The following is a 66,114-nucleotide window of genomic DNA, read 5'->3' on the forward strand; positions in this document are numbered from 1 at the left end:
TAAGGAATTAGAACTAAGGAAAAAGAAAGAAAACCATGAGATAGGAAAGAAAAAATAAGAGAAAAATTTAAAAAGTGAACAGATTGTTCATTCAGAAGGTTTTTCTTTGCTTTGTTTTATTTTGTTTTTCTTCCTCTGGATGTGGATAGCATTGGCCAGAGCGGGTCTCCCAGGGTTGTCCTAGCTCTCTGGACTGTTGAGAGGAGCTGCTGCCATCAAGGCTGATCAGCTCACAATGTTGTTATTAACGTGTTCATGTTCTCTTGGTTGTGCTCCCTTCGCTCAGCATCAGTTCTTGTAATTCATTCCATGCTTCTCTACAGTCCTACCATTCATGGTTTCTTTTTTTTTGTTGCTGTTTTCTTTTCTTTCTTTTTTTTTAAAGAAAGATTTTATTTATTTTGAGTTTTACAATTCCCCCCCCCCCCACAGAAGGCAATCTGTCAGTCTTTCCATTGTTCCCATGATCTCAGTTGAATGTATTCATGGTTTCTTATGGAACAACAACACTCCATAGCATCCATATACCATATCTTGTTCAGCCATCTTTCAACTGATGGGCAACCCCTCAATTTCCAATCCTTAAGTGCCAAACATTTAAAAAAAAGCAATTAATTCCAATGCTACATAAACTACTTGAAAAAATAGGAAAGAGATATTCTAGCAATTCCTTCAAAGACACAAATGGTCTTGAAACCTAACTACAAAAAATTCTAAAAAGAAAGAAAGCTATTGACTAATTTCCTGGATGAATATTGATGCAAAAATATTTTTAGAGCAAAGACTAACAAGAAGATGACATTTCTTTGACCGGGTGAGTTTATACAAGGGTTGCAGAACTGGCTCAGTACTAGCAAAACCATACATCTAATTGACTGCACTAAGAATGAAAAACACCAAAACCTATGATTATTTCAATAGATGCAAATATAATCTCTTTTCTTGCTAAAACTGCAACAAAACACAGAAACCTAGGAAGAAATGAAGTTTTCTTTAAAATGAAATGTTTTGTTGTTCTTGGCAGAAATAATGAAGCAGTTTGCCATTTCTTTCTCTGTTCATTTTACAAATGGGGAAAACTGAAGTCAACAGGGTTAAATGACTTACCCAGGATCACAATGCTAATAAGTGTCTGAGTCTGGATTTGAACTCAGGAGATGAGTCTTCCTGATTCCAGGTCTGGCTCTGTAAAGCCTCCTAGCTGCCTAAGTAGTAGTACCCCAAGCACAAACATTTATCTGAAATAAAAATAAACTGGAAACCTTTAATAAGAACAGAGGTAAACAGCAAAGTTGCCCATTATCACCACTATTATTCAAGATTATACTGGAAATACTAGCTATAGTGAATATGATAAGAAAAAGAAATCGAAGGAATAAGCAAAGGGAAAGAAGAAAAAAACTAAAGTTTTTTTTGTAGATGAAATGATGGTTCATTTAGGGATTCCTAAATAACCAACTTAAAACAAATTAAAATAACTTCAACAAAGTTGCAGGATATAAAATATGCCCACAAAAAATCATCAACATTTCTATATAGTACCAACAAAGTTCAGCAGGAAGACATAGAGAGATTCTATTTAAAATAACATCAGACAATATAAAATATTGGGAATCTACCTGACAAAACAAACCCAGGAATTAAATGAACACAATTACAAAATGCTTTTCACAAAATAAAGTCAGATCTAAACAATCATAGAAATATTAATTTCTCATAAGTAAGTTGAGTCAATAATAATAAAAATGAAAATCATACCAAAATTAATTTACTATTTGGTGTCATACCAAATTACAAAAAAAAAAACTCTAGAGGCAGAAAAAATAAAAAATTCATCTGGAGAAAGAAAAGGTCAAGATTATCAAAGGAATTAATGAAGAAAAATATGAAGGAAGGTAGTCTAGTCATACTAGACCTCAAAATGGGTTACGAAACAGTAATCATCAAAATAATTTGTACTGGATAAGAAACAGTGTGATTCATCAGTGGAAGAGGTAAATAAAGTCCACCATACACAGCTGTAAATGATCATAGTACCCTAGTGTTTGACAAACCCAAAGATCCAAGTTTTTGAGACAGGAACTCACTATTTGACAAAAACTGCTAGGAAAACCAGAAAGTAGTCTGGCAGAAATTAATTGTAGACCAACATCTCACACCACATATAAAGTTAGATTAAATGTTAAATAAAGTTAAATGATTTAGACATAAAGGGTTACAGCATATGCAAGAAATTATTAAGACCAGATAGGTAAAAAGTTCATAACTAAACAAAAAATAGAGAGGTCCATAGAAGGTAAAATGGTTGATTTTTTATTACATAAAATTTAAAAGTTTTTGCACAAACAAAAAACTACTGCATCTAAAATTAGAAGAAAAACAAGAAAACTAGATGAGTGCAAAGAATCATTGCAGCAAGTTTCTGTGATAAAGAGCTCATGTCTAACATATATAGGGAACTGAGTCAAACTTAGAAGAATAAGAGTCATTCTCCAATTGATAAATGGTTAAAAATTAAGAATAGACCATTTTTCAGAAGATGAAATTGAAGCTATCCATAACCATATAAAATATTCTAAATTACTAAAAGAGAAATAAATTTAAACAATTTTGAGTTTTAATAAACTAAATTAAAACCCTCACACAACTATCAGATCAGTTAAGATGATTGAAAAAAATGACAAATGCTGGAGGCAATGTGGAAAAATAGGGACATTAATTCATTGTTGGTGGAGCTGTGAAGGGGTCCAACCATTCCAGAGAACAATTTGGAACTATGCCCAAAGGGTTATAAAGCTGCATTCCCCTTGACCCAGCAATACCACTACTAGGTCTATATTCCAAAGAGATCAAAGGAAAAGGAAAAGGATCCATCTGTAATATGTATGTACATAAACATAGCATATCTAGGCAATCATATAATATAGGTTTGTACATGTAATAATATACATAGGTATACAAATAAAGATTATATATATATATATATATATATATATATATATATATCTTTATAACAGCTCTTTTTGTAGCAGCAAAGAATTGGGAACTGATGGGATGCCCATCAATTGGGAATAACTGAATAGATTAAGATATATGATCATGATGGAAGAGTATTGTACTTTAAGGAAAGGTGGCTAACAAAAAACCTGGGAAAACTTGAATGAGCTGATACAAAGTGAAGTGAGTAGAATGAGAATGTTGGACATTATGACAGTAATGTTGTAAGTGATGGTCCACTCTGAAAGACTTGGCTACTCTGATCAACAGAAGGACCCACCACAATTCCAAAGAATTCATAATGGAACAATATGCCATCTACCTACCTCCCAACACAGAGGACAGATTAAAGCATATATCCTTCCTTCCTTCCTTCCTTCCATCCTTTCTTCCTTCCTTCCTTCCTTCCTTCCTTCCTTCCTTCCTTCCTCCCTCCCTCCCTCCCTCCCTTCCTCCCTTCCCTCCTTCCTTCCTTTCTCTTTCTTTCTTTCTTTCTTTCTTTCTTTCTTTCTTTCTTTCTTTCTTTCTTTCTTTCTTTCTTTCTTTCTTCTTTCCTTCCTTCCTTCCTTCTTTCTTTTCTCTTTTTCTTTATTTTTCCTTATTTGGACACAACTAATACAGAAATTTGCATATGGTTATGTATATTTGTAATAGCATTTACTTTCTTGCTTTCTCAATGACTAAGTGAGAGGAAAGGAGAGAATTTAGAACTGAAAATAAAATTGAATATTTTTGCATTTCTGTATTTGGCAGAGGGGCCAGGACTCACTGACTGCTCCAGTCTCCTAGAACATGGAAGCATGACTCATTTATTTCCATTTTTCATTAGCAGGGATTTCCTGCCTCAACCCCAAGGTAACAATGATAGATACGACAGCAGCCCCTACCATCTCCACTGAGGAACAAGAAACATCCCTTCTAGGAATAACCATCATCATTGTTCTGCTGGGTCTGTGTGGTCTGGTAGGGAATGCAATCGTCATCTGGCTACTCAGGTTCGGGATAAAGAAGAGCCCCTATTCTGTCTACATTTTCAACTTGGCCATTGCTGATTTCCTCTTTCTCCTGTGCACGGTGCTCTCAGGTGTTCTTCACAGACCTGAGTTTGGGTTCTGGGCCAATTATGTTTCTGAAGTCTTTTTAAGGATCAGCTTCCTTGTTTACACCTTGGGGCTGAGCCTACTGGCCACCATCAGCCTTCAGCGTTGTCTCTCTGTCCTCTTCCCCATCTGGTACCAGAATCACCGTCCCAAACATCTCTCATCCCTGGTGTGTACGATACTGTGGATTCTGGCCATCCTGGAGAATCTGGTAGCTATCTATTTCTGTGTCATGCGAAAGGACTATAGGGATTTGTGTCATAGCATAGACTGGTTTTTTGCGATTGTAATTTTGGGGGTCTTCACCCCATTGATGTGTGCATCTAGCTTGATCCTGTTCATTAAAGTCCAGAAATTCTCCAAAAGAAGAAAGGAAAAAAGACTCTACATCATCATCCTGATTACCACCTTGGTATTTCTCATCTGTGCCCTGCCCCTTACAGTGTATTGGTTTATTCTTTACTGGATCACAATGGATAGGAGACTGAAGAAGATTTTCTTTGATGTGGCTACAATATTCTCTTGTGTGAACAGCACAGCCAACCCCATAATTTATTTCATGGTTGGGAGTCAGAACAAGAGAAGGTTTCATGAACCCCTCAAGGTTGTACTAAAGAGGGCTCTCTGGGAGGAAGAGATGTCACCTCCAGAAACCATTCGACTGGGCTGATAGTCGAGGGGCTCAGGGTGAAGGTGACTATACACCTGAGGAGCTCCCAAGGGTAACTGCTAAATAAATAACTGAGACTCCAATCTATCTAACAACCCCAGCCTGTGCTTAATCCCATAGAAATTGGTCCTCAAGCAACTGCCCAAATACTTCATCTGAAGCAATTTCCCATAATTGCTATGTAATCTCAGTATATATCTCTTTGTAAAAGCTAATTGATATTAAATGGTTAAAAGCTATTGGGGAGGGGTGGCTAGGTGGTGTAGTGGATAAAACACCGGCCCTGGAGTCAGGAGTACCTGGGTTCAAATCCGGTCTCAGACACTTAATAATTACCTAGCTGTGTGGCCTTGGACAAGCCACTTAACCCTGTTTGCCTTGCAAAAAAAAAAAAAAAAAACCTAAAAAAAGATATTGGGGAAAACTTAAGACTGGGGGCTTGATCCTGTGACATGAAGAATGCCTACTCTTATGGAGATACCCCTAGAACTCTCTGAGGGTGACGTAGCCTTGTTAGAGACCCAACTCATCCTGTCCCTGGAGACCTCAGAGAACATCCTTTTGATTGATCTCAGACTCTGTTTCTTGATCTGGATTCATTGTATCTTGTGCCAATCAGGAGAGTTCATTCCCTATTACATACTTTTCTGGCATATTCTAATCTGAATAACTTTCCCCAATTTCTTTTAGCTGATTTGCTTCATTAAACAGGTTTACTCAATAGTCACTATGTGCGATGACCCTTCAAGTAACCAGCACTTGTTGGGAAGGGATTGAACCAAGAGATGCAAGCTAACAACTGGTGATCTAATAATTTTGCTTGGGACCTTTTATATCCCTAGATTGGCAATATTTAGAGCAAGTAAATTTGATTCTAATCTATTGGGCCACACTCCTCTGAGAGACTAGGGTGCTTGTGGCCTTTCTCATTAGAGGTAACTTGTGGCTAGAGGACTGTGTCTGGAGTCAGAAAGATCTGAGTTCAAATTTGACCTCAGATATTCACTAGCCATGTGATCCTGGGCAAGTCCTTTCATTTCTTTCTACCTCAGTTTCCTCATTTGTAAAAAATGGAGCCCATAATAATGAAAATGAAATATCGATTGTAAAGTGCCTGATCCATACATAGAAAGTGATATCTAAATCTTAACTTCTGCTACTTTTATTCCCTCTCTTCTTTTTATTACCAGAATGAAACATGTTCATTTCCAAGGGTCCACACACTTGGTCTTTATCTCCATTTATCTTTTGCTCAAAAAAGTGGGATTTGACTGAATTCCTACTCCCTGAACTAAACATACAGGAGGGAAACAATCCCCCAAGGTGGGCAAGGTCTGAGGGACAGGAGCTCTGGGAACTCCCACCATATTGAACAAGTTCCACATGGGTTCCCAGGAATGGACTATATCTATATCTATATCTATATCTATATCTATATCTATATCTATATCTATATCTATATCTGTATCTGTATCTGTATCTGTATCTATATCTATATATCTATATCCATATCCATATCCATGCCCTATCTCTATCCCTATCCCTCTCTCTATCCATTATCCATATTCCTATCTCTAGCCATATCTATCTATATCCAGATATATAGATTGATTGATAAAAGACAGATAGATAGATAGAGAGAGAGAGAGAGAGAGAGAGAGAGAGAGAGAGAGAGAGAGAGAAGTTCACTTATGGGATGGACTTTCTGGATGACCTTGGAGTTCCCTGTGTCCCTTTTTCCTCCTCTGTAAAATGAGGGAGAACTAGGTCACATGGCGTCTGACCCAAATCACAAGTCTCATGAATTCTGGACGGCCCTTTGTGCTGGGCTCCAGACTAAATAGGGGAAAGGAAGAAATGAGTCCCATGCTGGCCCGTGATAAGCATTCATTAGGCACCGGCTGTATACTAGTCACTTCACAAATATTGCCTTTGATCCTCACACTCCCACATGCTGGGAGGCAGGGGTTATTCTCATCCCCTTTATACAGAGGTGCAACACCACGGCCTTCTTCTTCCAGGGTCTCACCCCAAAGATGGGGGCAACTCGAGTCAGTGGGAAGCCTCTGAGCATCCCTCGGGCCACCGCCCACCTGGGACCTGCCAAGCCACAAACAGGGCTGCAGAGCCTGGCCTGGTCACTGGTTGGGGGGTCATACAGGGCAAGGAGAGGCTGCGGAAGCCCCTTTAGAGGGCAACAGGGGAGGCAAGGGGTGGAGAAGCAATGCCAGGGAGTCGGGGCCTCAGCCTGATGGGCGAGGGGCAGAGGGAGGACAGAGCCCGGGGCTCCCAGGAGGAGCTGCCTCCCAGTCCCCAGGATGCCTGTCCCTTAATAAAAGATGAGGCAGACCATGAACATCTAGGGGGAAAGTCCAAACCTGGGACAGAGCTGGCAGCAGGGAGTGGGGGGCCTCCTCCATGCTGCCCAAGTGTGGAAAACAGACTTGCACTCACATGCACACATATGCACACTCACCCAGCTATATAGGCTCACACACACACACTTCCACACATGCACTCACAATGCACACTCAAATTCACTTACATGCATGTACATACTCATTCACACATGCACACATTCTCACACGCACAGTGTACACTCACACTTGTGCATGCTTCCACACATTCACATACTCACACACGCATACAGACATTCACACTGACACTTGTGTTCTCACTCACTCTCACACATACTCATTCACACACAGGCACACTCACACATGCACACACTCATTCACACACACACTCATTCACACATGCACACATACTCCTACATGCACACTCACACACACACATAATCATGCCACAGCCCGCTTCACATTCCCACTCTTCCCCTTCTCCCCGCTGGGTCTTGTGAGGCCACACTCTCTCCCATTGCCATGCCTTTGCCCAGGCGGTCCCCACCTCGGGAGCACAGTCTCTCCTCACTCTCCTGTTGGCATCGGTGGGCTCCTTTATGCAGGGCCCCCCACTCCAGGCCTCTTTTCCAGATCCCCACCGCACACCCCTTTGCATCACCGTCAGACCTCACCATCTCAGACATGATCCAACACACAAAGCTGGGGCTGGGCACCTGTTGAGAAAGAATAAAGGCCGGGAGGCCAGGGAAGGATGGGGGGAGCGTGGAGGAGGTGGGCACGTGGTAGATTCTGAATGGCGAGAGGGAGGAGGGCATGGAAAGCATCCCGAGGTGGAGGATCACCAGGATGAAGGGTGGTGGAGGAGGAAATGTGGGGTGAGCTGGGGCCGGACTGTGGAGACTCTGAGTCCAGACAAAGGAATCTAAGCTCCAACCTGTGGCGGGCGGAGGGGAAGAGGAGAGATGCCAGTGATGGAGCAGGAAGGGGAACTGGGGAGTCTAAAATGGATCTGAAGGCGCCTCCCCTCCTGGCTCCCCAGACCTTCCCTTTGTGGGACTCATTCTGCCAGACCTGGGGGCCTGCGTGGGAAGAGGGGGCCAGGCACTGACAGCCTCCATTTGTTCTGGCAACCTGCCTGGTCTCTGGCACAGGCTGGTCCCTAAGCCTGAGGGCTTCAAGCCCCTCTTCTGTTGGAAGAGACCCTGATAACACATTGGCAATTTTTCTCATAACTTGTCTGCCCCAACTCTGTCCCTTATTGCCTCCAAATCTTTCTGACCCTTCTTCCATCAGCCCCTCCCCATCTGAGGGGTCACTGGTTGCAGGCCTGCCAGGTACAGAGCAGCCTGGGAAGAGCCCCACCCATGGCAAGGAGCCCAGGTTCAATAACACGTATCTGCCAACCAAACAAGGCCGAACGCCGTCCTGTCCGGAGGGAGGCTGGCTCCACCAGCTGTCCTGAATTTTCCAAACCCCAGCCCAGAGGGTCAGAGCTCCAAGAGGAGTGGGGGAGGGAGGAGGGGCTCCTTTAATGCGGGGACCCCACAACTCTTCAAACTCACATTGTTTTTGACTTTCTTTCTTTTTTTTTTTTGCAAGGCGATGGGGTTAAGTGGCTTGCCCAAGGTCACACAGCTAGGTCATTATTAAGTGTCTGAGGCCGGATTTGAACTCAGGTCCTCCTGACTCCAGGGCCGACGCTCTATTCACTGGGCTACCTAGCCACCCCACCCCCAAACTCCCATTGGGAGGGACTTTGGGATCCTTCTTTTATGGAGGTGAAAAGTTTCAAGAGGCCAATGACTAGTCTAAGGTCACTAGACTGCCCAAAAGCCACATCTTCCAACTCTGGATGCAGAGCCGGGAAGCTCCCCCCACCCCCCATCTCTCACATATTCCCACACTCAGAAATCGCCTCTACGGTGTCCCTGGCCCATGGGCTCAATGACACTGAAAGTTCTAGAACCCTGGCCAAACTCCTCCTCTGGCCCTTATTCTCTTCCTCAGTAAAACAAGATCAGACACGCGATGTCTAAAGAGCCTTCTCCTTCTAAATCCATGATCCTAGCACATCCAGGGACGAGGAGCTCACTACCCGTCCTGGTCTTCCATAGGAGTGGGCACAGGAAGACAGGGCTCCCTCCATGTCAGTAAAGGGGACGCCATCCTAGGGAGCTCCCCACAGCCATGGGGCTGGCTCTTGGCCCTGGACTGCTTTCCAAAGAAGCCGCTTCAATCCCAAATAAGGCCAGGCTTCTGTCCCTGTTCTTGGTCCAGAATACAATTCCTTTTAAGTGCCCAAGCAGAATTCATCCATAACTTGGGAATTCCAATTATAACTCTGGCAGCGTTCACCCTCTTCAGGTCCAACTCCGTAGTCATGCGTGCGAAGGAACACAAATAAATGGGGCAAAGGTTGGGGGAGCCAGGGCTCTGGGCAGCTCTGGCTGCTAAGCTCCTCTCTCCCAGAATTAAACACTGTTCCTAACCTGGCCCGGCCCGGCCCAACCCAGCACAGCCCAGCCCAAGCTAGCACGGCCCGGCCCAGCCCAGGGAACTTTTCCCAGATGGGCTCTGCCAAAAGGCAGAGCTCCCAACAGCTCATTTCTTGGACCACGAGCAGACCAGTGACTAAGACACCAGCAGAATTACTCAAAAACAAGGCAAGCCGAGGCCCTTGCCAGGGAAGCCCTTCAACCGACTGGACACCTGCCTCTTGTCCTAATGGTCCTGAGGAGGTGACCCTAGGGCTCCACCTGAAGAAACCCCGTACAAATACAAAACTCCAAATAGCCAAAGAAATGCATTAATTCATAGAGGTAAGTAGCCTTTTGGAGGCAGCTGGGTGGCTCAGCAGATAGCAAACGATCTGGAGTCAGGAGGACCTGAGTTCAAATCCAGGCTCAGACACGCACCAAGCTGTGTGACCCAGGGCAGGTCATTTCACTTGTCTTGCCTCCATTTCCTCATTTGTAAAATGAATTGGAGAAGAAAATGGCAAGCGTCTCACAATAACTCTGTCAAGAAATCCCTATGAATAGCATCGGTAGGCCGCCGGCCCCTGGGATGTGAAGGGTCAGGCGGGACTGAACGACAGCAAACCAGCTTTGTGACACTTTATGTTTCCGAGGACTTTGCTTCCACTGTCTCATCCGAGCCTCCCAACCACCCCGGGCTCGTTTCTCAGACAAGGAGACTGAAGTTCATAGAGGTGCGACGACTGTCCCAGAGTCCTATGGCTAATGAGTACCAGAGGAGAGGACTGATGACCGCAAGGGCGGCCTTCTACCCAGTAACCCAGAGAACGGGCTTGGTCTATTAATTATTAATCATTTATCTTTAAGAAATTACTGAATAACAAAACTGATGTGGCAACAAAAGCGCCATCATTTCCCTAAGACTCCCCCAGAATGGAGCGAGGTCCCCTCCCCTGCCTCAGTCTCGGGGGAGAAGCTCGAACTTGGTTCCACTTCTTGATAACCCGGGTCCAAGTCCGAGTCCAGATGCGGCGGCTTCTCCCCATCTGGGCTGGATCCTGGGAGTCCCCGGCAAGGAGGGGTCTGTGAGAGCAGGGTGGCCTCTGTGGCGCCCCAGGACCATCCTGGGTCCTACAGCCGCCTGCCTGGGGAGGGGGGCGATTTCAGGACCCCTCACGTCCCTGGGGGATTCCTCAAACACTCCCCAAACTGAGGAATGCACCAGATTCCGGAAGACCCAAAGGGCCGTCTTCACCCGAGGGAGAGATCCTCCGGCCGGCTCCAATTCCTCAAAGAGGAACAACTTTCCAGGCCAAATAAGGCCGCCGGCTTCTCGGCCTCCCTGGCACCGCCTCTCCCTGCCCTGGGAAGCACCGGGTTAGAGCTTGGCCTCCAACGCCCACCCCCATCCCCAGGTACCTCTGTCCAGGAGCCTTGTCCTGACCTGGCTCTGGACTCATTTAACAACAGGGCAAGGTGGGGGGCACCTTCACCTGGCCCTCCCCTCCCTCAATCCCCGCCCCCCCGCCTCCCAGGCCAGTTGACTCCTCTCAGCCTTCAGCCATCAGGGAAGATGAGTGTGACATCGGGCAAAGTCAAGGGGAGGCCCCCCCAAGCCCTGGCTGGACGGTCATCTCCGGACGTGCTCTCCCTCTGCCTCTCCTCCCCCTCCCTCAGTCTCCCCCTTGGTCTTCCCTTACCCTTCCCCTCACCCTGTGGTGAGTGGGCACTGGCAGCCAGCTTCTGGAGCCCCGGATGTGCCCCATCTGTGGTCTGGGGCGTGGGGGCCTGCAGGCTCCCCGAACTGGACTGAGAGAAGCCAGAGGCTGGAGAGGTGCCGGCTGGCGCTCAGCTCTGCCCCATGAGGGGCCCGATGCTGGAGGCCGGGGTCTGAGCCAACCAAGAGGCCGGGCCCAGGCTTGCAGGAGTTTTTGGAGGCAACATAATGAGCCCTGAGGAGAACAGAGAGCTGGCTTCAAATCCTGGTTCCATCACCTTGGTCAGGGACCTGCCCACGCTGGGCCTGTGCCAGGAAGGTGCCCGGGAGGATGCCCTGCCTCATTTCGCATGCTCCCCTCCCTTGCTCATCTGTCCACTTCTCACGCTCTGGCTAAGCCGAAGCGCTCCTTCAGGGCCTTGTTGGATCACTGTCTGAAATGGGTGTGTGGCCAGAGCCAGGCGCAGGAAGGACGCGGCGTCCTCAGGGGCACGCCTCAGCCCAGGCACGGGAGACCCTGCAGATGCTTCTGCTGGAAGGTGGTCAGGGAGGGGTTTGTAATCCCCCAGGAGACTTGAGCCTGACCATCCACACAAGAAGGACCAAGTGGATGAAGCAACTCCATATGTTGTATCTGGATGGAGAAGAGTGGGCTGCCCTTCAAGGACCCCCAATTTCTCATAAAATCAGAGGCCCTTAATGCCAGCCCCCCAAGGATGGCAGCTTGCAGAGGGCTACGATATTCAAAGGGTCAAAATTCAATACTCCCGGAAGACCCTGGGAGGCACAGGGTGGGGGTAGGCAGAGGTGACCTGGCCAGGAAGAGAGAGGGCGACACATGACCAGGATGGGGGTTCCTCCAGCACTGTCCTGGGGTGGGCAAGGGAGGAAAGCCTCCAGTCCAGTGGGCAGAGCCACTCTGGCATGGGCACAGGAAGATGTGGGGAGGCCTGGACAGGAGTCTGCCGGGGGAGGAACATCTACAGTTGAGTCTCCAAGTTGTTCCAGTGACACTCCAGGATGGTGAGGCTGAGAACGCCATTGTCCAAAGCGCAGCGGCTTTGGGTGACTTAGAGACCGGGTGGGCACAGAGACAACCCCCCCAGAGGAAGGGCATCAGGACTACAGGCAGGGTGGGAGGGGTGCCGTGCCTCAGGACCCCAGCATACACCCAAACACACCCCAACTCCGGGATCTCCGGCCACCAGGCAGATCACAGATCACAGCCAGGCTGGGGGGCCGGGGGCCACACACATCTACACTTACACATGCACAGAAACCAACACACATATCACACTCCCCCCACACACACACTCACAACCTCACACACCATGCACTTACACACATACACACACACACTCACCTCACACACCACACACACACAACCTCACACACCACACACACAACCTTACACACCACTCACAACCTCACACACCATGCACTTACACACATACACACATACACTCACCTCACACACCACACACAACCTTACACACCACACACACACACACCACTCACAACCTCACACACTTACACACACACACCACTCACAACCTCACACACTTACACAAACACACACACCACTCACCTCACACACATACACACACTCACAACCTCACACACACACTTGCACAAACACACACACCACTCACAACCTCACACACTTATACACACACATGTACACACGCTCACACTGCAATGCAGACAGCCAGGCTGGGCCCTCTCCCCAGCCCCCCGGCCCCAGCCCCCCACTGGAGGAGCTCTCAGAGAACCACCGGACCAGGTTGGGGTGACTCCTCTGACAGTGCAGACACTCATCTCGTAGCTTAAAGTGGACCAGACGACCTCGGGGGGAGCCGAGGCGCGGCGGCTGCTGCCTCCAAGCTGACTGGGCCCAGAGACAGCGGATGAGGAGGGGTCCACCTTGGGAGGGGGGGCAGCTGCCTGCAGGGCCCCACGCCCCAGACCACAGATGGGGCCACGACACAAGGCTGTCCGCCCTCGTCCAGTCCCAAGCAGTCCGGCCCAGTCTGGGCCTGGCCGCCGACCCTAGCTGTGAGGCTGCGAGGCCCCGGCATCCGAACCCCTCCAACGAGAGGACTCGGGGGGCAGGGAGGGGGCACGGAAGCCTGAGCCCCAGAGATCCCACTGGCCCAGGGACCTCCAAATGCTCATCGGCGCCTCCGGAGCACACAGCTGGCCTTGGCGAATGCAAAGTAACTCAGACCCAGAAAGTTTCATTCGCCACCGAGGAAGGCGTTGAAACAGGGACAGACCAATGTTTTGAGATAGAAACTGGGGAGGCCAAGCCCGCCAGTCAATGGCCAGGTGGCAGCGGCCCAAACGGCCAAGGTCGTATCGGGATCCATATGGGCCAGCCACACCCCAAACGGGGGTCCAGGGGTCTGCACGAAGTAGCAACTAGGAAGAGTCACATCGAGGAGGCTCCTAACAAACGGGACCGTTCCGGCAAGGCCTAGATCTGGGCAGTGGCCGCCAGGACTGTGTGAAGCCGGGCACTGCTGTCAGAGCCGTGGCCCAGGCCGACCCCCGACCATCCCTCGGGCCCAGAGGTTCCCTGGGCAGGCAGGCCCGGGGCCCTGGAGATGCTTGACAAACCTGAATCAGCGGGCCAAGGACTAAACCAAGGCCATGCCTGGGCCTGGAGGGGCCTGATGCAGGCAGTCGCACCAACGGACAGTCAGATTTGTGCCTCCAGCCCAGCTGACCCCTGGGGGCCCGGAGGGAGGGGAACCTGCAGAGCAATTCTATTAGTTTTGCTGAATGCTTTTTCCCTCGCAGGAGGCTCTTGGGGAGCAGGAGGGACATGAAAACTCGTCACCAATAAAGGTTCATTTTTACAAATGGGTTTGGGGTCCATCCAAAAGAAAAGCCGTGTTGGTTCGACACATGGAAAGGAGAGCAGCCCTTCCCAAGCGGCGACCCTCATCTGGGGGGGCAGCTCAGACGTCCGGCACCCTCAGCACAACTCTGGGTGTTAGGCTAACAAGTGGCCCCCCCCAAACGGAGGTGTTGGCCAGGGACCGGGGGAACCAGACATCGTTGACGCTCTTAGAAATGACACAAAAAAAAGGCTGATGTCACTGCTCCTGCCAGGGAAAGCCCAGGGCAGGGGGTCCCAGGGTCCAGGGTCCCTCTGCCCCCAAGAGCCCAAGTGCCAGCCCAGGGTGAGCCATCCCAGAGAGCCTGATAGGGCCGAACCCCAGGCCTTCGCTGGACCACCCAAGAGAAGGTTCTAGAAGCCAAAGCAGAGCTGGCAGGCAGACAGCAGCCCCAAGGTCCCTCCCATCTTTCTGGGTCTTCCCAGATCCCCTCGACCACCTCAAGCCAAACCTGTGCAGCTTCACAGAGATTTATTGAGTTCCTTCCACTTGGGACATTTCCCCTCCTTCCCCTCCCACCTAACAGGGAGGATGATGCCGTACGCCCAAAGGCTCCAAGGGTCACTAGCTGGCACCACTAGACACCCAGAGAAACACCCCTCCCCTGCCCGGGTCCAGCTGCCCCCCCCACTCCTTTGTGATCAGGTGTGCCACCACCCAGTCAGGGGGCAGCTGGGTCTGCTCCTCTGGTGGGGGCCTCAGTCCTTCCCTCCAAAGATGGGGGTGGTCCGAAGGACGTGGCCCCTCACTTGTCCTTGTCCTTTTTCTTGCTTTTCCTCTGGCTACTCAGTTCCACCAGCTTCTGATCCAGCTTCTTCTGCAGGTGGACTCTCTTCACGGGGTCCGGACCCTTGTTCTTTGTCCCGCTGCCGGGGTACAGGACCCCTTCTCTGCTAATTCTCTGTCGGGCCTGCGCTCGCGCCTTCTCACCACATCCGTGGACCTGGGAAGACACCCGCGCCCACTGAGGCTGCAGGACTCTGATGTCTGGCCCTGTCTATCCAGAAACCCCAAAGAGCCCTGGTGTCAGTGGGCAGAGTGAGCAGTCTGTGGAGGCAGAGGCTGACTTGGCCCCCAGCCCCCCAACGTCAGCTCCCTAACCTCTCCCTCCCTCACCAAGCCCCCGATGCCTCCGCCCTCTTACTAAACTAGAAATAAGCCCTTTGGGGGCTCCAGACAGCTTTACCCACTGCCTTCCTGCTGCAGGGAAGAAGCAACCCAGCCCCCTCCCAGGTGTCCCCTGCAGCCCGAGGTCACCATCAGTATCTTACCCCCTTCTCCCCATCCCCTTGCTGGCTTTGGCCACCCTTGTCTTTGCTGTGCCAGACTCTCCTGGGCCTCCCCGGCCCCCTCGGGCCCCTCCTCAGATCCCTTCCTCTACCCTGCACCCCCATTCTCCATCCCTCCCTACATCCGTCTCTGGGTGACTGCTGTCTCCAGCCTGCCCAGCAGCACCTCCAGCTCTTTATGTCAGAAGGGACCCCCCCACACACACCTCTCTCTGGCATGAGCCTCACTCTCTCTAGCCAGCACAGCCCCTGCTGGGGTCCAGGGCACTAGACAAGAGGGTCACCTCCCCCCAAGCTGCACATACCCCCTCCACCCGCTGGACCAAAGCAAATTACCCCAACTTGCCTCTCACCACCCCCCCTCCCGTTTGTCCAGTCAACAGGCAGGGCCATGGATAAAGAACCAAATGAAGGCCAGGGCCCCCACCCCCACCAGAACACAAGGGGTCCCCAGGAGCTAAACCTCCTGTGCTGGGCCCCATGGTCACCACTTTCCCATCTCTCCTCTCTGTCGCTGGTGAAGCCAAGGTGGACAGAGCAGCCCTGAAGGGTCCTCCCCACATGGGGGGCTTCTTGGCACAACCCGGGGGGGAAGACCAGACCCACAGAAGGGCCAAAAGGTGTGAGAAGCTCAGAGGCAAGCGGGGGGCGGGCAAGACAGTTGTCTGGCAGCTCTTCTTGGGGGGCTTGGCCATGTTTCCAAGAGCTGAAGCAGCTGGACCCCCCCCAAGGAACAGGACAGGGTGGAGGAAGGCCCTCCCACAGCATGCAGAGCATTCATCACCCCACTTTACAGATTAAGACACTGAATGCTTGTGGCAGATGGCAGCACAAAGATGACAGCCCTGAAGCAGCTTCACTTTGGGGGTGCCCAACTCTGGCACTGTCACAGAGCTCTGTACCCCAGACAGATTTTCTAATGCCTTTCCTGGTCCCCCCCCCTTTATTATGGTCACACAGTCTGAGGCAGGTGGGTTTCTAGGTTTCCCTCCTGCCCAGAGAAGCCCCCCTAAATGTGGGAGGTCAGAGGTTGATACTGTCCTACTGTGTTCTGACAATCAGCAATCCCAGTGACCCCCTTCCCTCCCAGTCATTCAGCTTGGGGGGGGCACCTACAGGGAGGACGAGGCCCTGGCTCCCCCAGACAACCTGCAGGGCAGTGCACAGATCTGGGCCTTTACTCTAGACAGAAGATGACTAAACCAAAGTCCTCACCAAACTGAAAAAAAGAATCTTTTCTATTGTGGGAATTTTAAAAGCCCCCAAGCAGAGAGGCCCCTTGAGACATAATCGGCTCGACCCTGAGGCTGGGCTGTGAGCCTCCACGTTCGCCTCAAGTCACCCCCCACCCCCACCCCAGATCAGTTCACCAAGACTGATATTGGCTGTGGCCAAACCTGAGGAAGGCCAATGACCACCTGGACGGAGGCACCCACCCCCATCTCCTCACCACGGTGAAACCTCTACCTCGGGGATATGATGGCTGAGGCAGAAGCGGCGAGCACAGAGTGAGCAGAATTGGCCCAGCATCACCACACTGGCCTTGCACCTTGGGAAGGCACAGGTGTTGTCCGCTTTGATGGCAGCAGAGACCAAAGCCTCGAAGTCTTCCTCAGCTATGTGATTACCTCCAGGAAGACCTGTGGGGGAACACCAGAGGCAGGAAGACTGGAAAGGGACCCAAAGCCAAGCCAGGTCTCCCCTGGCCACAGCCTGGGGCAGAGAAGTGGAAGATGGGCTGGGAGTACCCACCTGCCCCTCATGGGTACTGCTGCCCAGGACCAGCTGGGCGCCCTCCTCCTGCCCCATGGTCAGGTCCATGGAGGACCTCGCTACTTTAACTGTTTCATTCCTTTGTTGCTGGGGGATGGGGGTTGGATCTGGGGTGCAGGGAGCTTGGCATCCCTCTAGCTCCCAAGGGGAGGCTCCAAGATGCCCAGCACCTTACCAGCCTCTGTCCTACAAGTGTCTGAAGCTGCCTGGAAGCTAAGCCCCGGAGAGGTCAGAACAAGGCTTCACAATGACAAAACCCCCCAGGGGGGCTGCAGGCTGCTCTGAGCTCTCCTTCCCTCCACACTGGTTTAGAAAGTACTAATCGCTAGCTAAGCACCTCGGTAGTCAGCTCCATGAAAGGGGTCCAGTAGGGCCAAGACCCCATCTTGGGGGGTCCAACCCCATTCCACCCTCTGCCCAAGAGTTGCTTCTGCTTTGCCCCCAGTCAAAAGACCCAATAATACTGGGGTGCAATCTGGGGGGGGACAACACAGGGCAAATGGCCAGGTGGGCTTGACTTTCAGCTCGCCCGGGCAAAAGGGTCTCTAAGGGAGAAGGGGCCAGGGCAAGCCAAATGGCTGCAGCCAGAATCCCCCCAAGCTTCAGCCTCCTCTCTGGGAACAAACACTCTCCTGAATGGCCCAATCGGGCAGGAGTTGGTGGTTTGGCCGACCTTGATGGGCTTTTCTTCCCTTTATTATGCTTTGCTCTAAAATATGGGTGGGCCCCCCGTGCCCCCCCCCCCAGAGTTGGGGGATAAATGAAGGGATATGAAGACAAAAGTGCCAATCGAAGACCATAGAAAGGTGAGCCCACTGCTCAGCAGCCCTCAGATGCATGAGCGGTGATGAAGAAACTGCAGCTCAGAGGGGAGTTGAGGGGCTCTAGCACCGGGGGTCTGCAGGGGACACCCCTGTGGAGACTCAGAGATGCTTCCCTGGGGAGGCTTGGACAGTGCCTGGCCCCAGGGGTAGCTGTTCCCTCCTCCCTGACCCTGGGGAAGCCTGGGCCTGTCTGGAGCACACTCCGGCCCCTCGGCCCCCAGGAGGAAGTAGGGAGTGTCTGAGCCTGGGGACCCCTCAGTGCTCCACAGGTCCCATGTCTACATGTGTGTGCACATGCATGTGTCTTCACATGTGTGTGGCTTCAGGTGCTGACATGAAGCCCCTCTGACCAAATGAGGGCTCCAGTGATGCAGCATCCATGGATCTCCAGCCCCTCCTACTCTCAATGCTCTGCCCCATGCCCCAGGACGGGCAGCAGCCACCAACCTGGAACTGGGGTTCTGGTCAGGCAGTGTAGACTGGGGGGGGGCAGGGGAGAGGAGGCAGAAATGTGAAGCCTGAGCCACTGGCACCTGTCACATCTAAGCTTAGACAGACCCGCGGTCACAACTGCCTGACTCTTGCAACTTACTGCTTTGAGGGGAAACCAGGAGTCCATGGGGAGACGGGCATTCACTTGGCAAGATTGATTCTGGTCAAAGTCAGGATCCCCTCCCTCACCTCAGGCCCCAGGGAGGTTGAGAAGGTGGCGTCTGGGGGGGAGAGGCCGCCCTCCCAGAGGGGCTGTCGAGGACAGAGGGGGGCTCTACTCCCAGATGACATACTTCCCTTACAGGGAACCCAGGGATCCCAACTGTGAATAGTGTCCCCAAAAGAGGAGATGAGCTCCTCATCCTCTGCAAGCGCTAAAAGGCCTCACCTTGCTTCTCTTTTCCCTTCTTCCTTCCCGACACTTTTGGCGGCCCACAGCCAGCAGGGTCTTGGCACTCTCTGGTCGCTGGCCCAAGCCTGGCTTTCCCCGCCTGTCCTCTTGCCCTGCGCGGGGCTTTCTGATTCAGACTGTCCTCAGTGCTGCCAGTGGGGTTCTGCTCCCCTAGGGCAAGGCCTGGAGCTCCTGAGCCCAGGCACTCAGGCTGGAGTGCCTGCCCTTCACTGTCTGTTGGAGGGGGTGCCATGGAGGCAGCGGCAGCAGCGGCGGAGAGGGCAGGGGTAGTGGTGGCAGCAGGGATGCCCTTTTTGCGCACAGAGATGTATCTCTTCCTCCCTTCACCAACGCTCTCATGTTTGAGCCCGCGCTCTTCGGCCAACTGATGGACCAGCATCCTGTCGTGAGAATTCAGGGACGCAGGGAACTCAAGCAGGGTCTTGTCACTGTCCAGAAAGTCCTCAATCATGGCTCTGTAAACGTCCATGGCGCCCTCGGGTCGGCCCACACCACCAACCTTGGCGTCCTCTTGTGTCGGGCACGGGGGACCACTCCTGGTGGGCTTCTGGGCCCCTCGGGATTTCTGGCTCTCTTGGCGAGGCTGGGGGCCAGACTGGGCAGGGACCCCGGGCTTCCTGCCCACCTGGCTAGGGCCACGTGAGCCTTCATGGGAATAGTTGTCAGGGACAATGTCATCAAGATACTCGAAGGCCGTGCGGACCTCACCCTTCAGAGTAAAATAATCCACCAGCTTCTTCAAGAAGGTGTCGTTGCTGATGGTCCGGGAATCACAGACAATGGTGACATGGCGCCGGGCCCGAGTGATGGCCACATTGATCCTTCGGTCCTCTGCCAGAAAACCGACTTCACCTGGAAACAGAACAGAGAGTGGGTGGCGAACTGCAGAGGTCATGGCCTGGCTGGGGAGCCCCAGAAGAGCAGGCACTGGGAGTCTCCTCGGGCCCCTTCTGGAGTTGGGGGGCCTAAGCTTGGGGCTCCCTGGGCCTTCCCTAGCCCCAACCTGTAACCCCCAGGGACAGTCCATGCCATGCCACTCAGCCCAACTTCTGAGAGCACAAGAAGTTCCAGGAGGGATGCAGCCACCCCACAAATCTGTCCCAGAGGCGATGCCTCTCCCCCAGGGTAGTCTGAGTTCTGGCAGTCCAAAGTCAGGGGATCCCAGGGACCCGTCCTGGCCCATGATTGACCAGGACTGAGTCACAGCCACAAGCTCCCCCCACCCCACCCCCCAGCCCAGGGCAGGTGGGCCAGGGGCTCAAAGTCGCCCAAGGAAAACATCTGGTTTGCCACCACCTCCTACAAAGCTCCTGGAGCTGGTGGCTTCCATCCCCACACAGGAGTCTCTCAAGCCCTTCCCTAAGAGACAGGAAAGGCTCATCCAGTCTGGAGCAAGCCTCACCCCATTGGGCATCCTGACCCTGGGGGCCACCTGCTCTCTGACCCTTCTCTCCAGGAGGCTGTAGGGATGTCCCAGACTGTCCCAGAAATGTCCCCTTTGGCCTGGGTCTCAGGCAGGGGGCTGGGGAGCTGCCTCAATTCTCCTCTGCCATCCCCTGCTTGAACCTCACCCCCAGAGAGGACAGGCCTGATGTCCGACTTGGAGCCGGGATGCAGAGAAGGCGGTGTCTGAGTCTCTGACTGTTTTCCTCTCATGTCAAATCTGTCACAAGTTGATCCCAGAGTCTTTTATTTGTTCTCATCCCACTAAAGGTCGCCCCCTCCCCCATTTAGGAAGTAGCTGCCACAGACAAAGCCCCAAAGCCCCAGGCCCAAGACCCTCCTACCCTTTCGGTTGGAGCGCACAAAGGACAAGATGACGGCCTCCTTCTCTCGTCCTTGAAAGCCATCAACAGATTTGATTTCAAGTTGTGGATATCTGGGGGAAAGCTGCTGCCTGAGCAGGTCCACCTGAACCATGGGAGACCCCCAAGTCAGAGGCAGTGGCCCAGGATGTGGGCACTGGGCCATGCCTCCCTGCCCTTACCAAGGCCTTGGGCCACACCTTGGTCAGGTGTCCACCTAGAAAGCCCCTGTCATCATCAGCATCCATCTCACCTGCAGGTTATAGGGAGCGATGACAGCAACATCGCCCACTCGGACTCCAGCGTCCACCAAAGCCTGTACGTGCAAACTAACGATGCGGACCTCACCTGGTAAGAAAATAGGAGGCATCACCTAGGACACGAGAGTGAGACCTTCAGACCCTAAAAATCCTGTGTGAGATCCCACAAAAACTGGCCCCACCTAAAGAGAGACTGGGTCACAGCCACAGCCCTTGGAGAGCACCATGCAGGGCAAAGAACACAGAGACAGCCATGGAAGTGCCCCCCCCCCAAAGATGTATTCTCCTCTGACCTTGTACAGTCTGTGGAGAGCAGGACCCCCTGAAGCTGCCCACTCCCCCAACCGCCCTTCTGTCTGTCAGTACAGAACATCCCCCCTCCCCGTCAGTCCTACATGCCCAGGGTTGAAGTAATATGCAGCATTTTTTAAAATACCAAACCTCTAGGTTCAACCATTCACCAATGTTCTTGCTTTTAACATGGGGGCCACGAGGCCAGACAGGCATGGCCAAGGCCCATGAGGGACCGCCTTCATCAGGAAGTGTCTCAGCCTTGGTCAAGGGTCCGACCAGGTTTAAAGGACAAAGCCCGACCCCAAAGGTCAGTGAGGAAGCAGATGGGGCAGCTTTGACTCCATTGATAGAGTCTTCTTGTACAAAACGACTGTTCTGGAGATTTCTTACAAGGCTGCACATGCATGACCTTTGTATGACTGTTTACTGTCTCGGGGGGGGGAGGGACAGAATCTGGAACTCAAAACTTCAAATAAAAATATTAACAATCTGGGAAAAGGAAGAAAAGAAGGGGAGGGAACGAGGGAGAGGTCTGAAATTACCAGTATCTCAGGGGGAAGAAAACTTAATGGAATATCCTGAGCAGGAGGAAAGGAGGCCCCCAGAGAAAGAACTGGGCACAGAAATGCCACTGGCCAGGCCCCAGGTACCATGGGAGGGGGCGCTCCTGCCTGGCAGAGGTGAGGGACCATGGAGGCAGAACCTTTCCAAGGTGAGCACAGACACTGAGAGGGGATGCGTGTTGGCACAACCAAAGTTATCAATAAGGAACTGTCTTTAAAAGGAATGGTTCCCCAAAGGCTTGCAGGCAGGCAGCCCCTGGGCAGGTGCCCCCCACACACCTGGGTTCCCCTTGGACTGCTCGTCCTCATCTTGGAGCTCCAACAAGCCACAGCCCGCTGTGTCGATGAGCAACAGGGGGAGACAGGTCTCCTCGGTGGGAGTGACTCCCGGCAGATCCCTGGGACAATGAGGGGGAAGGTAATTATGTATTAACCCCATTGAAGCCACTCTCCAGGGCAGGCCTGGGGGTCCTTGGGGCCCCTGAGCCTCAGAATGGGGCCAGATCTACCTTCGGCTGCATTTTTGTTTATTTTTAAAAACTGTCTCAGGCCACGCTTGCAGGCATCATGGGCCATGTGCACCTGCCACCCCAGGCCCACTCAGTCTGCTAGTCTGGACCCAAAATGGAGGACCATTGCCGTGAGGCAGAGGGCACAGGCTTAGAGAGAGGAGGTCCAAGTCTCCCCGACAAGCCCCAGGCAGCCTCCGTTTCCCCATCCAGGCAGGCCCCCAGCCCTTGCCCACTTACTTCAGAAGGTGGTCAGCCACCGAGGGGTGGGCGGTAAGCCGGCCCTGGTACAGCTCCTGCGAGGCCCACTCCATGATGGTCCGGTGCATGCGGTACTGGACAGTCAGCATCCTCACTACCCCATCCCCGTGCTTCTCAATCAGACGTTCCATCAAGCTGAGCGACAGACCCCCTTCAGCAGCTCTGCAGAAGGTAGAGGAAGCTGTGGGGACCTTTAAAGGAGGGAGGCTCCCAAACAGGACACAGAGACCCCTAGGACACACCAGCTCAAACTCAACGTTTCTTGGGGTTGCTCTGGGCCAGAGGTGATACCCAATCCAGGAAGGACCATGGCCCCTACAGAGCACGAAGGCAGGGCAGACTCCAGAGTCCTCTTCTTGGTCTCCTCCTCTGGGACCCCACACCCTGCCCAACCAGGCCGGCCTCCTGACCACAGGACAAGCTTCGGAGGCTCCCCGCTTCTGCCCACAGAGCTCATCCCCCCCCCCCATCCAATAGCTAAGGCACCTCGCCTGGGTCTTACTGGTGGGACACAATGGTGGGGGGCAGCTGCCGATGGTCTCCAGCCAGGATGCACTTTCTGGCCTTCAGCAGGGGGATCCAACAGCTGGCCTCCAAGGCTTGGGCACACTCATCGATGACCACCACATCAAAGTAATCTTCAGGGAGCAGCTTCAAGGGGCCGTCAGGAGAGGCACCTGATTCAGAGAGGTCCATGGGCCAGGCCTCCCCAGTGGAGCCCCCCCGCCCTTGCCAGAAAGGAGTGGCACCTCACCGGTGTTTGTGGCCAGGATGACGGCAGCCCAGGAGAGGCCAGCCAATATGGCAGCATCTTCCCTCTCCCTCAGCTCCTTCCTCAGCAGCCTCAGCTCACGGCCGCTGTTCTTGTCTCTGCCGCCTTTGACCTGTTGATGGGCAGACACCTAAAGCTCATCATCAGGGTGAGACTCAACTTTCTCCCCAGTGCAGACTGGCCCCTGTCCTTGGCCCCCCATCAGCATGCTCATAGCCTTCCCTGCTTCCTCCTGATGTCTTCAAGGATTCTTATGAGGGGACTGTTCATCTGTCCATCTCCATCACCTCTTATCTGGGGGGTGCCCTTTCCTCAGGACCTGCTCCTCAATGCCCAAGGGAACCCCCAGTCCTATTTACCCCCCACCCACCATGCTCCTTGAGGTCTAAGCATAAGAGGGATCATGGAGACCTTCACGGAGCCCTTTCTGCTCACCTTGCATCATTTACCTTGACAATCCTGGGAGAGGGTCTTCTCTGCTACCTCAGTTTACAGCATAAAGCTCCCAGATCCCCCTCTTCTGGAATGCCCTTCAGAACCCCCTCTGTCTCCCTTGAGACCCCGGTCTCCAGGCTGCTGCTCACTTACCACCTTCCATCCCTGGACTCTGGGCCTCTGTACTAGGGTCTCCTATTCCTGACTTTCCCTCCTTCCTCTCTCCTCCTCCTCCTCTTCTTCCTCCTCCTCCTCCTCCTCCCTCTGGGCTTCCTTCAAGTTCCAGCTAACCTCCCCCATTCAGGCTTTTGCCCACCCACTGAACTCCAGCCCCACCCCCCCGCACTGACCCCCTTGGGTCTGTTCTGCCGGGCACTTGTTGGCATAGACATGAGCTCCGGCCAGACACAGGAGAGGCAGGAGGTGTTCACCAGCCCCTCCCCATCCACCCTCTCACAGACCTGGTCGATGTCTTTCCGGATATCTGCCACAATCTGGGCCTGGTCGCTGCGGGCCAAGACCGCATCAAGGCAATGGTGCTGGATGGTGTCCAGAAGACGTGCAGGGTGCCCGAGGCGGATGACCCTCTGCTTCTGCGCAGCCAGCCTCTCCACCAAGTTGTCTACAGCGATGTTGGAAGGGGCACAGCACAGGACCTGAAGCAGAAGCGAACCCTAGTTAGTCTTGTTATCACCAGGACACGGGGGTGCAGGACATATGATCCACACACACCCCCCCTCCCCGCCCCGGACCCAGGCCACAGGCAGGCTCACTTTCAGGCCCTGCTGAACAGCTTGCAGAATGATCTCCACCACAGTGGTGGTCTTTCCAGTGCCAGGTGGGCCATGAATGATGGCAAGTTCTTTCTGGGCCAGTGCAAAGCCAACGGCCTCTTTCTGGGATGCATCCAGGGAGCCATTGCAGAAGGTCAGTGGTTCTGGGAAAAGAGTGGTCAGGTTTCAATCCCATCAGCCTCCCCTCCCCAGGACCCCCACTGCTTTCTGCACCCCATCTCCCTCTCCTGCACATTCCATGGAGCATCCTCTCTGACCCCCCACCAAACGTCCTCTCCCTACCTCATACCCTGACCTGGGTCACTCCCAAGTGGCAGCATCTGTTCTGCCTTTCACTGGTGCCACCTTCCCCCCTGCCCAAAAGACTGAGCTTCTTGAAGGCCCAGACAAAGTCCTCTTCTGAACCTGGGTCAGGGCCTTCCCACTGCCAGAACAAAGCCTGTCACATTCACTTCTGTCATTGTCTCCCCTTTAAGGCTGGGGAGAAAGAGCAAGGATCAAATGGTTCCAGGGTGATGGAAAACCCACAAGACTTTGCTGCCCAATCCTTGATGGAAAGCTGTCAGCTGAAATCTGAACCTGCTCACACAGAGGACATCAGAGTGGGGGCGGGGGCACGCAGAGCGAGTGTATCTTCAATTTATAAAACTGAAGGCCTCCCTGCCCAGTCACCCAGTCCCCGGAGACCCAGCTCTGCTCCCTACTCTTCCCTGCTAAGTGACCCTAGTCTGGTCCATGTGTGAACCAAAGGAAGCCGACGTACTATATGAAGAAATCACCAGTTTGGGATTAACCAAAATGACTGGATATTTAACGGGGCAAATAAGAAGTCAAATGAGGGACAATTAGCTCAGTAGAAATCCGGCCCAGTCTAAGCTGTGCTCCTAGCCCTCCTAGGAAGTCACTGGCAGCCTGACAAGAAGGACTCCCCCAAAGAATGCTGCGCCATCTGAGCCCTGGCGGCCACTGTCAGCAGGGGCAAGGGAGAGGAAGCCCACTCTGCTCCCGAAAGCCCCATCACAGTTGAAGGCCGAGAGGCCTTCATCAGGAGAGGTGTCCCTGGCCCCGAGGCAGCTGAGGCCCCGCAGACCTGGGGTCCTGCTGATCCACAAAGGGGGAATCTTGGAGGCGTGAGTTCCCCAGCCCAAGCCGCACTTACGTGTGGGAGCGGGGCTGCTCGGCTCTGAAGCACAGAGGAGGACATCTATGAGAGATGCGGCCGGACCCGAATGATACTGATTGAGAGTAATTAAAGCTCTGCCAACAGAGAATGCCACAATTAGGAAACCAGGGAGGACCAGAAATCCCCGACCCCGCCCCTGCCCATACACCTTCCATGGGTCTCTTCTCTTGCCTGCACTCACAGCCTTCCCTGTGCCCCTTTCTCTGGGGACCAGAAGGGACAAAAATGACCTGACCAGACCTGATTCAGAACTTTTTAAAACGAAACCTGGTTGTTTTGGGGAAAACATACAGTGGGAGCCAGATGAGAGGGAGGAGCCCTGTCTTCCTCTCTCCCCCCCCCCAGACTCATCACCCCTGCCCGTGGCTCCCAGGCTGACTGCCCCACCTGGTGTTGAAGGGACCCCACAGGGGAGCTCCCCAATTCTCCCTCACTCTCCCTCCGCCAGCTATCTGCAGACCTACCCTAGAAAGGAAGCTTGTCACTGCTCCCAGCAAGTTCTGAGCACAAGTTCTATAACTGCTTCTAGAATCCCTGAACCCAAACCCTTCTCCCTCCTGCCCCACAGAGGGCTCTGAGGTCAGAGGAGACAACAGGGGCCCCCTACCCAGCCCCCCTCAAGATCCAGGGAGGTTTCCCCCAGCCTTTGTGGCACCAAGGTCCATTACACAGTAGGTATCTAATAAATGCTCTGTCATTTATGATCTCCTTCAGCCCTCTCCACGATGCCCCCCCAGATGCCCAGCCTCCCCACTGACAAGGGTTGCCCCGGGCCCTTCAGTGACCCCTCTCATCTCCACCCCTCAGCTCAGACAGTTCCAGGCCTACAATATCCTCACTCTTCCCCCACATCCAAGAAGACCAATTCCCTCCAAAGACCACCCCACCTTGCTTTTTTCTACCTAAGGCCAGAGGCCAGGGTCTCTTGTGTGACCCTGGTACCAGGCAGAGAGTTCAGAGGGCCCACCAGGTTTGCTGCCTGAGGGGGTGTCCAAGGCCCTGGCTCTGGCTCCCTAACTCACTCATTCCTGCTGCCCCTAGGGCTTACTTCTTGAGGCGCTTGTACGTGATGTCATTGGTCAGTCTGAGCAGCCGATACAGACCTCCGGAATCCAAGGCCAGCGCGGCGCCCTCCTGGGATTCATCGAAGGCCACAGTCACGGACCTCTGTGTGATCTGTGTGAGAATGCCGGTGGCCAGCGCAGCGGCCTCACCGGTGTTCTCATACAGCCCCACGATATCACCTGAAAGGACACATGCCGTGGGGTGGGCAACAGTCAGTTAAAACAAGTTCTTTAACTGGGGGTGATTGAGGGTTAATGAGAGTGGCAGGAGCCCGCGCCGCTGCCCACTTTCTGGCCCGATGGACCGCCCAGCACAGTATCTGTCGTCCCAGATGATCCTGAAGTCGCCTCCCTGCAATGTGCCCCTTGTGGCCTTCTTGGGAAGATCACAAATGCCGAGAGACTTCTCTTCCCTGCTCCAGGGCGAGGGGTCCCAGCTCCTCCAATCCCTCCTTGGGACCCGCTCTCAAGCCCCTCCCAGCATGACCACCCGCCCTGGGCATTGTCCTGCCGTCTGGGATTTCCGCTCCCGCCAGTGTGAACAAAAACTCCAAAGTCAACGAAGATGCTCAGGAGGTGCAAAAGCCATGGCGGGGGGCAGGGTCTACACCCGGCTGGCAGTGCCTACACCCGGCTGGCAGTGCCAGGCGGCTGGCGAGAGAAAGCCCCAGGGCCAAGCCCCGCCGTCCCCTCCCCCCTTGAGGATCCTGGGCAAGTCGGGGGCCTCATCTGGGGGGAGGGGGCTGGCCGGATGCCCCCCGACCCGGCCCGGGCAGCGGCGCCCCCTCCCCCTCGGTCCCTCGGGGGCCCGAGGCACCAGCCCTGCCCCCACCTACCGGGGCCGAAGCTGTTGCAGGGCAGGCCGGCTGCCGGGGCCCCCGCCCCGGGCTCCAGCACCGCGAGCAGTCGCCCGTAGAGCCCCGTGCGCAGGCTCCCCAGCCGCAGCCTCAGCAGGCACACGCCGCGGCGCTGCAGCTCCCGCGGGGGCACGCTCTCCTGCCAGGCCCTGGGGGCGGAGGGGCAGCTGGGGCCCTGCTGCGGCCCGTGCCCCGCCGCCGCCGCCCGTGCCCACCGCCGCCCCTGCCCACCGCCGCCTCCACCCGCCGCCCGTGCCCACCGCCGCCCGGCTACACCGCCGCCCGTGCCCACCGCCGCCCGGCTACACCGCTGCCCGGCTACACCGGCCGCCGCCTGTCACAGAAGCCCAGGGCGCCGCGGCCTCCTCCTCCTCCTCCTCCTCCGCCGCCGCCGCCGCCGCCGCCGCAGGCCCGGGACCTCGTGGGGCGGGGCCGGGCGGCCCCGGGGGTCGGGGGTCGGGGGGCGCGGGGGGCGCTACCTCTTCTCCCGCAGCTCCGCCTCGCGCTCCTGCTCCAGCAGCCGCAGCTGGAGGCTCACGAAGCTCTCCACCGCCGCCATGACGCCGGCTGCGGCCGCGGCGCCGGAAGACCCGCCCCTCCCGGAAGTGCCCGCCCGCCGCGCCGCTTCCGCTTCCTGGCAGCCGGCGGAAGCGGAAGCCGAAGCCGGAGCCTAGCCGGAGCCTAGCCGGAGCCTAGCCGGAGCCTAGCCGGAGCGGCATGGCGGCGGCGGCGGCGGTGGCTCGAGCCGCCCTCGGGGTCCTGGGGCGGCGGCGGCTCCTCCCCGCGGGGGGCGGCGGCTTCTGCTTCCCGGCGGCCTCCGGGGCAGCGACGCGGTTAGGGGGGACCCTCGGAGCGGGTGAGAAACCCCCACCTGCCTCAGTTTCCCCCTCCAGCACACCCAGACGGCCGTGTTCGGTCCGACCTCTGACCCTTCGATCCCGGGCGAGCCCTTCCGGGCCGTGGCTTCCCCCGCCGCCTTCGCCCTGGGCTGCAAGCGGCGAGGCTCGGACCCCCGACTCCGGGCCCCTCGGTCCGGGCGCCTCTGGGGACGCGGGAAGGGCAGAGTGTCTCCGGGAGGGGAGGCCTCCGCCCGGGCCCCCTGCCCTTAGCCACGGCCGGGCCCTCTGACCGCTTCAGCCCAAAGTGTTCTCTTTTTCCTCTTTCTCTTTAAAAAAAAAAATAAAAGCATTTGTCCCGGGGGATGGAAGGTGTTTTGGGAGCATCTTTGTCTCCACGGCACCGCCTTTGGATCACCGGCCACCCAGACTACCGAAGCGCCTGGCCTTGCCTGGCAAAGGCTCCGAGGCAGGGCCGCGGGGCTCCTTGCCAACCCCCCGGGACTCGGGAACCAGAATAAGATGTAATCGGAGAATGTTGGACAAGGAAATTAAACACGTGGAACAGTGCCGCATCTCTGTGGTTTTCTAAGCCGCGGTGCAGCCGAGGGGCAGTGTCCACTGTCGGAGGGGCCGGTGGCTGTTCCCAGAGAGCAGCCACGTTTAAAAAAAAAATGTGAATTTTTTAAATGTTTTAAACCGAGGACGGGAAGGTTTCTGGTCTGGGAGCACAGAAAAGACAGAAGATTCTTTAGAAAAGATAGAGACTGGCAAAAGGTGGCTCATCAAGACCCCCCTCAGCAGTGGGGGTTTCCGATGGGCCGTGGGGCTCAACCCAGTAAAGGTGGCGACCTTCTTGCCATATGCAAAGCCGATGACAGAGCCAGAAGGCCGGGTTCCAGTCCCAGCCACATCCCCTCTGCCAGGCCAACCCGTGGCTAAGCCTGCCCTCTCAGGCCTCCCCCTTGGAGGCGAGCCGCTGTCTGCCTTCCCACTCAGAGCTGCTATGAGGATCGAGGGATTGTCTTTTGCAACCAGTAATTGTCTTTTTTTCCTTTTAGTTCATCTTTGGCCTGCCTTTCACAGTCACAGATCCCAGAGCACTTCTGATCAGGACAGGTAACGTAGGGAACGTGGGCGGTCTGTTGGTCCATCTATGGGGACTTTGTAAAGGTACGGGCATGTCTTTGGAGCATTGAATTGCTTGCTTTTTTGTCCCCCTCGGATCTTCATTGGTTGTTCCTAAAGGGGGGTGGGGAGAGGAACACAGATAAAACCAGGGAAAGAAAGAAAGCAATGAGCTTTGGCATCTGCTCATGGTGCCTAGCTGGGGACGTGGTCCATTTCTAGTCCTGGCTCTGAGCCGGTAAATTGTGTGCCATCCTCAGAACCCACTGCTCCTGGGAGAAGATGATGCCGGAGGTGAGAATTTGGGAACAGAATTTCCCAGGCAGATTTACTACTCCAGAGGCTGTGAGTTTTGGAACATGAGCAGTTGCTTCCTGATTGTGGAAGTTTTGTCAATTTTGTACCATTGCCATTTTTTCTCCTCTGTAGCTGGCAGGTTTAGTTCAGAAAGCAGAAGATGGGGAGACTAATAATTTTGTTTGAAATGTTGAGTTTAAGATGTTAATATAACATCCAAGTCAAAGTGTTCAGTAGGCAGTAATGAGAGACTGGGGGTCCAGAGAAAGGTTAGGACTGAGCAGAGAGATCCTGCAGAAAGATATTCATGGCTCAGTAGTGGCTAAAGAGCTCCAACTGAAGTAATGAGCAGCCTGGGAGCAGCCACAGGAGAGGGCATGATTAGGTCAGGAGGGCTCAGACTGGCCCACGGAAAAGCAGCTGCCAAGGAGCAGGAAGGGTGTTCATCTGAAATTAGGTATTTACCTTTTCTCTTCTAGGGATGTCTTTAGGCAGAAAACCTGGTTTTTAAATGTATCAAACAAAAGGCAGGGGACTTCAGTATACTGAAATGATATCTGAACGTTTTTTAAAGGGCATTCACCTGTTCCAGCTTAGCAACCCTCTGACCCCCCCCCAGTCTAGAACAAAGAGCTTGAACAGAGACTCAAATGATACCAGAGATTCCCAATTGTAGACGTGAGGAAGGCAAGGGGCAGCCAGTGCAGACAGGGACAAATGGGAACTGCCATAATGGAGAATCAGGGAGGAAGAACTCGGCCAGCATTCCACCCCACCCAGGGATCAGGCTGGGAAGGCCATGGGGAGTCACAAGTTCAGATCTGTACTCGAGGAGACAGAATAAGAGGTCTGTGGGTCTTTTCAGCACCAGGTGAGACATCATATTCTTGACCTGAGGACCAAGTCCTCTGGACCCCTCCAAACTTTTAACTGACTTCAACCCTTGGTCTTCCCATCATCCTGAGGTCCAGCTAAAGGGACTTCAAGTTAATTGAATGCAGGTCCTTGAGCCCTACAACTGGATCCCTGGAAGTTCTGAGGTTGAACTCATCTTGTAGTCTCCTAGGAAGTAAAGACATTTATTTCTAGGTAAGCGGATGGATTAGAATGTCCTTAAATGGAGCCATTCTGCTGGCCTGAGGATCCCCTGGGGCCTCTATCCTTGCTACATGTAGGCTTGATTTTAAGGGATCGAATTGTCCATGTTTCTTGCCTTTGATTAAATAAACTGGCTCTAGTCCCACTCAAGAATTTTGTGGTATCCCCTAGGACCCCTCAGCGTGAGGACACTAGAAGAACCTGGAGAGGACTAGCTATTGCTTTCAGTTGTCCTTCCACCACCCCCACCCCCCACCTCATAATTTTTTTATTTTTGGTTTTTTTGCAAGACATATGAGGTTGCCCAAGGTCACACAGCTAAGTATTAAGTGTCTGAGGCTGGATTTGAACTCAGGTCCTTCTGACTCCAGGACTGGTGCCTTACCTAGTTGCTCCACCTCCACTTCTCTCTCAGGCATGTTTTCCCATTTCTAAGGAATTCAGATGCACAGCTGCCTCGATGCCCTTTGGCTCTGGGCAGTAGGCCCCAAGTGACTTGTTGTTGGGGTGGCCCAGACAGGGACTGGCCTTTATTCACATTGAGTCTCTACAATGCTTGGCTGCCTTTGTCTGTGCTGTTTTTCAAGGCATGAATCTACATCCACCTCAAATCTTTTCTACAGGATTCTCCCTAAAACATCATTGACTTCACCTCCCTGGCCTCAAATCATCCTGCCAGATCCCAAGGAAGAGATTGAGCATCACCAAGGTAAATGTCTCCATTATGAGGCAGGCACCAAAAAAAATGCCAGATTCCCTCTGTCAGGACTTCCGACATCCAAATCAGGATCCAGACTCACCTCAAGCTTTGTTCATTTCTGTCAGAAAATATGTGACAAGTCATATTTTAATTGTGCTCAACATGCTATGAATAATCCATCCTATGTGCACAATAAAAGCCCAGCCATTGTCAGGATGAGGAAAAAATGACATGAAATGTTCTTGAGAACCCAATTTCTCTCTAAATTTCTAGAGCAGGATTGTGCAAATCAGAGATCAGTCATCTTCAGGGCATTGTAAGGAAGAGTCTGGGCTTCACAGATAGTTTTTGGTCAAGTTTGCAAATATTTAAGCATCTACTAAGTGCTGGGAATACAGAGAAAGAACCAAACCGGTTCCTGCCCTCATGGAGGCCCCCACAGAGAAACTGTAGACAAGATCAAAATTGTAAACCTCCCCCAGGGAAGAGACCGTCACAGCTGGGAGTCAAGAAAGTCTTCTTACAGGAGAAAGGACACTGGGATGCAGCTGGTGAATAGGGTCCACCCTTGTTCTTCCACTCACTCTTCTGGCTGACTCGGGGGTCTCCCAGTTGATTTGTGGCAGGGATTCATTTAATAGAAATGCTACTTTCTAGCATTTCTGTGGACCAGGTTCTGCGCTAAGCTCTTTTTACAAGCATCTCATTGGATCTTTACAACAATCATAAGAGGGAGGTGCTGTTATTATTACCATTTTACAGATGAAGAGACTGAGGCAGACAGTGGTGAAGTGCCTTTCCCAGGGTCCCACAGCTAGCAAGTGTGAGTCTGAATTTGAGCCCAGAGCTGTGTTGATGGTGGCGCCTCTTAGTGGCTCCTTATGGGGGTGCAGCCAAAGTCTGAGGGGCACAGGGCTGAGATATTGAGGGCATTTTATTTTTTCCAAGTGCATGTTATCAAAGTTTTTCCAACATTCATCTATATGCATATTTATGTTACTAACGTTATGCTCCTCCCTTCAGTGGCAGATAGTCTGATGAATGTTATACATATCCATTTGTGTTTAATTTATCTACAGATTAGTCATTTCCTATATAAGAAATTAGAACTAAGGGAAAAGAAAGAAAACCATGAGATAGGAAAGAAAAACTTAAGAGAAATTTTTAAAAAGTGAACTTCATGTTCATTCAGATTCTTTCATTTGTTTGGGGTTTTTTTGTTTTGTTTTTCTCCTTCTGGATGTAGATCGTATTGTCCATAACAGGTCTCCCAGGGTTGTCCAAGATCTCTGTATTGGGAGCATTTTAGAAGGAACCTTAGACCCACTTTAGTTGTGTGACTGGGCAAGTCACTCTACCTTCGTGGGCCTCAACTTCCTCATCTGTCAAATGGGATCAGAACAGCAGCTGTCTCCCAGGACAGCTGTTTGTACCATTCTTCTCCAGCCTTCCAAAATGCTGGCTCTTCTTAGTGTTCCTGTTGTCACCATTGTTGCTACAGGTCTTGATTTAGGGGCTGTGGGCATGTCACCACCACACCTCTGCTTTCTGGGGATGGTAACCCTTGTTGGTTCACTCATTTTTAGAGGTTGTCCAGCGGGTGAATGAACTGATCGCCACTGGACAGTATGGCCGACTCTTCGCTGTAGTCCATTTTGCCAGCCGACAATGGAAGGTGACTGATGGGGACCTGATTCTAATTGAAAACACCTTGGAGGCCAAATGCGGAGAAAGGATTCGAATGGAGAAGGTGAGAGGGAGGGCAGGGACACTTGGAAGCCTTGGAAGGTTTGACTTCACCCAGGCTCGAAAATGTGAGACAATAGTTTACTAAAAGAGGGCCCATCTGGGACTCTTCCTGGGCCATGGAGCTGGGCTCAGCATGTTTGGCCCTGCCTCATGTATCTCTGAGGAGCGGCTCGGCCCCTCATGCAGCAGCCAATCCCTCCCTTAGGAAGGCTGCCAGACATCTAACACCAAAACCCAGAAGGACAGGGAACTCAGGATCTTTGGCAAAAGTCCACTGCTCTTGGGGAACCACTAAGTCCCATCTCCCCTTTAAGGTCATGTCCATTGATAAAACCCTATCGGATCCTGATGCTGACCCTTCTGACTGTGGGGGAGAATCCTCCTTCTGAGACCTCACCTGCAGGAGCAAGTCCAGCTTGCATCTCCCTAGGGTGTCTGCCATACAAATACCCTTCCTGTGGTGCTCTCCTTGAACCTTTGAGCTTAATGTCCCCACGTCCTGATTCACTTTGTCCTGAGGCATGACCTCAAGCCTTTCACCACCCAGGTTTCCCTTCTCTGAGTACATGAACTCTGAGCACATGATTAACAATCTTCTTGGGATAAGGCCCCAGACCTGAACAGGACCCTCCAGACAGTAGGACTTCCCCCTTTCTTGTGTCCAGAATGTTCTCAGCCAGGTGTCCGTCCTGCTCCCAGTACACCAACAACCAGGTTCACCCCATAGAACCCCAGGCACTCCACCACAGCTTCTTCTGGCTGTGGAGCCAGCACCAAACCTGCCTTACTGTCAGGTTATTGAGCCCAGAATACATAAAACCTGGGGAAGCAGAATGCCCCAGTCTTTGGACTTTCCCCATAAATGCCCTTCAGATCCTAGAAGGCATCATCATGCCCCATGCCATGATGGGGTTTTTATCATCACCATGTCATCACTCAGCAATTTCCAGGCTCACTGCTCTCTTATTTACAAACCCTCATCTTCCCTTTTCTGAAAGGAAGACTGCCTTTGGACATAGCTCCTCTTTCAGAGATTGCCAATAACCACTCCCAGCCACAGTCTTTTCCTGAAATTCCTCTGGGCCTGGGGATATAAATTCACTCAAGGCCATTGGGGGCTCTCATCCCGCATCCCTGCTTAGTCATTTTTGTTCTGTCCTCTCTGGCACATTCTGCTTGGCAAAAAAAGCAGAAGGAAAATGGGAATTCAATAGCTCCACCTTCCCTCTACAGGCAATGATCATTCCTTTTTCCTGCTTTCCCCATCTAACTCTTAAAAAAGCTTTTGTAATTGTGCTTTGGCTCATTGAGTTTTAGCATTCCTAATTAGAGAGCCACACTCGCTTTTTCCTCTGTTTACCTGCCTGGTTCCAAACTTTAGGAGGGCTTTTTGAAATTTAGCTTGGTTACTGAATGTACAAGCATTTCTAGATGGATTCCTCAGAATTTTCCTTTCTCCAAGAGGCCCCTCTTCTGAACTTTTCCTGTTTGTGTTCAGGTCATCATCACCCTTCCAATCATACCCTTCCTTCTAGTCCTGTGCCACCCTTGGGGGCAGGCCTCTCATCTCTACCCTGGTGGGACACCTGCCTTGAGGTTCTCTTTGCTCCTCCAGGAGGGTTTCCTAGAGCCCCACACCTCCAGGACCAAACCCAGATTCCTCTGTCAGACACCTTGAGCCCTTCACAACCTGGCCTAAGAGCTTGATGCTTCACTGAGTCTCTTCCTCAGAATGTTTTATCTTCTAGCTTTTGTGGGAGAGTGGCGCTTCCTTCTCAAGAGGACTTTCCTTAGAGAGTTTTGGGCCCCAGGAGCCCCCTCCTCCACTGAACCATTTGAGATTTGTCTATCTGACCTGGACTGGCCTCCTCCTCCTCAGTCACGCCCCACCATGACCCCTTCATCTGCACCCCAGCAGATAGTTTGTCAATTGGAGACAGATGACATACCATTCAGACAAGATGAGATTGAGCTTCCCTGCCAAGAATGAGGTCTCCTTCCCCAGGCTTCTGTCCTTGTTAGGGCAGTGCCAGCATTGGTCTTCTTGCCAGTGCCACTGCAGGCTTCCCATCTCTAGATCTTAGTTGTCTCTCCAGGATAAGAACTGCTTCAGGGCCCCCACCATTTACCTGTCCTGTTGTTGGAAGATCAGCGTTTTCAGAGCTGCATCTCAGTGGGGTTTGGATTCCAGCCAGATTTCCCCCCATCCACCCGGCTTGTTCCCAGGACTTTGTTCTCAGTCATCAATACCCATTTGAGCACTTGTATTGTAACAGCCTCTCAGACTTTCTCAATACGATATTTCATCACTTTCCATTTCCTTGATAAAACCTTTTCCTTTACATTTAAGGAAGTTTCAAATTATCTGGACCACACAGAAAAGTAAAAACTGTTGTTCGGTTATTTCAGTTGGGTCTGACTCTTTATGGTCCCATTTGGGCTTTTCTTGTCGGAGGAGACATTTGAGTAATTTGGCCTTTTCCTTCTCCAGGTCATTTTACAATGAGGAGACTAAGGCAAACACAATTATGTGACTTAATCAGGGTCGTACAGCTATTTGAGGTCAGATTTGACCTTGGATCTTTGCGACTCCAGGCCCAACATATCTATTGCACCATCTCACTAACAGTATGTCCTGACCTCTCATTTTTCAGGGAAATCATTTTAATTCTGATTCTGTAATGCAGGATCTCTTAATTACCCTCCAATTGTTCCTGTGATGTGGGTCACAGCCCATCAGTGCTTGTCCAGGGAAAGCCCCCATCAGTGCCCAGGAGGCCTCCTTCCTTCTCCCCACCTTGCAGAGGCAGCAGGAAAGCACTCTGTCTACCTGCATCCCTCTTGCCAAGTGACAGTCATCCCATCTTCTCCAGAGTGCCCATGACAAATCTTTCACCCGTTCTTCAAAGTTCCTCATTGGGCATGTGGTGCATACCTACTGTGTGCTGGGTCATACCTACCTGCTGGGTCATTCATTTTTAGTTCCTTGGACATAGTGTTGGTCCCTATCTCATGGCTGGGTCACTGAGCTGTAACATTATGAAATGGTATCTTTTTATAATGGGTTTTTGCTTTCACAAGAAGCTGGGAGTTAATAAAAGAACTTTGCAGTTTCTGGAAGCTATCCAGTTCCCCTCTCCTCTTCCACTTTACAGTCAGAGATATGGAAGAACTAGGACAAGCTCAGTGAGGTGTCTGTACAGAGGACAGTAGATAGGCCTTATTCACAGGCCAGCCCTCTGCCAGCACTCAGCACAGTGTCATCCAGCATGACCTCACCATCCTCAGGGATTCCCTCTTCAACTCAGATTCTGCAATGATATCCTTCATCAGCTTCACAGGGATGACTTTTGGCAAACATCCTCTTTTCTACTTTAGGCCTCACCTGATGATGATCAGTGAGAGGAATTTTGAAGACGGCTATTTCATTCATGATTTCCAGGAGTTCTGAGCAATTCTGATTTATGGATAGGAGATATTTCACTGTAAAATAGAGCCTTATTATTGTTTAAATGTGAAAATGTTTTTGTAATTCTTTTCCATTTTTCTTTGTTGTAATCCTTCCCCCATTTCCAGCCTTAAATGTCTCTGGGATGATTTGGTTTTGCTGGATAGATTGTCAAACTTTATTCAAATTGCTTTAATCTTCCATTCCTTTTCTCTGCTTTATTAGATGATACTGTTCATAATTATTCTTCATAAGATTTTTATAGACAAATTTCTATTCAAAATGAGTTTCTATTTCAAACAAAATCCAAGTCAACTAAAAATTAATTGGAAGAATAATTTCTTTGACAAAGAAGCAGGTCATAAAATAGCCTATACAGATCTTTTAGCCTGTCCACATATTACAACAAAATCCCACAGAAAGAGCTAGAAAGAAAAATTCTACGTAAAAACAAAATGCATAAAATATTTTGGATGTCTGCCTATCTAAACATACACAGGAACTATACAATACTCTTTGCAGAAATAAAATGAATCTTAATAAGTGGAGAGGTATTCATTGCTCCTTATTGGGACATGTCCATATAATAAAAATTATGGTAGTGTCCAAATTAATTTATTTTTGTATCATACCAATTAAAATGCCAAAGATAACTTTAAAGAGTTCAAAAATAATATTAATAAAATTCATCTAAAAGGACAATGGTTCTCAAGGGGAATAATGAAAAAAAAGTGGGGAGAAAAGTAGTCTAGGTACTTTCACCTGTATCACTATACTTTAAAGCAGTAATTGCCAAAACTATTTGATACTGGTTAAAAATCAGGACAATCAGAAACAGATTATTCAGCAGCCAAGAGGCAGAATACAACAGAAAGTGTCTAATAAACCTAAAGATTTCTAACTGGTGGGGTCAGGACCTGAGATTTGGCAAACTGGCCAACAATTCCCTTGAGAAGTGCCAGGTGGTTCTGTGACCTAGATCTTACCAGTCACATCACAAACAAGCAAAAAGGGACAAGAAAGAAAACTTAGCAGGCCATAATTAAAGGAGAGGGGGTTAGAGAAGGGCCCCCAAAGGGGTGATGGTAACTGGAAGGAGTGGGGGGGGGGGAACAACTTAGAAGATTTCTTTGAGAAGTCTCATTGCCAAGAAACTGATTCAGATCTATAAGAATGATGGTCCAAGGATAGGAGGAGGTGGTTCTCAGAGGAAGAATGCCAAGCAATCAACGGCTATATTTTTTAAATGTTTAAAATCACTATTGACTGAAAATTAAATAACTTGGAGATTCAACCTCCACCCAAAGTTGATGACAAAGGATAATGTAGGTTGTTGGAGGGCTTTGGAAAAATAGACCAACTCATAACATTGTTGGTGGTACTGTGAATGGATCCTAGGCATTCTGGAAACACCTACACTTCTGTCACTGCCTGCTGGCTGCCTTCAAAGATCCACTAAAATCCCATGATCCTCTTGGGCCACCAGGGCCTTCCCTCTGATGGCTCTCCAGTAAATCCTGGCTCATTCATACTTGCTTTTCTGTGGCTGTTTGCCCATTAAACTGATGGGCAGGATCTATTTCTGCCCTTTTTTTGTAATTTTTTGTCTTAGCACAGGTTCTGGCACATGGTGTAAGTGCCTAATAAATGTTTGTGAATTTGATGACACCGGGGTGGATTTTGGTTTGATTTAGTTATTAAAAGGAAAAGGTCCACAGACCTAGTCCTTTGCTGGACCCCTGAATTGTTCTACAGCTCCATGAGTGCATTGTCCCTGTTCCTCTGCTTCCTACTGAGATGTGGTGCTTGGAAGAGAGATGCTATCTCTGGCTTCTGGGTCATCAGAGTATTAACTGGAAAGTGCAGGTTTACTGGTGAGCCTGAGGATCTGGGTAAATGTCACTGCCTGGGTTTGAAATGTGGCTGATCCACGGGTGCGGAGCTAATGACTTGAGTGTGTTCCATTGGACTTTTCCAGGTATTGCTGGTTGGCGCTGATGATTTCACGTTGATTGGAAAGCCACTCCTCGGGTAATTCTGCTTGTTATTTCATAACCGTGTAGGCAGACACTGTTAGCTTAGGGACCAACAGGACTGTGCACAACTTTCCTCCTCATCTACAGACATTCACAGTCTTGATTCAGCATTTCCTCCATTTTATACGTAGGAGAAAATCAAGGCCCAGGGAGTCAGAGAGCAGAGCCAGGACTCACACCCTGGTCTCTGACTCCCAGTTCTATGTCTTCCTGACATCACATGTGGCTTAAATTAGGCCATCTGTTGGTGGAGCATACCAACCCCTTAGGAACCTCCTGGGGTTTTGGGGAGGATTCATGAAATCTTTAATCTTAAAGGTTAAATACAGTTTGCTTGCATTGTAGATTGGATGTTGTCCGTGTAGAAGCCACAGTTATTGAAAAGACTGAGTCATGGCCAAGAATCTACATGAAATTTAAGAGAAGGAAAAATTTCAGAAGAAAGAAAAGTAAGTTGAAAAAAATAGAAATCACCAATGACCTTGCCAGAGCTGCAGTTTTATTTTGCCTGTGAGCTCTGCCCCATCCTGACCACTTGGGGGAGTGTTCTCCACCCAGGACTTGGGTTGACTGAAAATTGACTGAAAATTGAGCCTTTGGGGATCCCTAGGACAGGATCATTTGGAATACAGACCTTTGAGAGGCATCTCCAGGGAAGGGCAGGTGCTGAAAGGAGTCTGGACCTCCAAATCAATCAAATTCTAACTTGACCTTATTCTTTAACACCTATTGAGGATACACTGTGTGTAGGTCACCATACTGGATTCTAGGGAGTCAAAGATTAATCACTGATATGCCTGGTCTCTCTAGAGATGGTGATCCAGAAGCAAAAAAGTAAGACACAGGCAGAAAAAGATAAGATATAGAAGAAGACAACATATAATGAAAAAGCTGAGAAGGGGGTATGCGGCTAAGTGTCCAAGGGAGGGCTTTAATTTCATGTTAGATGGAAGATGGAAGGAAATTGTCACATGGAGGGAGTGACACAATAGCTTTTGTGTTTGGTAAATTCTGGTGTTGGAAAGTCTTTCCCAGGGAAGAGGTAAGATTCCTTCTGTTGAACTATAGACTACAAAACCAGGAGCACTGGAAGGGATTTGCAAGAAGCAGATTTTGGGTTCTGTGTCAGCAGGAGATCTGTCCCTCCCAGGGAGGAAGGGGCTTCCCCATCTTAGAGGTCCCAAGGCCAAGGGTGGCCACCTCTGGGACCAATTGTAGTGGAAGCTGCTGAGGTCCTTCCAATTTCTAACATGGTGGATCTGTGAGTTCAGAAAGCTGTTCATGACATTTGGACCCTGACTGGAGGAGCTCAGAATGAAATCCATGAGCAGGGCAGGTCTCCCCTGCATGTACCCCCTGGCTCCCAGGTTCGGGGGAGATGGGCCCTCTTCCAGCCAAGAGGTTGAAATAAAACATTGAGTTACACACAACGCTGAATTAAATGTAGGTGAGAAAGGAAGAGGGAGAGAATTGTCTCCCAACAAATCTGACCGGCCACACCCCTCACCATCTATCTGTTTCTGGGGAAAACTACCTGATTCAGATCCGCCATTAAGTGTCACCTCTGGAAAAGACCCTGATCTCTTGTTCCTGAAGAGACCCAAAGCCCCAGGATCACGCCAGCCTTGCATGAAACACAGGGCAAAGGTTGTTCCTATTTTACAGCTGAGTGAACTGAACCTTTGCTTGAGCCAGGAAGGGTCCCAATCTTCTTTTTAGTACACCACAGCTGCCTCCCTGAGAGAAGAGGATGAAAAGAGGAGATATACAAATAGGAGAGGACCCAGCCAGTCAACCCCTCTTCCTTTAGGAGAGGCTGCAGTTCCAGTCTTAATATCTTTCATCCCCCCAGATCAGGAGACTCAAGAGACTAGAGGGAGGTCCCTGGCACATTCCTGAGCAGGTACACCCTTGGTAACTTGACCCATCACAGTCATTCACTGCCAAGTGCTAATCAAGGTGGGGCAGCACCCTGTAGTACATTTATAATGGCAGGCCTGGTGATGTCAGACCGCTCCTGACCCCAGACAGTGGGTTAGGAACTACAGTATTCTTATTTCCAGGTGGTGGACCTTCAGCTCACCTGCCTTCTGAGTCTTTACTACTTAACTTCACCCCTAATAGGAAATGATGGTGGTAAGGTAGTGTCAGAGACAGCTGGTGAAAGGTTGATCTGCCCAGTGAATTCATGGTCTGGACCCACCTGGAGGTACCATCACCAGGGAAACTGAGGCAAGGAGTCTTCATTCAGTACAGAGGATAATTTTAGGACAACTCAGAAATGTGTCATTTTTTTTTCACCTGACTTTTAATGAAAGTAGGATAGCAAGGAAACACCTGGCCCATGGCTGATTTATAGTCTTCTTGATTCTGGACCCTACCAAGCATCCTCAAGTATATTACCTAATGCAAGGTCATAGCCAGGTGGCCTGTCAAACATTACCCTCCTTTGGAGGACCACTAGTCCTGTTGTGCTAGGATTTGTCCATAATTGAACTTATTTCAGGCTGACTTTGCAACTGTCCTATTTCTCTCTCTTTTAAAATTATATAGAGCAGTGCATATTACCGACAGCAGCCCACAGTGATCAGGCCCCAAGGTAGCATTCTCACTGGGCCACACTAGAGCCGCCTCCAACCTCCATAAAAAATACTGCATTTTTAACAAAAGATCTAGAAGCATCGCTGTTAGGACTATCCAACAGAGGAGTTCTGTTGTTGTCAAATAGCAGATTTTAGTAATAGTAAGGATAATGGAGGATTAAACCCTGATATCCTTTTTTTTTTATCTTTTTTCAGTTTTTATAAGACCACAGACTGTCCTTCGGATAAACACTGTAGAGATTGCTCCAAGTTTGTCATGATTGTCTGGCTGATATTTATCTAAGTATGAAAATAAACTATGGGTTATTTTGTTTTTTAATGAGGATTAGTTTGATGTCTTCTTGTGCATCACTTCATAATATTTTTAATGAATTGATTCTGAATAATAAAATCCAATGCTCTAGGCCAGTTAGAAATAGGGATTCCTGGAGACTTAAGGGTCATGCAAGCAAGAAGATGGAATTCTTGACATTTTCTGATATCTCCAACCTCTCAAACTTCTAAAAGAAGAAATTAGGTACCAGTATTAAAAAAAAAAAAAACAACTTTAGCTGACTCCCTGGTCTCAAACAACCCAGAATCCAAAAGAAGGTTAAAGAAAATGGTCATTGAATTTCACTCAGCACCCTTTCCCCTACCTCTCCCACTATCTTCAGGGAGGCTTCACTAGCAGACCCAAGAACAACACAGATTTAAAATAATGACCTGACATGTGATTGGTCCATCCTCTTATCAGTGTCATAGAGACAACAGCCCCAGGGCACCAATGCTGCTCTAGGCTGTCAGAAATGGACAAGAGAATTGAGAATCAAGGAGAGCAAGAATGCAGCTCTCCAACCCATTAGAGGGGAAAAAATCTGAAAGTGAAGGGGGAATGGGGGGGAAAGGAAAGATTACCAAAGATTTCAGGAAGAAGATTTAAGATCTTGAACATAAGCAGGTTAGTTCACAGGGAAACCCTTAACAACTAAAGAAAACATGATCATGAATTATAGTAAACAGGTTCAGGCATCTCTGAACAAATAGTACAAAACAAGGGGAAATCCTCCAACACTTGAGAGAACCCCTGGTACACGAAGAAAAAACATGGACCACACACACCATTCCTGAGTGGTTCAAAAGAGAAATGGCGAGAGCAGAATTTATAGCTACCCAGTGGAAATAATGGGTAGAATAGAAAAACGACAAGTCTCATCAGAGAAACAAAAGAGAAATGCTTTGGGAATCCAAATTTACAGATGTGAAGGGTAATCTAAAAGAAGAGAAGCAAAAGAAAATGCTTATTTTGTGAGCAAAACATATTAACCTCAAGGACAGGATGTGTAGAGACGACTCCCAGAAGACTGATGGGACAAAAAGCCTTAATGACACTGCAGAAAATTATAAAACTGGCAAATGGGGTTAAGTGACTTGGCCAAGGCCACACAGCTAGGTAATTATTAAATGCCTGAAGCCGGATTTGAACTCAGGTTCCCCTGACTCCAGGTCCAGTGCTCTATCCGCTGCGCCACCTAGCCGCCCCCATTTTCCTTTTTTGTCAACTTAGTCAATCTGATGGGTAGTAAGGTGGTACCTCATAGTTGTTTTAATTTTCATTTCTTTCATCAATAATGATTTGGAACATTTTTTATGTGACTAGATAGCTTTAAGTCTTCATCTAAAAACTGCCAGGGAGTAGTTCTTTGAGAGATTTGGGTATCTTCATAAGCAGCAAGGACAGAAGGACAAGCAAGTACGGAGTGATGGGAGCTAAGAAGGCTAAGAGAAACCGCTGGAGAAAATAGAATCGAGGGACATGCAGAGAGAGCATCTTGAGAAAAAAAGAAAGGGCCACTACCCAAGTGAGACCAGAATGAAGGAAGATACCTGAGTGAGAGGCTGTGAGGATGAAGGGAGTAGAAAAAATATATTGCCCAAAGGCAGCTAGGGAGTGACAGCCAAATTTGAGACCAGGACTTTGGACTGAGATCAGGATAAATGATTGTAAGGATGCTTGTAGACTATTAATCTAATTGTAAAGATTTTTACTTCTCCAAAAAAGAAACCTTTTCTCACCCTCCTTAAGTACAAATTATTTGATCACCTGTTGTCCTCATGTAATCTAGAAACTTCACCCTGATGCCAGTACATTCCATCTTGGACCCAGATCCTTCAGATCTAATGGATACATTAACCTGGGGACTCTCTTTTGGAAAATCTCTGAAACTGCTGCTACCTTGTGGTCAAAGTGATTGATGTATTTGTCAATTTATAGGAAAAAAACTTTAATGAAACAAAGTAACCCTCTTTGCCAACAACATGATCCTTAGAGAATCCTAGAGAATCAACTAAAAGACTAATTGAAATAATTAACAACCTCAGCAAAATTGCAGGATGTTAAATAAACCCACAGAAATCAGCAATTTTCTTTATTACCAACAAAGCCCAGCAGGAAGAGAGAGAGAGAGAGAAAGAGAAATTCCAATTAAAATAGCAATATAAAATACTTGGACAATATAAGATACTTGGGACTTTACCTGCTAAGATAAACCCAGGAACTAGATGAACATAGTTCCAAAATGCTTTTCATTGGGGGCAGCTAGCTAGGTGGCGTAGCGGATAGAGCACTGGCCCTGAAGTCAGGAGAACCTGAGTTCAAATTTGGCCTCAGACACTTAATAATTGCTTAGCTGTGTGACCTTTGGCAAGTCATTTGACCCAATTGCCTTACAAAAACGGGAAAAAAAGAAATGAGGCAAAATGCTTTTCACATAAAGTCATTTCAACAATTGGAAAAATATTTATTGCTTATGGATAGTTTGAGTAAGTTTAATGTATATGACAATTTTACCTAAATTTATTTATCCTACACCATTCAAATTAACAAATAATTTATAGCACAGAGAATAACAATTCATCTAGAGGACCAAAAGATCAAGAACAAAGAATCAATGAAAATAAAAATGTGAGGGGAAGTGACCTAGCCATACTAGATCTCAAACTGTATTATAAAGTAATAATCATCAAAACAATCCGTTATCACTAAGAAATAGAGTGGTGGGTCAGTGGAATAAATTAGATACACATTACACAACAGTAAATGATGTAGGTACTGCTTGATTAAACCCAAAGAACCAAATTCTAGGAACCAGAGCTCACTATTTGGCAAAAATTGCAAAAACTGGTAAGCAGTTTGGCATAAATTAGTCATAGACCAACATCTCACACTGTTTGCCAAGATAAGGTAAAATGGATACATAATTTAGATATAAAGAGTGATATACAGAATTAGAGGAGCACAGAATGCTTTGCTTATTGGATCTATGGATAAGGGAAAAATTGATGACCAAATGAATTAGAGAACATTACAGTATGTACAATGGGTAACTTAGATTACATTAAGTAAAAGGTTTTTGCACAAACAAAACAAATGCAGCCAGGGTTAGAAGAAAAGCAGAGGAGAAAGGGGGGGGATTTTTACAAGTTTCTCTAATAAAAGTCTCATTTCTCAAATACATTGAGAACTGAATCAAATTTATAGAAATAAGAACCATTCCTCAATAAATGGTCAAAGGGTATGATCAGGCAATTTTCATATGAAGAAATCAAAACTACATCATGAAAAACTGCTCTAAATAACTATTGGTTGGAGAAATGCACATTAAAACAATTCTAAGGTACCACTTCATGCCTATCAAATTAACTAATATGACAGGAAAATGATAAATGGTTGAAGGGATGTGAGAAAATTGGAGCTGTGGGAAAATGCACTCTTGGTGCAGTTGTGAACTAATTCAGTCATTCTGGAGAACAATTTGTATCTATGACCAAAGTGATATAAAACTGGACATAGCCTTTGACTCAGCAATATCAATACTAATCTTAAAGAGATTTTTTAAATAAAAGGAAAAAGATCTTGTAGAAACTTACTTATAGTAGCTCTTTTCATGATTAGCAAAGAATTAACGTCCTTAATTTTTGAAGAAGACCGCAACATCAGGGAGATGATGCCTTGACAAGCACATGAACTGGATTGAAGTGAGGGGAGCTGTGCCAAGTCATCAGCCTTACTTTCTCCTCCAGAGCTATCTGGGTCTAGTGACCAAATATGAATCAGGATGATTGTGGATGGCCCTGGATGTGAGGCAATCAGAGTTAAGTGACTTGCCCATTAGAAATTGAGGGGCTGTCCATCAATTGAAGAATGGCTGAACGACTTACAGTGTGATTATGTTGGAATACTATTATTGTACTGTAAGAAATGATGAGCAGGATGATTTCACAAATACCTAGAAAGACTTAATTAAACTGATACAGAATGAAGTGAGCAGAGCTAGATGAACATTGTACAGCAGTATTGCACAATGAGGAACTATAAATGACTTAAATATTCTCAGCAATACAGTGATTAATGACAGTGACAGTCCCAAAGGACTCACAATGAAAAATGCTGTCCACCTCCAAAGGAAAAAATCTAGATGCATAATGGAGCATACTTTTTTAAAGTTTATTTTTCTAGTTTATTTTTGGTCTGTGTTTTCTTTCACAACATGGCTAAAATGGTAATATGTTTTGTATAACTGCACATATATAAGCTCTATCATATTTACCTTCTCAAAGGTGGGAAGGAAAGAGAATTTAGAACTCAGAATTTTAGAAAAAGTATGTTAAAGTTTGTTTCTGCATTTACAATGTTTCTACATTGTAATTGGGAAAAAAACAAAATATAAAAGTTTTCCAAAACAACGCTTAATGTGTTAGAATTTTATTCATATTCCTAGGAGCATAGATCTCAAGGTGGAAGGAAACTGTGAGATCATGTCACCCAACCTCCTCATTTTGCATATAAGGAAACAGACAAAAGAGGGGAAGTAACTTGCTCAGGGTCACATGGGCTCAATCCACAATTCTGTCCTGGGTGCCCTATGCCTCTTTGCTCCAGTTTCCTTATCTGTAAAGTAGAACTCTGTTAGATGTTAGGAGGCTCAGATGAACAAAGCAAACAGTCTAGGCGATTTGGACAAATCAATAATAACCATTTGTTTTTGTCTTTTGAGTTGGTGTTCTGTTGTTCCCCATCACCATAATAATTTTATATAATCAAGATGATTTTCTGCTGTTTGCTCATTCTTCCAGGCTATTTCTTGCTTTTTAACTTTATGCAACTATTCATAATAGTACTTTAAGATCTTCAAAGCACTTTACCTAGGACAATTCATTTAATCCTTACACCTAAGAGATAGATGCTCTTACTATACTCATTTTGCAGATAAGAAACTGAGATAAGTGGGAGTGGTGGCATGCACTAGTTCTGCCTGCCAGTGGAAGGGCTGAGTCTGCAGAATTCCTCAACCCGCAGGTCCTAAAAATTCTACCAGAGAACAATTCCTCACACGTTGGTCAATCTGATTAGTCAATAAATCAGGAAATTATCAGAGGCTAGGAGATAAAACATTAATTTGCATCAGCTATGGGCAGTTGCCAGGTGGCTAACAAGACCATGACTCTAGAGAGGAAAAAAACACATAGAGGGTTTTACAGAGCCTGAGAACAGGTAACAAAAGGAGATCGGGCATTTTCCTAACTTAAGAAGTTGAATGATAGTGATAATAACTTGGGTAAATGGATGCAGAACTTCAGAGTCTTCAAGCTTTCAAAGACCAAATTTAGTCCAGTGGGGCTATTTTCTCCATAGTTAATCTTACCAGAATATCCTGGGGGACAAGAGATCACTCAAGATACTGAAGGCCTCCTTCAAGACAAAAATCAGTGGGTTCATCCTGTTCTAGCCAACTTGAAGGTCTCCACTTATATAAGCCGATAATTCTCTTGCTTGACCTCTGAGGTTGCTTTTTCTGGGGAAATATTTCTCCCAAACTCAGTCTCTGTCCTCCAAAACTGGTTGAGTTCAGGAACTCTGAACTTCAGTTGCATTAAAGTTAAATATCTCCACAAAATAAGGTATAAAAATGGTGGAAAGCAGAGCTGCCAGATAGTCTGAGGAAGGGAGGACTGGCCCAGTTGGGACTTGAATCCAAGGACTTTGTTTGTTCCTCTAAGATTCAAAGTGAGATGGTTGAAGCAGTCTGGGTTTGGTGTCAAACCACCTGGATTCAAATGTCAGGAAGTTACTTAACCCTACAGGCCTGTTCTCCGGCTACTGCAAAGGTTGGACTCTGTGATTTATAAGTCCTATGAACAACAATGGCAACTACCAGGCTCTCTAAATATAAGTGACTTAGAAGTTCAGAGAACCTTGAGTCATCACAGTTGATTAATGTCCATGATCATGAACATTTCCTCATACAAAGAAATAAAAAGGAGGCTCATCAAAGAAACCATGCAACTCTTACATTTAGCTCAGATTATTTTTAAAGCTTGGATTAAATTTTCCCTAATAGTGCCCCCTTCTGAACTTCCTTCTGCTCTCTTCAGTGTATTTTTAATGCTTCACTAATGCTTCACTTTCATTTTTGGAGTATCATTATCACCTTCTTCTGAGTAAATAAATATAGTAAAACAAAACATCCATCCCCTGGGCCCATCTGAAAACGTAGGTCTCGTTTTCCAGGTGATCAGAAGTGTGTGTCATCACTGATTATCTGGAGTCTTAATTGGTCTGTGCACTGAGCAGGGACCATTACAGCTTTCACATTTATTTTTCTTTTGCAATGTTGCAGTCATTAGAAATGCTCTTCTCATGTGACTGTGTATCATTGATAAAAGTCTTCCTAGGATTCCCTAAATCCCCTCCCTTTCTCATAACCTGCTTCAGTTCTTGCATTCAAAAATTCAATACTTTGATAAGGTCTGGGATGTTTGGGAGTGAGGGAAAGAAGGGCTCACCTCCTCAAGTCAGCCTACTCTGAAACAAAACCATAAGGAAAGCTTGATCATGGGTTCCCTTCTTTCTTCCTTTCCTCTCCCCCCAACCCACTGCCTATTTGTCTGAAATTAAGAAAGAGCAAAACCAAAGAGGCAGCCATGTGTTCAAGACCACATGCAAGCCAGATGGGACTCTCAATATGAACCTGCAATCTAAAGTCCCCACAGCAGGTGCCTTAACTGATTTCCCCCTCCTATATAAGGCATCCTTAACCTGATAGGAAAAAAATTGCTCAATGGATACCCCAAAGCCTGAAGATATAACCACTCCTAGGGGCTTTGCTTGTGACCCAGAAACCTTCAGGAAGCAAACAAACAAAAATAACCCCCAATCTTTTCACAGACATTATGAGAAAAAAATGGAGGCAGTGGGTTCTCCACTCACACAGCTGCCAAGATGGTGGAGTAAGCAATAAATCACTGTAACCTTCCCACATTCACTTCTAAACATCCATAAACTAGTGCCCCAGACCAAACAGCAGAACCAGCAAGAAGATGAGTGAAGCAATCTCTTAGCCCAGAAAACTTGAAAGAATCTCAGGAAAGGCCCCCCTCATTCCAGTGAGGGAGACAGGAGTGCAGTCCAGGACTTGAAGCATCCCAGCAAGCCCTCCCCTCAGCAAACCAGGGTAGACCTTGAGCCAACACCAAGATCCTCATGTGATTTGGCATGGCCAGGAGATCAAGTAGACTCCAGCTCTGAGAACTGCCACATGCTACAACTTAGCCCCTGGCAAACCAGCAACCTCCAGCAGCCAGTAGAACAAGCTTTGGTGTATCCCAGGGAAATGCAAAAACACCCCACTGGCCTCAGCATACCCCATACACTAGTATTACAGCTCAGCACAAAGTAAACTGCCAAACCCAGTTCCACCCCTCCCCTACCCCTTCAGTGCACACCAGATATGAGGGTCCCCCAAGGGCCTCAGAGCAACATCAGTGAAGCATCAGATAAACAGCCAGGTAAAGCTGCAGCCCCTGGTCAACCCCTTTTACCCTGGGAGCAGAGATCAAATTTAAAAGAAAGGAAAAAGGACAAAAAACAACAAAAAGAGAATTTGACCTTAAAAAATTATTATACCATCAGGGAAGATCAAGACAAACCCAGAAGATGACAGCAATGTCAAAAGAGTAGACAAAACCTCAAAAGTGAATCGAGACTGGAGATGGCCTTGGATGTAGGGCAATCAGGATTAAGTAACTTGCCCAAGGTCACACAGCTAGTAAGTGTCAGAAACTGGATTCAAACTCGTGCCCTTCTGATTCCAAGAACAATATAACAACAGAAAACAACTCCTTAAAAGTTAGAATTGGGATAGTGGAAACTACAATTTCAAAAGACTGAAAAAATAGAGGAAAATGTTAAATACCTCATGGGAAAAGCAACTGACCTAGAAAATAGATCCAGAAGAGACAATAACAGAATCTTTGGACTACCTGAAAGCCATAATTAAAAGTAAGGCCTGGATACCATCTGATATCCTGGAACTAGAGGACAGAATAGTCATTGCCAAAATCCCCTGATCCCTTCAGGAAAGAGATCCCAAGGAAAATTATAATCAAATTTCAGAACTATCAAGTCAAGGAAAAAATACTACAAGTGACCAGAAAGCAACAATTCAATTATCAGGGAACCACAATCGTGATTACAAAGGACTTAGCTGCTGAAACATCAAAAGATCAGAGGTCATTCCAGAATGCACAGGAGCTAGGACTACAACCAAGAATCATTTACCTGGTGAAATTAAGCAAAATACATCAAGGGGAAAAAAAGAGATCATTCAATGAAATAGAAGAATTTCAGGCTTTCATAAGCCGACTAGATTCAAACCAAAATTTGATCTTCGATATCAAGACCTAAGAGGGAAAAAAAAAAAAAACCATAAAGAGATAAAAAAGGGAAAAGAAAACATGAGATTCAACAGAGCTAAACCATTTACATCTTTACATGGGAAGATGATACTTGTAATTCTTTTTTTTTTAAGGTTTTTGCAAAGCAATGAGGTTAAGTGTCTTGCCCAGGTAATTATGTGTCTGAGACGGGATTTGAACTCAGGTCCTTCTGACTCCAGGGCCAGTGCTCTATCCACTGCGCCACCTAGCTGCCCTGATACTTGTAATTCTTAAAAATTGTATCACTAATAGCATAACCAGAAGGAATATACATAGACAGAGGATACGGGAATAAAATGAATTTGACATAATAATTAAGGGATGAGAAAGAACAGGCCCTGGGTACAGAAGGAAGGGAGAGGTAGAATAGGGTAAATTATTTCACATGAAGAGGCTCAAAAGTCCTTTTATAGTTGAGGAAAAGATGGAAGGCTGTGTACTTGGCATTACTTGAACCTTATTCTCATCAATATTGAGTCAAAAAGGGAATAATATACATAATCAGTTGAATATAGAAATCCACCTTGCCTGACAGAGAAGTAGGAAGAGAGGCAATTAAGTAAAGGGGTTGGAGGGGGGGGGGCTTACAGAAAGGAGTTTGGATCAAGGAAGGTGGTAAACAGAAGCAAAACTGGTGAGGAGGGAAAGGGTGAAAGGAGGTGGGAATAAATTGGGGGGAATAGGATGGAGGGAACTACACAGTAATCATAACTGGATAACAGAGTGGATTAAAAACCAGAATCCTATAATATATTGTTTACAAGAAACACCAAAAGATGTCATAGACAATGAAACAATATTAATCCTAAACTTAGATACACCAAATGGTGTAACATCCAACTTCTTAAAGATGAAATTAAATGAATTACAGGCATTATGAAATATAAAATAGATAATTTTGATTATATTGCATTAAAAACCTTAACAACCAAAACTAATACAACCTAGATTTGAAAGAAAGCAGGATGGAAAACAATCTTTATAGCAAGTGTCTGATAAAGGCCTCATTTCTCAAATACATAGAGAACTGAGTCAAATTTATAAGACTATGAGTGATACCCCAGATAAATGGTCAAAGGAATCAAGTATCTATAGGCATACAAAGAAGTGTTCTAAATCACTTTGGATTAGAGAAATGTAAATTAAAACTCTGAGGTACCACCTCACATCTGTTATATTGCCTAATATGACAAAAATGATAAATGTTGGAGAGAATGTGAGAAAATTAGGACACTAATGCATTGTTGGTGGAGTTGTGTGTTGATCTAACCATTCTGGAGAGTAATTTGTAAGTACCCCCAAAGGGCATAGTTGCCCAAAGGCAACTGAACTGTGCATACCTTTTGACCAGCAATATCACTACTGGGTTTGTATCCCAAAGAGATCATATAAAGGGGGAAAGACACACAGGTACAAAAATATTTGTCGCAGCTCTTTTTGCGATGGCCAGAATTGGAAACTGAGGCGATGCCCATCAATTGGGGAATAACTGAACAAGTTGTGGTATATGGATGTAATGGAATACTATTTTACCTTAAGAAATGGTGAACAGGGGTGGTTAGGTGGCGCAGTGGATAAAGCACCGGCCTTGGAGTCAGGAGTACCTGGGTTCAAATCCAGTCTCAGACACTTAATAATGACCTAGCTGTGTGGCCTTGGGCAAGCCACTTAACCCCGTTTGCCTTGCAAAAAAACCTAAAAAAAAAGAAAAAAGAAATGGTGAACAATGGCAGATATCAGAAAACACTGGAAAGACTTGTATGAACTGATATAAAGTGAAATGAGGAAAACCAGGAAAACATTGTACACAGTTTCAGCAAATTTTGGGTGATGATCAACTATGAATGACTCACTTCTCAGCTACATAGTGATCCAACACAAAAGTATAAAGGACTTATGAAGGAAAATGCTATTCCTATTCATATAAAGAACTGATGGATTCTGAATGCAAATTGAAGCATTTTTTCACTTTATTCTTTTTTTGTAGGTTTTGGTCTGTTTCTTCTTCCACAATCATGACTAATATAGAAATATGTCTTATATAATAGCACATACATAGCCTTTATCAAATTACCTACCATTTTCAGAAAAAATAGAAGCAAAGGAGGGAGGGAGGAAGAAAAATTTAGAACTCAAAATCTTGTAAAAAATGAATGTAAAAAAAGAATGAATTAGAAAAAATTGTGTTGGCATAAAATTGGGGGCAAAGTAAAATACTATTTAAAAGAAACACTGGAAGATTTGCATAAGCTGTTCATCTTTAATTTTCAAAGAAGACAAATGACCTCATGGGGTAATGTCTTGACTTTCAAGTGAATTGGATCTAAGTGAGGCAAAGTTGTGCAAAGTCATTGGCCTCACTCTCCAAACTCAAGAATACATATATGTATGTGTGTGCATGCATATACATAAGACAATAAAATTGCTCAAATATAACACCTACTAATGGATCCAAAGAAAACCCATAGAATGTCTTTCTTGAACAAATAGTAAATAAAAAAATATGCAAAATTTACAATTTTGTAATTTACAAATTACGAGTAAAATTACAAGTAAAAACAAATCCCCAATCCATCAGTTCTTCCCCTCTGCAAGACAGCAAGTAATCTGATATAGGCTATACATGCACAATCATATTATAACAACCTAGTCATGTAGTAAAAGAATTAGAACAAAAGGGAAAAACCACTAGAAAGAAAAACAAAAAATCTTTTTAATGAAAAGAATCTGCTTTGCTCTGTATTTAGATTTCATAGTTCTTTCTCTGGATGTGGATGGCATTTTCCATCACAAGTCCTTTAGAATTGTCTTTGATCATTGTACTGCTGAGAAGAGCTACGTTTATCATAGTTGATCATCAGCATAATGTTGCTGTTAATGTGGACTGTGTTCTCCTGGTTCTGCTCTAGGTCATCTAAGTCTTTAAAATCCTTCTGTTCATGATTTCTTAGTATCAATAGTATTATATTATATTCATATGTTACAGCTTCTTCAGTCATTCCCTAACAGATGGATATCCCTTCCATTTTGAATTCTTAGCCACCACAAAGAGCTACTATAAATATTTTTGTACATGTGAGTACTTTTCCCTTTTTATTATTGGAGTAAATGTTATTAACCAAGAACCCATGGACTCCAATATGTTAATAGCTATATCTATTCATCTATGTTTATCTACATTTTGATCACTGTATTTCAATATAATTTCTTTTATAATCCTATGTATTTTATTATGCATTTCCAAATATTAATCTGAGAAGGGGTCATTGGCTTCTTCACCAGAGGATCCAGGACACAAAAATATGAAAATCCTCTCAGGTAGATGACCTTTTGTTGGGTATCGAACGAACAGGTAGGACTCTCATTCCAGGATGATTTGCTGGGCCTCTGAGTTCCCTGCTCAATGAGAGTCAGTGGGGGATCTGTCCTGTTCATTCTGGACAGGCCAGTCAGTTCTCATTAAGTAGAACATGTGGGCCCGATTGATGACTTGAAGCTCAGCTGTCAATAGGGCAAGTGGGATTCCAACCAATTCGGACATCATAGCGATGAGTCAGCATTGGCCTGATCATTCTAACCATGGATGATGTAAGACTGTTGTCTCATGAACTTTCTAACCAATCTTCGGTTGGTGTGCCAACCAATCTGAATCAGTTAACAATGAAATGACCTAGCACTAACAGCCTGCCCAGATACACACACAGTCCATTGGGGGACGCTAATTGCTGGAGGTCTCCAGCTCCCTGGAATGGTTCTATGCTGACTAAGAAAGCAGGTGCTGGCTTAGCGTTCTCACACTGATAGCGTTCATCCCTCTAATTACTCGTGATTATTTGTGAGCCCAATATTACCCAAGCTACAAAGAGAGAAGTGCAATTCAGATCAAAAGACTGTTGGGAAAAGGAGCAAAGCTTGATCTGCCTTCCTGCTTTGGCCCTTGCCCAAGAAAAGCTGACTCTGCAGGAAGGTGATGCCTGAGAGGGGCCTTCAAGAAGGGATGAATGTGGGTGGGGGGGATATGCCAGGCTTGGGCGACAGCAGGGTAACAGCTTGTGGATGACTGGGGCTGAAAACTGAAGTGTACATGTGTGCGGGTGGTGGAGAGGAGGGCTCTCCTGGGGCAGGAAATTGGACAGAGTCAGAGCTCCTGGGGAGGTGAGGGACTAAACCCACCCTCTCATTTTACAGAGGAGGAATTGGGGCTGTGAAAGCGGGTCATTCTTATTCAGTAGAAGCTTGGACTAAGTGGACTCTGAGATCCTTAGGACTGATCCAATGATTTCCCAATCTCCATCTTCCTCTTTAGAAAGGGGGAAGGGGTTCCTCAGGCTTCCCCTCTAGACTGAACCCCCACTATCACAATGTGCCTGTTTTTGTCCTCATACTTCTCAAAGTTCTCTCCTTCCTTTCTCGCCTTCTTCTCCCTCCTCTCTCCTTTTTCCTCCTCTCTCTTTCCTCTTCTTCCTTCCTCTCCCTCTTCCCTCCCTCCTCCCTCTCCTTCCTCTATTCTTCTCCCCTTCCTTCTCTTCTCTCCCTCTTCCTTCCTTTAGGCTCTTTCCCTTCTCTTCCTTCCTCCCTCTTCTCCCTCTTCTCTGCTTCCTCTCTCTCTCTCTTCCTTCTCTCTTCCTTCAGACCCTTTCCCTCCTCCTCCTCTTCCTCCCTCTCCTTCCTCCCTCTCTCCTCCCTTCTCTCCTTCCTCTCCCTCTTCCTTCTTTTTCTCTCCCTCCTCCTTCCTCTGAGCAGCTCCTCCAACAACCATCCCTATCATCCTTTTATCTTTTCTTACGTGTGTGTGTGTGTGTGTGTGTGTGTGTGTGTGTGTTTTCTATTAGAATGTAAGCTCTTTGAGGACAAGGATTGTCTTTTTACTTAGATTTGTATTCACAGTGTCTGGCACTTAATACATGTTTGTTGACTCATAAATGCTGATGAGTCCTCACTGTCTCCCCAATCTTCCCACCTTCCACAAATCCTTTCTTGTTTATAGCCTGTTTCTTCCAAGAAGCTGTCCCTGACTGTCTTTGATAGAAAAGGAGAAGAAATTGACCCCAGGTGGTCGCACCCTAAATTTACAAACGATCAGGTTGGGTCATGCAGTCTAGTATCCTCAAAGAAACCAGCCCAAGCAATAGAGTCAGGAGCCCTTCAGACTAAGAAGAAAGGGGCTGTCTAATTCCATCCATGGGAAGATGGTATGCAAGTCTATTGGAATTAGACTTAGGGAAGAAAGATGGATACAATTACAGTGAAGCAAGGGCATGTAACATATTATGATCATGATACAATCCTTGGAAGAAGGATGTCTTCACCTGGGGTCCAAAAATTTGGCTATTTTTTAAAAAATTCTTTTGATAATTGTATTTCAATATAATTGTTGTCCCTTGTTTTATTCTGAGGAATGGCCTGCAGGTTTCTCCAACTTCTACCCTTGGAGACCATGGCACCTGAAAGAAGAAGAATGATCAGAAGGACTGATACTCAAAATGAATTTAGAGCATCAAAAGGTGGGGGTGGCAGCAGGCGGGGGATAAGCTATTTAGGGGGTCAGAGGAAGTACTTCTGGTCAGCCAGGTAATGGATGAGAATCAGGAATAATGTAGAGAAAAGGACAGAACCACTCAACCCTTCCTTCCATTTCTGTTTTATCTGCTACTACCTAACCTACCTAACCTACTAGTAAAGAATCTTTCTTGGATTAGCTGGTTTGGCCTAGAATGACCAGGTTGTGATTGGTCTGTTCTTGGGTCTATTTGTAGCTTTGTTAGTTCCATCTGGAGGAATTTGCATTCCACTGACATAGACAGTATCTTCCCCCCGCCCTGAAAAGTGTGGCAGGGGAACAGGGGTGAGGGCAGAGAAGACCTTTCCCCTCAATTCAATCCAAGAAAGAATAGATTTCATGATTGTCCATGTATAACCTGGATGTATAAACTATATCACATTACTCAATGTTATGGAAAGGGGAAGGAAGGGAGAGAAGCAGAAAAATGTGGAACTTGAAACCATACAAAAAGATGAATGTTGAAAACTATCTTTGCATATAATTGGAAAAAATGAAGTAAAATAACATTTAAAAAATAAAAGAAAGGCTGGGTTTGCTTCACTCTGGCCCCTCGAGGATGCTAGGCAGGCTCCCTTCTGCTATGTTCCAATTTTGTTTCTTCTGGCCCTCCGTCCTGTTTAGTTTCAAAATATACTCATTCTCAAATATTTCTGGCACAAAAACCACTCTGGTGAGATCCCAAAACATCCTGAAATACCAGCCTGTCCAGAAAGAGAAGAGAGGCAGGTCCTTGACCTGGGATGCAGCATTTTTAAATAACTTTTTAAAATTATTAGCTGAATAACCATCAATGATCAAACAAACATATCAACTTCAAATTATGGTTTGATAAAGAGAATATATATATATATATATATATATATATATATATATATATATATATATATATATATAATATGTGTACCCATTTTACACATAAACTAAAAAATCCTGCCAATAATCTCCCTCTGTGCTTCTCTGTCCCATTTTGTTCTCTCATCTCTATTGAAGACTTTTTTCCCCATTGCATTTTTATATATTTTTGTTAATTGATGAGCATCATTAGGGCTGTGTATCTGGCAATGTACAAAGCAATGGGGAGAGAAAGATCAACAACTGAAATCATTCTTTCTCTAAGTGAGCTTATGTTCCTTAGGCTTGTCCAGTGGTCTTAGGACCTCCTCCTGGCTGTGGAGTTAGAGCTCCAGAATGCTACGTTACACACACCTGATACAATAGACATGCATATACTGCCATATATACATACATATATACATACAATGCCACACATGTACCCACATTACACAGATACACAGTCACATGCCATACTTACAGACAAACCACTCATAGAAATGCAACATACATACACCACACATGTGACACCACACAATGCACACATCATGCAGGCATGTATACCACACACATTCATACCATGGGTGCACTGCATCACACATGCATACACATGTACATCATGCACTATACGCACCACACACATCATAAATATAAACATATCATGTGCCTACATACACACCACATACATTTACACATATACAGACATACATACTCCACACAGAGACACACACACTGCCTGGACTGGTGCAGGGTGAGTGGTCTCATGCTGAGGACAATGGGGGTTTTTGTGATTCCCCTAACTACAATGTTCCCCATCCATTGTCAATTAGTCAACCAGAGTTAATTAGCTTTTTAGAGCATAACACCAGCAACTAAATCCATAAATCAATAAGTTAGATTTGGGTAAGTCAGTTAAACCTACCTCAGTTTCCTTAACTGTAAAATGGGGCAATAATGGGGTTGTTGTGAGAATCAAGTGAAATAGTATCTCTAAAGTGAAAGATTAACCATGATTAGTATTGGCGATCAAACCCAGTTTGGTGCCAGATCATCTCCTGGCAATTGGATAGCATAGAGCTAACATCCTATCAAAGAACATGTGAACACTCATCAGTGCATAAAGATGATATAAATATACAATAAGGAGGAAGAATTGGAGCAGAGCTCTGAAGAGCTGCTTGGAGACAGCTGTGAAGTAGCCAGAGGGATTTGGTTCTTGTCCTTCTTTGCTGAGGACCGACATTTTGTCTTTTCTTATGTCTTTACCAAAATAGTAATAGGTATATTTTTTGTGGTCATAAAGATTAGGAAGCAAAGTGGATGCCCACTGACTGGAGAATAACTGGACCAATTATAACAGGGTGATAAATTCCTCTTACAATGTAAAAAAATGATTATGAGAGAAACTTGAGAAGCCTTGTATAAAGTTGACAAAACCAAGAAAACTGTTGACAAGATGACAACAAAAACGTAAAGAAAAATGTCAAAAGACTTTAGAATTCTCATCACTCCTAACTTCAGAGGACTGAGAATGAAGCATGCCTCTGATTTCTTAGCAGAGGTGGTGGACCACAGGTGAAGAATGAGGCATATAGTTTTCAAAATGTATTTTGCTTGACTGGACTTTTTCTTTCCAGGTTGGGACTGGGAGGAGGAAAAAGGGAAGAGATGCTGAGGGGACCAACAGTGATGTGAATACATCAGTTTCAACAAAAGAGGATTGTTATTTTTCCTTAATGAACACTGAAACAAGATCCAAAAAGTGAATAATTCAGAAAAATATAGGAAGACTTGTATGAACTGATGCAAAGTGAACTAAAGTGGAAACCTTGAAAGGTGATGCAGAAATGCAGCTCCTAATGACCTTGCCAAGGTCTGGATGAAATGTCCCATTCCTAGTTCTTGTCAGATTCTCTCCTGGGTTGATTATTTTATAGAATTGTTTTTCTTTATTCTAAAAGCTAAAGGTGGGGGTGGGGTCAGGATGGCAAGTCTCAAAATTATTGTGGTTTAAAAACAAAACGTGTCAGCAAAAATGGCTAGAAATTAGGATCAGAGTGTGATTGTTAAAAATTGATGACTTGCTATTGTGACCTTGGGCAGGCTATAACCACTGAGCTTCAGAGCCCTTGCCCATAAATAGATTATTAATAATGTTTGTACTTCATTTTTGAAGATCACAACATCAGGGAGGTGATACCATGACAAGTACAGGAATTGGTTCTGAGTGAGGGGGTGCTGTGCTAAGTCGCCAGCCTCACTTTTTCCTTCAGAGCCCTCTGGGTCCAGCGGCCAGATATGAGTCAGGACATCTGGAGATGGCTCTGGATGTGAAACAAACAGATTTAAGTAACTTATCTAAGGTCAGTGTCAAGTTGTCCGAGGCCGGATTTGAACTGGAATCCTTCTGAATCCACGCAATGGATAAAGCACTGGCCTTGGATTCAGGAGTGAGGGGGCTGCACTCTATGCAGCTCAAAGGAAACATGACATCCAGAAGTTTAGAATACCTGCCCCAGGTGTTCCCATGGACTATTTGTGCCCGACCTATGGAAGAGCATTCCCAACTCCTATTGGTCTGATCAGCCACAGTCGGACACACTGTCATTTGTCTCAGACATAGTGATGCCATTTTGGTCTTTTTCGATAACAAAGGACACGAACCTGCCGACCAATGCAAGCCTCAAAAGAACTAATAAATGGAAGCTCTTATTGGTCATTAATAAAGGGCCATCCCCAGGGCTGCTCACTGTGCTGTCCTGCCCTAGGAGCCCCAGTGGGCCTCAGTCAGCTCCCTCTTTTTTGCTCTCAGGTACCAGTGTCCCCAACCAGGATCGATAAAAGAGCCTTGGCCCCAGAGTAGGAGGATCTAGATTCAAATCCAGCCCCAGATACTTATGAATTGTGTGACCTTAATGCTCTACCCTCAGCTGTCCTGCTGTACAAACAGAGAACCGGGACAGCTGCTTCTGAGGTCCCTTCTAGCTTGGTCTAAGCTCCTATGACATTGAGATGGAATTTTAAGCAGTACCTTATATTGTTACCCAGAGTGATCTCCGGGCCTCCAGGCTCACACAATCCCTCCAAAAATTCTCTGGGGTCTGATCCTAGCACAGAATGTCCATAAGAGCAGCTGGGTAGTGTGGCGGATAGAGCTCTGCTCCCAGAGTCCTAAAGACCCCAAGACAGTGAATAGCTCTGTGGCCCTGGGCAGGTCAGTTTCCTCATCTATTAAAAAAATTGAACCCCTATTCCAGGGCTTTTGTGAGCATATTTTAAAAGTGGTGCATAAATGCTGTTGTTCTTCATTTATTTTTCCAATTATATAGAGAGATAATTTCCACAATTTATTTTTGTAAAGTTTCTCCCCCCACCCATTTTCATATTAGCTACATTGTGAAAGAAGAATCAGAACAAAAGGAGGAAAATCATGAGAAGGAAAAAACAAAAAACAAATTTAAAAAGGTGAAAATAGATGCTTGATCTGCATTCAGGCTTCATAGTTCTTTCTCTGGATATGGATGGTATTTTCCAACATGAGTCCTTTGGAATTGTCTTTGATCTCTGCATTGCTGAGGTCCATCAGAACTGATCATAGATCAATGTTGCTATTAAAGTGAACAAAGTTCTCCTGGTTCTGTTCACTTCATTCAGCATCAGTTTATGGAAGTCTTTCCAGATTTTTCTGAAATCTGCCTAATCATCATTTCTTAGAGATCAATAATGTCCATTATAGTCATATACCACAACTTGTTCAGCCATTGTCCAGTTGATGAGCCTCCCCCACCCAGTTTCCAATTCTTTGCCAATCCTATAAATATGCTGCTATAAATATGCTCGTCCATGTGGGTCTTTCCCCCCTTTTTGTAATCTTTTTTGGATACAGACCTAGTGGTGATATTGCTGAATCAAAGAGTAAAATGCTAACTGTTATTAATAACTCTATCAAGTGGTCGTCCAAGCCTTGGGGAGAGAGGGTTTGGTAATTGTACTTGTTATTAGAATTTCAATGGGGTCAGATACTACCCCAAGAACAGCCTGATTGCAGGTTCAGTCCAAAAAAGGAAACGGTTGACTCCTCACCTCAAGAGTTTGGCCCTCACCTGTTTTGAGTTGGAATGAGAAGGTAGGCCTAGAGAAAATGGCAAGGGAATAGTTATCAGGGAAGAAGTCACCCACTCTTTGCTAATGAAAGCTCTGCCGCCAGTCAAGTTAAAAACAAGCAAATACACAGATATTCTGACAATATTATTGCAAATATTATTCCAGAATACAATATCATTACAAGAAGATACCCAAACAGGTCCATCTGTCATAGTCCATCCATTTAAAGCTTGTGCCGACTTTGAAAATCCAGACTTCCCAGAAAACATAGTGTTGCCAGGTTCCCTCTGAAGGTTTCCAAAGAGTTTCAGGTCAGAACTCCTGGGAATCATGGAATGGACCATGCCATGCCAAGAAGACTTTTGTGCCAAGACCCTGCAACAGAGATCCTCTTGAGACCTCCTCGGGTCAAAAGACTCAAGTCCTCATGCTTCAAAGTACCCAGGAGCTACCAGCCCATTCTGATGTTCTATACTAGGAAAACAGTGAAGGGGGCTGCATGAACCCCATTGGGCATAACCCATAATGGCATAGCCCATAATGATGAAATCACAGGTCCTTGATTTTTTCCCTATTTATTTATTTTTATCATTTAAATATTTTTATTTTTTAATTATATACAGTAGTAGTTTCTAATCATTTTACTAATTACTAGTTTACTAATTACTAATTTACTAATTACTAATCTTTTTTTTGCAAGATTTGAGTTTTACAATTTTTCTCCCTCCCTTTCCTTCCTCATTCCCCCAACAGAAAGCAATCTGATATAGGCTTTATATTTGTAACCCTGCTAAACATTGATCGAAATTGAATGTGTCCTGAGAGAAGAATCAGATCCAAAAGGAAGAAAGAAAATATTAGAGATAACAAATTTACATAATACATACTATATAAGACCATTTTTAAAAATCAAAGATAGTAAGTTTTGTTCTTCATTTCAACCCCACAATTCCTTCTCTGATCACAGATGGTATTCTCCATCACAAATCCCTGAAAATTGTCCCTGATTATTGCACTGATGGAATGAGCAAGTCCATCATGGTTGATCATCACCCCATGTTGTTGCTAGGGTGTTCAGTGTTCTTCTGGTTCTGCTCATCTCGCTCAGCATCAGTTCATGCACAGTTTTCCAGGTTATTCTGAAATCCAATCCCTCATGATTTCCTATAGAACAATAGTGTTCTATCAAATACACAACTTGTCCAGCCATTTCCCCAATGATGGGCACACCCTCGATTTCCAATTCTTTGCCGATACAAAAATAATGAATATTTTCATACATGTGGGATTTTTTACCCTTTTTCATGATCTCTTCAGGATATAGATCTTGTAGTGGTATTGCTGGATCAGAGAGTTTGCATATTTTTACTGCCCTAAGCATAATTCTAAATTGCTGTTCAGGAAAGTTGAATCAGTTCATAAATCTGCCAACAATGCATTAGTGTCCCAGATCCCACATCCCCTTCAATAGTGATCATTACCCTTTCTGGTCATGTTGGCCAATCTGAGAGATGTGAGGTGGTACCACAGAGATGTTTTAATTTGTATTTCCCTAATCAATGATTTAGAGCAATTTTTCACATGACTATTGATAGCTTTGATTTCTTTGTTTGAGAATTGCCTTTGCATATCCTCTGTACTTTTTTCAGCTGAGGAATGGCTTGGTTTTTTTTTATAAATTTGACATCATTCTCTATATATTTTAGAAATGAGTCCTTTGTCAGAAGCACTAATTGTAAAAGTTTCCCTATTTATTTATTTGGATGGAATTAGCCTTTAACCTTGTGGGTGGCCAAAGCTGAATTGAGCAGCCTAGAGATGGGAGAGTCAGGAATCAAATAGAAGTCTAATTTCAAAGTAAAAGAAATAACTTAGAAGCAAGGACACATGTGCCAGGGGGCCCATCCCTAATGGGACACCCGTAGCAATGAGGTGAGATCACAGCATTTATGCCAATGGCTACACAGGGAACTATAATCCTCACAATGAAGAGTAACAGCAATCATATGACAAATTTGATTCCCAGCAAGACTTCATGACCAGAATTTATCCAAGGTCAGAGAACACCTGGTGCTAGTCAAAGCAATACAGTATTTTGCCAGAGCGTGAGCATAAAGGATTGTTGTTATGCCAATCTCAGGGCACAGCTTGCTTGCTGGGCTTTAGCACTGAATAACAGGGTGTGTGCTCACATATTGACTGTACTAAGAGCTTCATTAATTTCTGCTATCATTTCTACTGGGTGATCAAAGCCAACTGGACGAACAGTTGGGGCTGCAATCTCTACGCAGACATATAAGATGACTCCATGGGGAGATGATTTATCATAAAGTAGAGGTGGCACTATGGTAATCCATAAATTATGGTAACTTGATCACCTCCAAGATCAATTACAAAATTCTCCACTTGGTATTTAAGGCTTTCACAACTCAGTCCCTCAGTCCCTTCTTATCTTTCTAGTCCAAACTTGGTTTACGTCCATTCTCACTACAATTTGATGACACAAGTCTCCTGGCTCTTGGGTTTTCCAGCTTCCACCTTATACCTTTGTACTGACTGGACTTCACACCTGGCATGTTCCTTCTTCCCTGACCTGCTTTATGATTTGGTTCATATCCTCCTTCTGAAGAAGGACCTTCCTGCTTCCCCTAGCCTCCAGTGCTTTCCTTTCATGATCACCTTCATTAACTTGGCTTCTATCCTGTAGGTACCTATCATTTTCATGTTTGTCTCCTCCATTCAACTGAAAGTTCCCTGAAGGTAAGAACTGTTGTTCCCCCCCCCCCGCGCTTTTGTGTATGTTCAGCACCTTGGCTTATTGACTCATCTCATAATATAATCTTGCACATATTTTGTAAATAATTCTCTGTGTACAAATTCTATCACTCAGAAAAATATAAAGTCCCTGAAGGCAAAAACTGTGTTCTCTTTGTATCTCTTCCTCTTGGCACAGAGTAGGTATTTAAGAAATGATTGTTGAAATGACAAGTGATCAGCCCTTGGATACACAGGTTATGAGTACAAAGCAGTTATAATGATGATAAAAAATAATGATTTCCCATTTGACAGATGAGAAAGCTAAAGGGTTAGTCACATCATCTAGCAGAATCTAAGAAGGAGTTTTAACCCAGACTTCCCAACTCATAGCCTAACCCTCTATCAGTTACTTAGGGATGTTGGACAAGGAAAAAAAAATGAATCCTGGTTATGAGGGTATCCAGTGCCTAAGTACAGGCATTGGAGCCTGTGTATAAAATTAGACCTCTGACAATTTACTGGTCAGCTAGTCAGCAATACTTCTTGGAAAATCTGCTATGTACACAGATGAAGGAAGGGGTCGTGTGATGATACTGGAAAAAAATAGATCTTTGGGACAATTTTAAAAGACTTGTGATGGAAAATACCTTCCACGTCCCAAGAGAGAACTATGGAGTCTAAACACAGATAAAAACAGAATATTTTCACCTTTTAAAAATTTGTTTTTTTGTTTTTCTTTCTGATTCTTTCACAATTTCACAACAATGACTAATGAGGAAATATGTTTAACAAGACTGTACATGTATGATCTATATCAGATTGCTTTTGGGGGAGGGGGAAGGAAAAGAAGGGAGGAAGAAAAATTTGGAACTCAAAATTTTTTTAAGGTTTTAAATTTATTTTTATTAAAGATATTATTTGAGTTTTACAATTTTCCCCCAATCTTGCTTCCCTCCCCCTCCCCCCACCCCCACAGAAAGCATTCTGTCAGTCTTTACTTTGTTTCCATGTTGTACCTTGATCCAAATTGGGTGTGATGAGAGAGAAATCTTATCCTTAAAGAGAAAAGAAGTCTAAGAGGTAACAAGATCAGACAATAAAATATCTGGGGTTTTTTCCTAAATTAAAGGGAATAGTCCTTCCACAGCTCCTTATCTGGATACAGATGACACTCTCCTTTGCAGACAGCCCCAAATTGTTCCCAATTGTTGCACTGATGGAATGAGCAAGTCTTTCAAGGTTGAACATCACTCCCATGTTGCTGTTAGGGTGTACAGTGTTTCTCTGGTTCTGCTCATCTCACTCAGCATCAGTTCATGCAAATCCCTCCAGGCTTCCCTGAATTTCCCTCCTTCCTGGTTTCTAATAGAACAGTAGTGTTCCATAACATACATAGACCACAGTTTGCTAAGCCATTCCCCAATTGAAGGACATTTACTGGATTTCCGATTCTTTGCCACTGCAAACAGGGCTGCTATAAATATTTTTGTACAAGTAATGTTTTTACCCTTTTTCCTCATCTCTTCAGGGTATAGACCCAGTAGTGATATTGCTGGGTCAAAGGGTATGCACATTTTTGTTGCCCTTTAGGCATAGGAACTCAAAATTATACAAAAATGAATGATGAGAACTATCTTTACATGTAATTAGAAAAATGGAATACTATTAAGGTTTTTTCTTTTAAAATTTTATTTACTTTGAGTTTTACAATTTTTCCCCCAATCTTCCTTCCCCTCCCCAGAAGGTGGTCTGTTAGTCTTTCCATTGTTTCCATGGTATAAATTGATATCAGTTGAATGTGATGAGACAGAAATCATATCTTAAGGGGTTTTTTTTAGTTTTTAAAAAGAAAGAAAGAGAATCCACACTTGGAATCATAAGACCCATAGTTGAGTCTCAGCTCTGACACTTAGCAGCCTTGTGACTTGGGCCAGCAACACTTATAAAATAAGGATGATAATCTGTGGACTACCTGCCTTTTACATGACCAAACTAAATAATATGTGTGACCCATGGGAAAGCTAAGTTCATACAAGGTTATGTGAGAGAAGAGATCATAGAAATAATTTTATGCAGGGATTCTCAGATTGTTCTCAACTAAGGCAAAAAAAAATGGGGCATCAAATGCTCGGCAAAGTATGTAAGTGAGGGGAGGGGTATCCCTTCCTAGGTACATACATAGGTTAACAAAGTTAACAAATCAGTTCCTGGAAAGCCCAGGAACTGATCCCAGAAAAGAGGCCCATAACAAGATATCAAACTAATGCAAGAATGAAATAAATGTTTATGGATTGATTAATCTTGTTGCTTCCTATTGGATGTAAACTTCCTGAGAACTGATATTATTTCATTTTATCTTTGTATCCCAGTGTATAGCATGATATCTGATACACTGT

General features: G+C 46.9%; 3 protein-coding genes across 4 annotated transcripts; 2 read left to right on the forward strand and 1 right to left on the reverse strand.

Annotated features, from left to right (window-relative positions):
* Window positions 1-3,700: 3,700 nt before the first annotated feature.
* Window positions 3,701-4,767, forward strand: MRGPRD (MAS related GPR family member D). The gene has a single exon (XM_074227621.1). The coding sequence runs from the start codon at window positions 3,859-3,861 to the stop codon at window positions 4,765-4,767; it is 909 nt and encodes a 302-aa protein (XP_074083722.1). The 5' UTR covers window positions 3,701-3,858.
* A 9,911-nt stretch (window positions 4,768-14,678) lies between these two features.
* On the reverse strand, window positions 14,679-28,407 carry IGHMBP2 (immunoglobulin mu DNA binding protein 2). 2 transcript variants are annotated; one of them, XM_074230882.1, is made up of 15 exons: window positions 28,291-28,406; window positions 27,791-27,960; window positions 26,939-27,134; window positions 25,867-25,964; window positions 24,687-24,850; window positions 24,375-24,569; window positions 23,461-23,590; window positions 23,209-23,383; window positions 22,686-22,868; window positions 22,216-22,334; window positions 21,073-21,167; window positions 20,802-20,925; window positions 18,991-19,866; window positions 16,981-17,153; window positions 14,679-15,167 (listed from the first exon to the last, which is right to left on the reverse strand). In XM_074230882.1, exons 1-15 carry the CDS (start codon window positions 28,368-28,370, stop codon window positions 14,970-14,972), a joined length of 2,976 nt encoding a protein of 991 aa, XP_074086983.1. In that variant the 5' UTR covers window positions 28,371-28,406; the 3' UTR covers window positions 14,679-14,969. The 2 variants fall into 2 exon arrangements, with proteins under 2 accessions (XP_074086983.1, XP_074086984.1); XM_074230883.1 differs by having other exon boundaries at window positions 14,976-15,167; window positions 16,964-17,153; window positions 28,291-28,407.
* Window positions 28,408-28,500: 93 nt separating this feature from the next.
* MRPL21 (mitochondrial ribosomal protein L21) lies at window positions 28,501-42,025 on the forward strand. The gene is made up of 7 exons (XM_074230894.1): window positions 28,501-28,667; window positions 29,709-29,766; window positions 31,794-31,879; window positions 33,457-33,620; window positions 39,046-39,098; window positions 39,449-39,552; window positions 41,902-42,025. The coding sequence occupies exons 1-7, from the start codon at window positions 28,529-28,531 to the stop codon at window positions 41,964-41,966; spliced, it is 669 nt and encodes a 222-aa protein (XP_074086995.1). The 5' UTR covers window positions 28,501-28,528; the 3' UTR covers window positions 41,967-42,025.
* The last annotated feature ends 24,089 nt before the right edge of the window (window positions 42,026-66,114 follow it).

Source organism: Macrotis lagotis, chromosome 3 (genome assembly GCF_037893015.1).
Source record: "Macrotis lagotis isolate mMagLag1 chromosome 3, bilby.v1.9.chrom.fasta, whole genome shotgun sequence".
Classification (NCBI taxonomy): domain Eukaryota; kingdom Metazoa; phylum Chordata; class Mammalia; order Peramelemorphia; family Peramelidae; genus Macrotis; species Macrotis lagotis.

Excerpts from the sequence above, each read along its gene's own strand:
- IGHMBP2 (XM_074230882.1), bottom strand. The coding sequence starts at position 28,370 with ATGGCGGCGGTGGAGAGCTTCGTGAGCCTCCAGCTGCGGCTGCTGGAG. Across the intron at positions 23,384-23,460 it reads CATCCTGGCCACAAACACCG|GTGCCTCTCCTGACGGCCCC; the intron begins GTGAGGTGCCAC and ends TCTCTGAATCAG. Across the intron at positions 21,168-22,215 it reads GCAGTCCAAGGGGAACCCAG|GTGAGGTCCGCATCGTTAGT; the intron begins GTGTGTGGGGGG and ends TTTTCTTACCAG.
- MRPL21 (XM_074230894.1), top strand. The coding sequence starts at position 28,529 with ATGGCGGCGGCGGCGGCGGTGGCTCGAGCCGCCCTCGGGGTCCTGGGG. Across the intron at positions 29,767-31,793 it reads AGCACTTCTGATCAGGACAG|GATTCTCCCTAAAACATCAT; the intron begins GTAACGTAGGGA and ends TCTTTTCTACAG. Across the intron at positions 39,099-39,448 it reads ATTGGAAAGCCACTCCTCGG|ATTGGATGTTGTCCGTGTAG; the intron begins GTAATTCTGCTT and ends CTTGCATTGTAG.
- MRGPRD (XM_074227621.1), top strand. The coding sequence starts at position 3,859 with ATGATAGATACGACAGCAGCCCCTACCATCTCCACTGAGGAACAAGAA.